Consider the following 72,089-nt stretch of genomic DNA (forward strand, 5'->3'; position numbering starts at 1 on the left):
TTTTTGTGTGCAAAAAGAAGCAGCATGGGCTCTTTTTTTGGTGCAAAAACCTTGTTTTGTGCAAGATCCTTATTCGTCTCCAGGACAGGCATAAGGATCATGCGCAAAACGGGGTTTTGGTGCAGAAAAAGTCCATGCTGCTTCTTTTTGTGTAAAAACCCCTTGCACAAAAGAAACGGCAGAAATATTCTAATGATATAACTTATACTAATGAGTCCCACATTAGCATATTTTCTGCCAGAAGAACTTGCAGTGAAGACAAAGCCTAACAGAGTTCAAAAAAGAACTAGAGATACATTCATAGAGGTCATCCAATGAAAGGAAAAGCCAACATATTTATAACTGATAAGAAGAAATATATATTTTATGTCATGCATGATCAAACTGTGGGACTCTCTGTTAGTTTATTGAGGTCAAGGAATGGCATTCGAAAATTAGACAGCAACAACAGTAATAAGAATATCTGCAATCATATTAGCTTGCTAAAGTAAACAATACTAATGCTTAAGGACACTAGCTATTAATCCATAGGCAGGGCCACATTAACTCATCTCGGGGCATGAGGCTATTAGCTTTTGTGGGGTCCCCTAGACCTCAGGGTGGAGCAAAAACTCCGTTTGTGGGAAGGAGGGAGTGAGAGCTCCAACAGGGGGTGCAAATTCTGGCTGCGCTTGAGGCATTTGAGATGTAGGAGGGGGCTCCAGACTGGGCTCAAGGGGTTTGGACTGTGGGAGCGGGCTTAGGATAGGAGGCTGGGGGAGGAGGCAGGGCCTGTGTGGATGCTAGGGTGCAAGAGTGAACTCAGGGCAAGGTGGTTGGAGTGTGGAGTCTGGAAGAGAGTTAGGATGCAGGAGGCTCAGGGCTGGGGCAAGGGCTTGGGATGTGGAGCACCTACCTGCGAGGCAGATGGCTCATGATTCCTAGCACAAGGAAGCTGCACGCATAGAACCTGCAGGTGAGAGCAGTGTGGAGACAAAGCTTCCCAGTGCTTGTGGTAATGCAGCTCCGGCCCCTGTTGGAGGAATGACAGCATACAGAGCCACCTCTCCCTCCTCTCCCCCCACCCTGCCACCAGGAAGAGATAGCCCGGAACACAGGGGCTTTTCTGGTTGCAGCCCAGGGCCCTGGAATAAGCAGCCCCATTTAGCCTAGGGACCTTGGCTGCAGTCCCTAAAGCCCCTTTCTTAATCCTGTCCTGCCCATAGGCATGTTACTACATAATTTTTAATTATATAGGTTTCACACCTTCCCCTGAAGCGTTTGATTTTGGCCCATCAAGAGACAGGCTACTGGACCAGATGGACTTTTGGTTTGAGTGGTTCTCTGTTCCTTTTGTTTCAAGGTCTCCCTTCCTGTTCTACCGGGGTGGTCCTTTCCATGTTGTGAACTAATCTCTGCCAAGTTATTACATAGTTATTTGGGGGGGGGGGGGTTTCTAATGACTTTATAGAGCAGATGTTCCAATTGGTACTTTGACTGACTTTTGCTGAACAAACTGAATACTGAACCTAGCCCAGAGCCCATTGAAGTCAATGGCAAAACTCCCATGGAGTTCACCAAGATGAGGATTTGACCCAGTGACACGTTGCTCACCTCCTGTCCCAGAGTGAAACTGGAAAGGAGTAGATACCAGGAGTGCTGGAAAAAAACATTATCGTAGGGGGGCTGGAGAGCCATTGAACCAAACTGTAAACCCTGTATATGATGGGCCTTCTTGAAGCCAGGAGATACAGCAGCACCCCCAGCACCACTAGTTCCAACACCTATACTTTTCAGGCTGTTTAACATGAGAGCTCATAGGTATGACACTAGCTTTTGTCATGCTCCTGGATGAAAACTCTTGGAGATATTTTAACATGATGCTGGACAGACCTCTGAAGATTCAGCTGCTCAGTTCAGATAAAAACTCTAAAATTCTGAGGCCCAGCTTAAGCTTATCTAAAATAGCCACACTGCTCCCAAATTGGACTGAAAATCTAGTCACAACTTGTTTTCATGTGATTTTCAGTGTTACTTGTTTTGGTTGGTCCAGAAATAATAATACAGGGCAGTTATACAACACTTTTTGCCCACAGCTCACAAAGCACTTTGAAAGAGCAGGCAAATTTTATTATTCCTGCTTTATAAACAGGGAAACTGAGGCCCAGAAACCTTAAGAGATGTGTGACATTAGACAAAACAAATCAGTGGCAGAAGCAAAACTCAGGTTTACTCATGGTCCACTGCTCCATACAGTGGAAAAATAGTCTGAGTTTTAGTTTGTTTCAGACACTTCTCTTTCTATTTCTAGTTTGGAAAAAAATGGTGCAGAAGCTGCAAAAATTAATTGTTGTTTCCAAAAGTTATCCAAAAGTTTCCGCACTTTAAACCTCAGATCTAACTGAACTAGAAATATGAGGAAAGGTTAGAGTACCTTGTTGATTTATATGAACACATTAACTCGTAACAGTACCTCCTTTCCAGGCACTTTCATCCCTGTTGTTTCAGAGACCCTGTATGTGTGCTATGCTGTTACTAGACTTTTCCTTTCTCGGAGGTTATCTGCCAAGATATATCAAAACAGTCTTTGCCATCTTTGTTTCTGCACCATAAGTGGCAGTCAAAGCTAGTGGTGGATAACTCTCAGTAAGTCCAGAATTTGGAAACAGTTCAGATATGCTTTTGAAAGGTTTAAGAGTCTTGTAAAAAAGATTTCATGTCTTTCTTGTATGATGCTTCTGGTACTTGAGATCGTATCTGGAAGTGTTACCTGAACAACCTTCTGTTTCCAATCCCCACTGGAACACCAAAAGAGAAAGGCATATGGAAATTAGAGGTGGGCGTGGGGGGCCTATTGAGACCTTTGAAGAAATGTTTGGTTCAAGGTATTTCTCAAAATGTGCAACGTTTTGGCATGAAGGGTTTTCTATTCTCCAAACCAATTCTTCCACCCATCACCAAATGATTGTAGCTCATTTTCTTGCAAAGCATCACGCTGTTTTGAGTTTTTTTCTCGTTTCTTATTCTGCACAAATCACCACTAGGCACTCATCCATGAAACCCTTGATTGTGTGGGTAATTCTGATTCACACACATATATATCCTATTGATTTCAACAAGATTTGTGGGAGGAAGGATTACATGATCAGACCATATATCTGTTCTATTACGCTGACCAAGATCCAGTGCAGAAACCTGTGCATTTGTCTGGCAATGACAAGAAGCAGGAGTGAATTTCTCAATTATAGTGTCATAGATAAAAATAACTGAGGGGTTCACCAGGAGATTAAGTGGCTCAACTGAAATTATGGCTTTTGTCAATGAGACCATAAAGCCTGCTCTCTACATCCTTAAAATGTACTAAATGATTTGTAACTAAGCAACAGATTTGTTTGGTATGAAATGATTTATAAACCAGCAACAGGTTTGTTTAGGTACCAGAGAGATTCAGGGCATCATAATCATAATTCTTTCTTTCTTTCTTACTTTCTTTCTTTCTCTTTTTAAAGGAACAGTTTAGCTATAAAAAAGGTAAAGAGATTTTTTTTATAAAACCTTTTTGCATTTTATTTCCTATCATTAAATGTTAAAATATATATAAAAAAATGATGGTCTGACTAAATGAAGCAGGATGTTAAATGGTGAATTTTGTCTGTGTAAACAAATAAATAATTATTTACAATCTTTGGCAAAACAAAATGCGGTTTCATTGAGCTCATTCTCTCCCTCTTTCTTTCTCTCTCTCACACATGCACATCCATACTCTCGCAAAGAAAAAAGAAAAAGAAAAAAGAAAATCATCATAAATAATTTACATAGAATAGAAAAATTATGGTACAATCAAAATATTAACAACATCCCCACACTGCTGTCTTGTTTTCACAAAACAAAACCCTACACGTCCATTACAATCATTACATTTAATGACATCTCCCAACCTTCTCACTGGGACTTGGGGATACAATTTGAAACACCAAAAGGATGAAATGCAACAAACTCAAAAAACCTCATAAGGAGGATTTTTTCCTCCCCCCAAAAGGTTTGTTAATACGAAGAGACTATACAATGTGCAATGAAGCCCCAAATTGTGAATTCTTTATAATTAATATAGTAGTAAATTCTATTTAAAAAGAAAAAAAAGAGCTGAGTCAACATTTGGCTCCCCGTGCCCTAAGATAAGGCAAGAGATACTGTATTATTCCCTTTGTAAACCTCATCTGTGATTAAAATTACACCACCAAGAGTTTTTTGTGAACAAAGCTCATTCATCTTAAACAAAACAAAAAAAGTGCTAAATACTTGTATACTATTGCATAACTGAATAACTGTTGTATCTGGTTAGAATAAACACTGGTATCCCTTCAGCATTATTTTTTTTTAAGTTCTATATACAGCAGACATAGGTAACAATACAAAATACTAAAATTAGGATAACAGTATATATATTAAGGTTCCAGTTATAAATTCCTCATTATTATTTATTTAATTATGTGCTACTTTAGAGCATGCTGGATTCTCATTTCATAAAGGCGCATGTTTCAAGAAGTGTGTACATTGCTTCAAAGTTAGCTTCAGGTTGTGAGGTTGTGATATGCTTTTTTAACAGACTGTTTTAGCATTATTTGTTAATAATGTATTATTAGTGCCCTGTATGACATACTTTAAAATAAATTATCAAAGAAGGTAACTGTATGTGCAATCAAGATAAATACTAATAAAATATTTATAATTGGAACCTTAATTTCCAAATTAGTTAATGGTAGCATCACTACCTTTTCATAATCCTAGATCAGGATTCAGGATGTCAAAGTGCTTTTTGCAGCAGAAATGGGAAAGTCCAACTTGATCCAGATGGTCAAGGAATATGTTTAGTAAGAGGGAATGTAAAATAAGATGTACTCTTGCCAACTGGAAACCATTTTATAAAAGCCACAGTGACAGCCTTATGTGCTTAACTGAATTGCGATGCTTTGTTAAGTTGAGGTTAAAGTTCTGGCTCAACTGTGTCTGTACAAATAACGTGCATTGTTATTTCTAGTTACTCATTATCTGAAACTAAAAATCTGAAGTTTTAGCAACCTATTATATGGTACTTTTGAGGAGTTAGTAAAAGCATTCTTACTGGCTGAAAGATATTTTTGCATCAAGCCATCTTCATATTATGCGACCTTCACTTTATTCTCCAATGGCTTCTTCATTATTAGGCTAGGTATTATTTATGTGGTCCCTTTGTTACTTTGCTGAAATTAGGCTCAGAGATTTTTTTGTTGCTGAGGTCCAGCCCTGATTGGAACAAAGGAAGTGTCACCCCTAGGCATAAAAAAGTGGTCTTATCACTTTTTTTCCTCTCTTAGTTTAAGACAATGGATGATACTCATCTCCTTTTTCGCCCTATATATATAAATACATTAAGTAATTACACTTTATATGTAAACGTCATTCCTTTGTAAAAACACACACAAATGTGTCTTGTTAAGTTTTCACTTTACAAAAATGTTCTAATGTATCAATCTGCTTTTGCCTCAGTGGTGGGTTGGACGCGCACATTTCGGTCCCATTAGTCCTAGTTTTCAGAAGGCACTTGAGCGTAGGATTGGCTGAGCCACTCTTGGCAGCAGGGAGGTACAAGTTCAGTTGAACAGAAGGCTGGAGGAGGAGGTACACAGAAAGAGAAATTGGGAGTACCAGGATGTACTGAGGTGTCTAAGTTGCACCGCATTGACAGGACTTTGCTGGTTATGCGGCAACCTTAGCTCAGAAATCTAAAACAAGAGAGAAATGGGTATTAATGGTGTGAAGACATATTTGGTTTGAACTACAGAAAAAATGGAACAAGTGCTCAAATTTGCTATAGTAAAGGGAAGCAGGCTGAGTAATACAAAGATTACTTTTCCTGTTCTACAGTCATGTTCTTATCAATGTGAAAACATGATACTATCAAAAACATCATGGTTGGTTTCATTATATCTTTAAAAATTTCAGATCATACGTTGGTCCTGCCATGGGGGCAGGGGACTGGATTCGATGACCTCTTGAGGTCCCTTCCAGTCCTAGTATTCTATGATTCTATGATTACTCGCCATATCTGGTTTTTAACAATAGGTTAGACAAATGCCTGTGAGGAATGGTCTAGTTATTACTTTGTTCTGCCTTGAGGCCAGGGAATTGGACAAAGATGACCTTTCCCTTCCAGGGCTACACTTCTATAAAAAGATAACTGAAACTATCCACTGAATTCTTAATACCACCTCAAAGAAAGTCTATCCCTGTGTCTGCAGGGGCATGTATAACTCACTGCTGAATACACGTTACAAGTCCTGCTCTACTCAATAGAGGATATGAGTGGTTACTTCTCCCCGCTAGGAAACGTAGGCTCTTTAGCTCAACCTGTAGCAGTTCACACTTTTAGCTCTAGAGATTTCCTGTTTCAGTCTCTGTGAGTCAAACATGAAGGTGACCATCCCATGTGCAATGTGTGGGATATAACCAAACATTTTCTTTTTTGTTTATTCCGATTTACATTAAGATTAATGGGATTCAATCTATTTTAACGAACCATTGTCTTATTTATGTTGTGGTCCCATAAGGTTTTGCAACATGCCAACTGGCAGTTAACTTATTGGTACTACTGCTGTATGTTGTACAGTCATGCTCTGAGTCAGGAAAGCAGATAAGAGTATGCTTAACTCCATTTGTTTCAGAAGAAGCATGTTGATCACCTCAAAATAAACTTCCTCTTGTTTCATTCATAATTAAGAATTGATTGAGCTATTTCAGAAGGATTGACAGAAGAAGGATGCCATTCAACAACTGAAGATACTTTCCATTTCCATTGTTTTACCCCAGTGTATATGTTTTACACACACTAGTCTCTTTCAAGTAATTCCATGTGACTGAGAGACTGAAGTAATCAGGGCATAAATAAAACTTTCATAATTGCCTAGTTCACTGGAAAACTAACCTTTGCATTCGTATTTGAGGTCAGAGAAATAGACCATTTCTTGAGAAAAGACAAAAAGACCTAATCTTCCACCAGCATAGGTCAAATCATAGATTGGTCCAGAGTCTACCATGACCTGTTTTCCTTCATATACTATAACTCTGTGAAGAAAGACAAAATTCAGATTAGTATACTGAGTAAAAAGCACATTCCAAGAGTGCGTCTACACTGCACCGTTATTTCGAGATAATTAGCGTGATTTCAAAATAACAATCTGAGCGTCTACACAGCTATTCCATTATTTCAAAATAATTTCAGAATAATGGACAGCTTATTCCGAAATCTGTAATTCCTCGTAGAATGAGGTTAACACCTATTCCAAAATAGCTATTTCGAAATAAAGCGTGTGTAAATGCTCCACTGCTGCTATTTCGAAATAGCCCCTCACCAAGGCCATTCTGAGTTATTCCTCCCCGGCACCTCCTAGGGATCTAAATCGAGATAGCACGTCTACATTAGGGAAGCCTGCCTCAGATTAATTTTGAGGCTTCTCTGCAGTGTAGACATGCTATTTCAAAATAAGCTATTTCCGAATAACTATTCCAGAATAGCTTATTTCAAAATAGCTGCGAAGTGTAGACATACCCCCAGGGTAAAAACAGTTGTCAGGTTGTGATACGATGTTGCTTTCTAACGCCAGGAGCTAAGTAGTATAACTTCATTACATGGGTCATTCCTCTGCTATATCTCCTCCCAGTCTGACTGAAAGTCATAGACCAGTTATTGGAAGCCCTGGTGTTGGTCCATGAGTAATTTTATGCACATCTGCAAAGAATTTCCCCATTCTTAGTACAACTAAGTCTTCTGGACTGTAAAAAAGGAGTGTCGTACTTAATGCTGATTAACCAGATTCCTCATTATGCTCAGAGATTAGATCATGACATATACACATAATTTAATTGACTCATGGTAAGCCTGTTGCCTCCTCACAAAAATATAATTTATGTTCTTATGTTCTTAACGACTATTCAAAAACCTACTTAATTTTTCTTTTTTGCTATTAGAATCCCAAGTAGGCGGAAGGAGCTCCATGCAAGGACCAAGGGGACCTGACACATTAGATTAGGGCAATAGCCTAGGATGGCCAAATTTCTATTTGCAAAAACCTGACCATCCTTGCCCTGCCCTCTGCCCCACCCTTCCTCTACGACCCCATCCATACCCCACCATTTCTTTGAAACACTGCCCCATTCTCCCTCCCCGTTACTCACTTTCCCTGTCCTCGCTCACTCACTCATTTTTACTGGGATGGCCCAGGGAGCTAGGGGGAAGGATGGAGTGAGGCCTCCAGCTGGAGGGTCAGGCTCTAGGGTGGGGCTGAGGATGAGGAATTCAGATTGTGGGAGGCTGCTCCAGGCTGAGGCAGTGGGTTGGAATGCGAGAGGGAGTGAAGGCTCCAGCGAGGGTGTGGGCTCTGGGGGAGGGGCCAGGAATGAGGAGTTTCAGGTGCAGGAGGAGGCTCCAGGCTGGGGAAGAGGTTTGGAGTGTGGGAAAGAGCTCTAGGCTAGAGCATGGGTTTGGGGTCTGTGGGGGCGAGAGTCCTGGCTGGGGAAGCAGACTCTGGATTGGGCTGGTATGAGGGGCCTGAGGTGCAGGATGGTGCTCCGGGCTGGGACTGAGGGTTTTGGAGGGCAGGAGGGGGATCAGGGCTGGAGCTGAAGCCTGGAACACAGGGGGAGGAGAGCTCCTGCTAGGGGTGCAGACTCTGAGGTGGGGCTGAGAATGAGGGGGTTGGGGTGCAGGGAAGGGTTAGTGGTGCAAGCTCCATGTGGCTCCAATTTAATGAAATGATCCAAAGACAGACACTAATAACCTAATAAAATGATCCAAAAATATCAGCACTGGAATTGAGAAATAAACCATTTAAACCCATTACATCATTAGAAGCAAAAGCTACATTACTCAGAAATGTGTCGGCATTGAAATACATCTTACTTTATTAATCCTGTTTTAGGCCTGTGAATCAACTGCCACCTGTAGGCAGTATAATCTTTCCAACCAACGTTCTTGGGGTCATGCCACAATGTACGTACCTACAATAGGAATACAAATGCCTCATTAGAAACAGTTTTACTACAGCAACTGGAGGTCTGATCACAGCCTACTTTGTGTCATGAATCTAAAAATCATTTAAAAATTTACTGCTAATTAACTACATTCCCCGCACACTGTGGTCATTTATATTAAGTAAAATGAAAATTGCCATCTTGGGTTAGACATCAGTTACTCTCAAACAAGTAGATCAATTCATAGAGTCATAAAATTTAAGGCCAGAAGGACACATTAGATCTTCTAGCTTGACTTCCTATATATCACATACCATAACATTTTGATTAATTACCTTGGCATTCATCCCAATAATTTGTGCTTGGCTAAAAAAATATCTTTCCAGAAAGACATCCAAGCTTGATGTGAAGATATTAAGAGATAGAGAATCCATCACTTCCCTTGGTAGTTTATTCTGCCATCACTGTTCAAAAAGTAGATCTAATTTCTAATTAGAATGTCTCTCGTTTCAACTTCTAGACATTGATTCCCGTTAGACCTTTCTCTGCTAGAAAGTGTCCTTCAGTTCTTAGTAGTTCCCCTCTCCTCTGTTTCTCTCCAAAAGAAAGTCAATACTGTAATCAAGTCACCTCTTGGTCTTCTCTTGGATAAATTAAACAGATTGAGCTTTAAGAGTCTCTCCTTGCATGGCATTGTTTTTAGTACTCAAAGCATTTTTGGCTTTTTTGTCACTCCCTAATTTTTTACTCTCTTTTTTAAAAATATGGACACTTGAAGTGGATGCGGCATTCCAGTACTGGTCTCACCATTACTGTATACAAATACAACTCCCTCCTCCTTACTTGCTATTCCCCTGTTTATACATCTAAGGATCTCCTGAGATATTTGTCAGAGCATCAGATTGGGAACTCACATTCAGTTGCTTGTCTACTACAAGTCCTAAATACTTTTCAGAATCAGTGCTTTCCGGGATGTGGTTGCCATTCTGTGGGTATGGCTTGCATTTCTTGTTTGAATGGGAGCAACTTATCGAGTGATCCAGACCATGCTATATGATTGGCATGTCTTCATCATTATTTACTACTCTGATAAGCTTTGCCATCCAAAAATTGTATCAGCCATAATTTTATATTTATTTCCAGACCACTTGAAAAAGTGCAAGGAAGGTAAAGGGGAGTAGAGATCTAGGACTATAGTTTGTGTCGGAGTTTTGTGCCTATTCATGCATTCACACGTGCTCTCTCTCTCTCACACACACACACATACACACACACACACACACAAACAAACACACCCATCACCCTATAGAACTGATCCTGCTGCACTTACCTGTGTGAGTAGCTACATTGAAAGAAATGGGAATAATTACTGGAGTAAGTGCTCCAGCAGGACTGGCTCAGTATTTATTGCATATTCTTTTAAATCTCCATCACAATAAAGCTATTGAGGAAGGCCCAGATGTTGGAATGAACTGCATGCAGATCAAGTCCTTGCTTGTGTGGTGCCCCACTGGTTTCAGTGGGCTTCCTTGGCATCACAAGCTCCATTGTGTGACGTTATTGCATGATCAGGACCTACAAGGGAGTTCCTGGCAAACATTCTGAACACAGCCCCATTCAGAAAAATAAATGTCAAGTGTATGTGATGTTCCAAAGGTGAATGTTTAAACCCACATCTGCAGAAAACAGAACCCATGAATGGTTTCTAGAAGCAGTATAACACCAATTCTATCTACAGGCTGGAAAAACTTTTGGGGGTTTTCAGGTTCTTTTTAAGTACTTTGCACATTCTCTTTCATGTACATCTATTTTGCATTTCTTTGAAACACAGTACAAATACATATTTAAAAGGAACATCTAAAAAGACTGGCAATTTTATCCAAAAATTAAAACAACATTGACAAATGCTTTTAATATATTCCCTATCCTTATTGGCATGCTGAGCCACATTGCCCTTTTTTTAATTGGTAGCCAATTTTTGTGTCAGCTCCTTTCTACAACATTGGTCACTCCTCAATAGTCTGAAGACTTGATTCTCTTACCTGTCCAGGTGTGTTTCCAGTGTGCCAGAGAGCATTCCTCAAGTGCTCCCCAGTGCCAGTTGTGGAGTTCACTACTTTCAGTGAGACCCCTGAATAACCATAAGCTCTGGTTGGCTTGTCCTCCCAATAGGTCTGGGTGACTTGCTTCCACATCAGAACATAAAATCGACTGCTGGATTGATAGCCAAACACAAACCCCGCATAATCGTCATCACGGTCGGTGTTAACGTAGAATGTGCCACTGAAGTCAACAGAGCTGAACTCATCAAAACCTGGCAGAGGATGAAATGTGCAAGATATTCAGTTCCTCAGTGTGCTGCAAATTCAGAATGCTTAAAAGCAGACTGTTATACCATTTCTGTTCCTTGGGGCTTTCTAGGATTTTTTGGAGGACAAAAGGGAGGATTGCAAGAATGAAGTCATATACTGTTTATATGGAACTTATATATCTGTTCTGTCTCATTCCTTAAACAAGGGTGAGGATGAGATGATATCATCCTCATTTTCCCTTTGTTTCAGTATAGTCTTTGCATTTCTCTGTCCCTTTTCTCCCTTGTAATGCTGCTGTTACAGAAACAACATGATTTCCTAGCCTTTATAAAGAAAAAACTAAGATTCATTGTGTCTTACATTAGGCTCCCTTACAATACCAAATGGGAGAAAGAAGAAGGCATTTGGCAGGAAGAACAACAAATGTGATGCATGCTTGCAAGCCTTCTTCAATCCTGATATTTATTCAGATCAGTGAAACGAATATGTTCGGTCCCTCATAGCTTTCAGAATTAACTCTGTAAAAGTGCATGCAGGGGTTATTGTTGGTAGGGTCGCATATAGCAGTTGAAAACCCAAAATGAAGCAGCTCAGTAGGCTTATACTGTAACACATTTTGATGATTATTCATCTACAACCTCAAAACAGAGTAAAAACAACGAGTAACCCAATGACTCCTTAGAGACTAAAATATCTATCTATATTAGCATTAGCTTTCGTGGGTAATACAGAGTGTCTTTTCTTCATCAGCTGCAAAGAGAGTTGCACCAACAGCAACAGAAAAAATCTCTGACAAATATGTACTCCCACATGCACTCACAGACACTCAGGATATATACTCCCATTGCAGTAAATGAACACATCCATTCTAGGTTAGGCTCCTTTGTGACCAGGAATTTAAATAAGAAACCACAACAACTATGCAACTGTTTGATATGCTACACAAAATAGACTAGAAGTGTTTGCTAGTAGCTTGAACACTCACAGTGATTCTGGTATTTTAAGACCCGTGCCTCAGTTTCCCTATCTATATAATGGGAACAATTACCTACCTCACTGGGTGTTGAAGAGAGTGTTGAAGTTAAAGTAAAAATGCTATGAAGATAAGTAGCACTAAATCAGTACGCAGGTCTGGGGAGGTGTATTATTCTGTATGTGGTTCACCCAGTATTGTTCCAAAGAATCCAGATAATTCTTTTTTTTTTTTCGATACTCACCTACTGCTATGCCAGGATCTGAGTTGGCAGTCTGTACCAGTTCTTTGCCCTGGTGGCGAATAACCCAGTTGGGGTCAATTTGAGCTGTTCCCTTTGGATCCAGGTGGACCATCTGGAATTTTCTGAAGTCAGTTTCACTGATGTCAATATTTTCAGGGCACACATCATAAATATCTGGGACACTGTCATTGTCAAAATCGTCTTTGCAGATATCACCTCTACCATCACCTACAAGCAGAACAGAAAAATACACAAACATTATTAGCACCCTTCTCCTTCTCTATTTGTGTAAGTTAATGGCTGTTCACAGAAACAAATAAATCTAATTTTGTAAAGCTATGAAATAATCTACACATAAGTTGCTACATACAATTTTATAAACCCCTCTCTTCTAAAAGACGCTAGGAAATATTGCTGGTAAAGGCTGGCTGACATGTTTGATCCCAGCGATGGCTACATAATCTCTACACATTCAGGACCAGAATCAATTGTGATGTGTCTCAACCATAGTCAGTGCAATTACAGAAGGGACAAATTTGGCCCCTATTTGTTTCAGGCTTCAGAACTGTTTGGCATGGCTAATAAAGATTGTATGACATTTTGGGCTTGCTTTACCACAACTGTGGGGCCAAGCTGCAGATAAATTGACCAAGGAAACACAATTATTAAAAACTTAACCTGCAGGATCTTGTGTGTTATTAAGTTTTACGTTTTTGTTTTTGTTTTCCTTTGCAAACTCTCTTGTATCAGTGTGTGTCACAAGAGGACTTCAGCAACATTCTGCATGAATATTCAAGACTGTGGGCACATTTTTTGGGTCACATCTGTATCAAATGGAGGTGGGGTAAATATATCAGTAAATCATGTAAAAACAGCTGTAGGTTACTTACTATTTTATTTATGGGTAAAACAGGTTGCACTGCCAAAAAAAATAGCAACGTTAAGCTAGGAAAAAAATCAATTCTCTGGAATTTTGGAATATGCTTATAATTAGAATAGGCCAAATACGAGACCTTAGTATGGCTCCTGAGGCAGATTAAAACACTATACAGGTCAACTGAGAAAGAAAAAGTGCTGGGTTTGGAGTTTAAGGGGGTATTTATATTGTGATCTGAGAATAAAGGCAAGATATAGTAGAAGCATGGTAAAGAACCTAAAAATACAAGTACGAGTCGCTTGGCTACAGAAAGTGTGTGACCTACGGCCCAGTCCTTTTACTGTCCTCCACACTTGAAAAAAAATGACAGGGTACATCTACACTGCACTCTTATTTCAGAATAGTACATCTACACTGCAGGGAAGCCTCAAAATTAGTCCAAGGAAGGCTTCCCTAATTAGTCCAAGGAAGGCTTCCCTAATGTGCTATCTCGATTTAAAGCCCCAGGAAGCACTAGGAATAACTTAAAAAAGCCCTGGTGAGAGGCTATTTCGAAAAAGCAGCTATGGAGTGTCCACACACGCCTTATTTCTAAATAGTCGCTATTCCTCATAGAATGAGGTTTACAGATTTTGTAATAAGCTGTCTGGTATTTTGAAATTATTTTGAAATAACGGAATGGCTGTGTAAATGCTCACATTGTTATTTCGAAATAACGCTAGTTATGAAATAACAGTGCAGTGTAGATGCACCCTTACTCTTAAACCAGCATGTTTGTTTTGGTTTGGGGTGGCAGCAGAGTCAAGGGAGGCTGCTGGGGAAGCACCAGTCAATGGCTACTACTGCAAAAGCCGAACAGTTTGACCATCTGTTCTGGTCCTTATCCAAGTGATCCTTTTTCATTGTAAATTGTGCATGAGTGTTGTAAGGATATAGAAGATACCAGTAATCTATGAAGCGTACCATCCTGCCACCGACAATGACTTAGATGCTTCAAAGGCTTTAGTGCACTTAGATGTAAAAGTTTTGGTGCACTTCATCACCATTGTATTCTTCAAGTACAGGCTTTTCAATACAAAGGAGAATGAACCTTAGGAAATAACCAAACACTCAAAGATTTTCTGCAGTTCAGCTTGGTGGGAAAATGGTTCCACATTCCACTGTCTGACAGTCAGCCCAGGAGAACTCCAAATTCTGACCAGCTGTGCACTCCTGCACTTGTTTATCTTAACACTTCAGATAAAAACTATGCATTTCCAGCTTTCTTCCTTTTGCCAATATCAAAGAAGCAATTCTTGAATCCATATGAGGGTTTTAATTATTCATTGCATATGTTGCTGAAGTTCCCAGTGGTCCTGACTGCTGACAGAGTTGATTTTGTTTCAAACGATATTGAAAGCATTCATCCAGCCAGCCATGTTCAACAAACTCTGTCCAGGTCTGCAACTTAAAATTGCGTGGCTCGCATCCTTGAGAGCACATGAACATCCTTTGATTTTATTTATAGGCTGGTTTTTGCCAATGTTGAACGTGATTTCTTCTGCTTTGATGATGATGAAGAGCAAGCCAACCTATATTACTGAGTCTATGGGACAGTCATCACAGAAATGCATTCACACATATACTGGCATACAGCTCCCTAGCCCAGCTGGGCTGGGCTTCACATAAGACCAGGAGGATCAAAAGTAAGCCTTAATAGAACTCTGTGGCCTAGATCCTCAGGCCACCCTTGCACTACAGGTGTCTCAATAGAAGTTAGAGCAGCCTAGCAGCCTAAGAGCTCTGAGGTCATTTCAGATATTGACAGAACAGAGAGTTGTATGAGTCATTCCCTGTGTGCCCCAGCCATGCCCCCTTCACACCAGGACAGTTGGGAGAAGAGGTGGTGTAGGAACTGCTATTGTTGTTTTATACCACCCAAAGATTTCCCAGTGCAGGTAGAATCCTGTGAGGGCTACAATTCTTAGCTGTACCGCTCAACATACTCAGAGCAGCAGTCAGGAACTAGTCCACTGTAAATGTATCCTCCCTATAGACACATGAGCTAAATTTTGCTTTCAGTTACACCAGTAATCCCAGATAGACCAGCAGGAGATGCCATGCCGGCGAGTGCTTGTACCCGCTACAGGCCCATTGGGCTCAAATTGGCCTGGGCTATCATCTCTCTTTTATCCTTAGGAAAAATATCCTCAGCATTGGTCAAAACATGAACTGGCCCTTACCATCAGAGTCCTTCTGGTCAGGATTGAACATGAGCCGACAATTGTCTCTGTCATCAGGAACACCATCATTGTCATCATCAGAATCACATGCATCCCCTTTGCCATCCTTATCATGGTCCGCCTGGTTAGAATTGGAGACGTAGGGGCAGTTATCCTGGTTGTTTTGGTGACCGTCTTCATCTATGTCCTCATTGTTGTCACACTGGTCACCAACCAGATCATTATCTATGTCAGTCTAGGCAAAGGACAGAAAACAAAATTGAAATCTTTATTGTTAGGAAACACAACATAGGGATGACATATTTCCTTATTCTCTACATTTCTCTTCCAGTAATTTCTTAAAAAGTTGCTATATTGTAGTAACAAATTTCTATGAAATATAAATAAAATAAAATGTGATTTTTTTCACTATAATATGAGGGATGTCAGTAAAAATCTTACTGAAACTCTGGTGAACATTTTCCTACATGGCTTTTAGTTCACATTCATTGGTTAGAACCTGTTGGCCCTAAATCACAGGTCTGATAAATTCACTTTATTACACTGCTGTAATTTGGTCAGACCTAGCTCACAGGAAAGAACCTTGATGTAAAGGAGCTCTTTGTACATTACAGAGTATGTCTACACTACAAGTAAAAGCCCACAACTAGCCTAGGCTTGGGCTAAGGTGCTGTTTAACTGCAGTGTAGACATTTGGGTTCAGACTGGAATCCAGGCTATAGAACCCTCACAAGGCATGGGCCAGCTGCAGGTTTTTAATTGCAATGCAATGTAGACATACCACATTTTTTTCAGGAAGAATGGCTCTTGAGCAAGAGGGGTTTTTTGCGCAAAAATGAAGCCTCATTAATCATGCAAATGAGGTGCAACAATATTCCACGCTTCACCTCATTTGTATATTTTCTTGAGCAGTATAGACATAGCCCCCAAGTTTTCACTGTCCTCATCATAATTGACATTCCTGAAGGGCGGCCAAGGTAGGAGGTTTGCCTGGAGTATCACTGCATTCTAGCTTTTTTCCCCCTCCCATATAGGCCCCATGGGGCCATGGAAAGCCAAGTGAAGTTCAAAGCAGACCTAAGGCTTTTATACCTTCCAGTGGCGGGGGGAAATTATTCTCCAGATGACCCAGGAATATAGGAAGTGCAAAGGTGGAGTCAAAGACATCTTTGCCCCAATCTCCTCAGGCTTTGCATAGAGCGGCATTTGGCTGGACCTGAAAATTAGGGCTGTTTTTCACATATTCGGAAATTTAATGCCTACATTGAAGGATTTAAATAAAGTATTAAAGGTCCAATAGAACAAAAAAAGAATGAACAATTCAGATCTAACTCTGCAGTCAAAGCCAGCTGTTTGGGGTTTGACCAAAACTGTTATAATTTAAAAATCTGGAATGGACACTATAGTATTAATTAGATACAGTGCAGGGCAAAAATATGATGTAATAATTTAATAAAGCATAGTGCACTGTGGTGACATTTTTCCCTTGAACATAATTAACATTGCAAGCACAATAGATGCATATATGATATCATGCATTTCAGCTGGCCTGAGAGTCTCTCTCGGGAATGTGTTACCTCATATTATTAAAGTCTCTGCAAGCTGTATAGTGCTTATATGAGCTCTCTTGTCCAGACAAAGTTCTTAAGGTATGAGTGGCTACTATTGATCTCAATGAAGTTTAGTTATTAGTAGCCCTGAAGTGAAGCTAAATGCAGTAACTTTGTATAAACTAAGTGCAGTAACTCTGCATAATTATAAATTCGATGGCATTCACCTGAACAAAGGCAATAGTAAGTGTCAGATCACTGAAAATTTGCAATGCCATTTTTAATAACTTTTGCTTTCAGTTCACACCAGAACCTGTAATTTACCACAATTATCATAAAAGATATATTCATATATGATGTTGCCGAGCAGGGCAGTTTTTTTTTCATGTGAATTGGGTGGATTACAAGCAGAAGAGAACTGACTCCTAAACAAGAGTGTATCATTGCCATAATGGGCCTTTATGTGGAAATGAAAAATGGGGAAAATGTGGCCTTCGTTTTTCCAAGCATTGAGAAGTCTCTTTTGTGGAGGAAGGGGCATGATTCTCCTAACAGGTCTGAGGAACTGTCACTGAAATCAACAGCAGGTTCTTACATTCTGTTTTAGGAGAAATAGGCCCTTCCAGTTCAGAAGTAAATTTGGACAGCATTTTGCACGGATGACTTGCAGGATATCAGACTTTTAAAATCACATCATGCAAATTATTATGTATCCTGTGATAATAGAAGAGCTTTCTGACCCTTTACCCAGACAGTCTCTACTGTATCTACCACTAGAGGCTAGATTGTGTAATGGATAGGGCCTGGCCTGAGAATCAAGAGACTTGGACTCCATTGCTGATTTTGTTGAGGAATCTGGTATATTTCCTTGGACAAGTCAATTAGCCATTCTGTCACTATTTCCCCTCCTACCTCTTATCTAATTAGGTGATACGTTCTCTGAGGGAGGGTCTGTCCTATGTATCTGTACAGTGCTGAGCATAATGGGGCCCCGATCTTGGTACAAGTCTCTGTGCATGACTGTAATGCCAGTCATAATAATAATAACGTAGTTTGGTTCCTTAAGCATCTCCTCTTCTGTGATCAGCATTATTAGAAATGATGAGAAAGCAGCTTTCAGATTTCCCACATCAAGAGCAAAACCTTCCACCCACTACTCCTCATACAAAATAGGCTTAGTGTTTACCTGATCGGGATTGTGCACCAATGGACAGTTATCACAATGATCACCTACTCCATCCCCATCTGTATCTCTCTGGTCAGTGTTGTAAACATATGGACAGTTATCTCGTTCATTAAAAATATCTGTGAGGGTAAAAAAAAAATAATGTGACTGAAGCAGATAAAAAAAATCTGGCATTTAGTAATGCTCCACCATAAATACTACACATACAGTGAGATATTTCATTGCAGAGCTCAGGTCCCATTTAAATTCCCCTGAAGCCCTGTTTTGAGGGTTTAAGTGGCTCTTAAGCCCTATGCTGATCCTCTCTCAGAAGTGAGTTTTATTAACGATACATTTTATTTGCTAGTCCATGAAAGCTGCTTTAGTTTTATTATGCTACAACACCACAATAAGAAATGAAATAGTCACTAAGGAATGTAGAATCAGAGTGACAAACTAACCAGTCAACCACACACCTCATTTGGAACCAGAAGTATGCAATCCAGCAATAGCAGGAACAAATAAAAAAAAAAAAAAAAAAAAAAAAGCAAATACAGCATTGTACTGTATTAAACATAAATCTCTAAAAACAAAAGGGAAAGTTAAAAAAAGATATGACAAGGTAAGAAATGGCTTGTTTCATTTAAAGTAAGAAGGTAAAAAGTAGCATTTTTTCTTCCACATAGTAACATTTCAAAGATGTAGTAAGTCAATGTCCCCTTGTAAACACTTGAAAAAACAATGAATTTTTTGTTCATATGAACAATCACCATCCCTTACATGTTTGTAATGCTAAGGTTCTACTGAAATTTCATACTGTGGGCCAAATCTTAATTTCCTTACTAATGTAAACACTCCCAGGAAATATTTCAGTGGAAGTTTTGCTTGTGTGAGGACTGCATGGGTTTTAAAGAATTTGTCCTTTGACATTTGTGAGCCTAAAGAAAATGTGTCTTGCTAGAAAAGAAGGGAAAAAAATCATTTTAAATTACTTGGAATTTTATGGCTTAGAATTGGAACTACCTACTCAGAATTTTTGGCTACGTCTAGACTGGCATGATGTTCCGCAAATGCTTTTAACAGAAAAGTTTTCCGTTAAAAGCATTTGTGAAAAAGAGCATCAATCTAGACACGCTTTTGCGCAAAAAAGCCCCGATCGCCATTTTTGCAAACGGGGCTTTTTTGCGCAAAACAAATCTGAGCTGTCTACACTGGCCCTTTTGCACAAAAGCTTTGCGCAAAAGGACTTTTGCCCAAACGGGAGCAGCATAGTATTTCCACAAGAAGCACTGATTTCAGACAGTAGGAAGTCAGTGTTCTTGTGGAAATTCAAGCGGCCAGTGTAGACAGCTGGCAAGTTTTTCCGCAAAAGCACCTGCTTTTGCGGAAAAACTTGCCAGTCTAGACACAGCCTTTGAGTAATTCTTTGCAATAAATGCTACATCACAATGGAATTCCTGAGGAATTCTATAGAGCAGTATAAAGTATGTGCTTTAGTACTAAACGAGTTCATCTTATCATAACCTGCATATCATTAACTGTACCATGTTGCCAAGTATTCAGCAGACATCCCTCCTCCTCATTTTGCAACAAATTGTCCTCTCCTTCCAAAATTATATCATGACAACTAAAGGAAATTTTAAGACAAGATTGGCACAAGTGCTGGGAAATGACAGTAGGTTTGTATCTTCATCTGTATGGTTTCTGGAGCTTTACATAAAGTTCAAAATATGGAGTCTCAGCCAAAGATACAAAGCTATGTTTTCCACTCACTGCACATACAGAAATCCAGTGAGCTCTCGTATGAACCTGATGTTGTGAGTGATAGGAGAACTTCAAAATGTTCAGAGGTTCAATTCAGATGAACATCCAAAAGTTTCATGATTACTAAAGCAAATCCAAGACCAAACTTATTTTTAACACTTCTATATTTCAACCATGCTAGAAATGCTCCAAGAACAAACTTTTAAAAAGATATTTCCATGTTTTTGCTTCCGTTTCTGGACAAAACCAGGTCCAGAAAGAACATGAACAAAGAAACAAATTAATTTAGTCTTTTTTCAAAATTCAAGGGATGGTTTGTGTTTAGATTGGTTTGAGCTTTGTCTGATTATCCAGGTCAATTCTGATTTAACCTGGTCCAGATTAATATAATCTAGACACCTCCTTAAATAACATCTTTTTCCTTTAGTATCCAAACAAAAAACAAAAGTAGCATATTGCATCCTGATTATTCTGGAGTCAGAAAAAAAAATTTCTCCTCAGAGGGCACATTTGCAAGGGCCTTGGGATGTGGAGAGGGACGTGTTATTTATCTAGAACATTGGACAGGGATCATCTATTACATTCATGTGGATACATTTCACATTATTTGCACATAAAATCTGACAACTTCAGCAACACAAGCGGAGGTTATAGGCCTATTGTTGGAATGGTGGGTGAAGTGCTGTGGCCTGCAATGGGCAGGAGAGTCAGACTCAGATTGTGATAGTCCCTTCTGTCCCCAAAGTCTATGAGTCTATACTCCTATGTTCAGTGCAGAGCTTGGGGATGGGTGGACCTTAGTCTTCCCTCTCTTTATATATATTTCTGATTGTAAATATAAGATGGAACTGATTTTCTCTTACATATGAATACAACCAGCCCTCTCAGGGTATGTCTACACTATGGGATGAGGTCAAATTAAGATATGCAACTTCAGCTATGTTAATTGCATAGCTGAAGTTGAAGTGCCTTAACTTGATTTTTGGTGCTGTCCACACTGCAGGAAGACTAAAGGAGAACACTCTCTCTTCCACTTCCCTCACGCCTCATGGAAGCAAGATTACTAGCACTGACAATCTCAGTTTGGATTAGCATGTCTTCAGTAGACCATAAGGCAAAGTATTAAGTTTGGAATAGTAACTAATTCTGGACCAGTTTCTGTCTGGTTTAACAAATAAGAACATACCATCACCATCAATATCCACAGCACATGAGTCACCCTCTCCATTATTATCAGTGTCAATCTGAGCAGGGTTGTGCACATACGGGCAATTATCACAGCGGTCACCAACTTCATCCTTGTCATAATCAAACTGACGAGGGTTGAACAGAAGAGGGCAATTGTCCTAGTGAGTAAAAGCAAAGGATTTAAGAATGTAAATCACAGATTGGTTTGAGGCATTAGTTCATTTTTCAAGAAGTATTTCCCTCATATTCCACCTAGGCAAATTTTTTGAGGAGTACAGGATCTTTTGGAAAAGGGTTTTTCTTTTGAAAAGAACCATGTGTATATGGCAGTTTCACTTTCAAAATACCCATTTTCAAAAGAACGTGTGGCTTCCATTATGCAAATGAAGCACGGGAAATTCAAATCCCGGCTTCATTTGCAATTTCGATCTGTCTAATTTACATCCCTCTTTCGAAAGAGGGATGTAGTTTAGACATGCCCTAAGTGATGAGCCTTCTCATCACTACCAGAGCCCTGAGTTGAGATGGAATAAAGAGGTCCTGATTCTCCCTACTCGAGCCTTCGTCCATCTAGGAGATGGTCCAAGATTATTAACTCTAGCCATTATGACTCACAGCCCTGGGAGTCAGGATGTTACTGTTGACTCTAGCAGCTAGGCCCTCACTGCCCTGGAAGTCAGGGGAGTGCTACTGCCTCTGGCCATTAAGCCTCACAGCACCAAAGGTCAGGGCATTATTAGGGATTCTGGCTGCTAGGTCTTACAGCCTGGGGAATCTTGTGACTGTTATAGACACAACTCCTAGGCAGCATAACTCTACAGCAAAGAGCCAATCAGTGAACTAAAACCTTAGGCCTCACTGCCTAGAGGCAGAAGGTGGCTTGAAAGATGGGGCATACTCAACGTGCACTGGATGGGTTTGGGCCCCTCACCCTATCATAGGGAGCTGCATTAAAATGATAAGACTTTTTTTTAAACTACCATTAAATAAAACTTCATACTTTGTCATCCTCTACCCCATCATTGTCATCATCTTCATCACAGGCATCACCTTTGCCATCCTTATCAAAGTCTTCCTGTCCAGAATTAGGCAGATGGGGGCAATTATCCTGTCCAGAAAAATCAGTACATTATTCTTATGTTATGTCACAGGCTCTTAACATGGGCTTGATGACTATATAGCCCACAAGAGGCTATAAAACACATAGCTGAGAAAATTGATCACAAGTACATTTTAAAGATTCTGTTTGTTGCCAAAAATATTAGTTCATCCAGTTTTCATGCTGTAAAATAAATTAAATGAAGTTGCAAATCATTCCAGTCCTCTAACTTCCTTTTATTAGAAGGAATGTTTAGAGTGTATTTTAACTGAGAGCATCTGATAGGAAAAACACACACACACGCAGAGACAGTGTGAGATCTTTATGGAAAGCCGATGAAGGAACTTTGGAGATTACAATGTAACATGGTTGGCTTTGGCTGTCTTTAACCAGAATTGAAAGATGAAAGGTAAAAGGCTCATCTTCAGATGTAATCTGTAATATGGAAAGTTAATGCAATAAAGACAGACATGGGGCTGTAGCTTTGAGACATGTGTGTCCTTTTGCACTGATAGATTCCCAAGAATTTTGAAAATAAAAGACAAATGTATCCTTTCTATTTTGCACGGGACAATTGGAAAAGAGAGTTTATTACAAGTGAAGTTTTCTGAATTTGGCAAAAAAGTACAGATTTTCAAAAACTGTAGCTCATGAAAGCAGTTACTCAAAAACACATGGAGGCAAATTCTGCTCTTATTTACAGTCATAGAATTCTATTTAATTTACTGGGGTCACATGAACATACCGCAATGGCATTACAATAGTGCAAAAAAGAGCAGAATTTTGTGACCGAAGGACCCAGTATTTCTTGCAATAACTCCATGTATTTTTAAACAGGAAATAATAAATATACAATTTAAAAAGTGAAACACTGATCAAACATTTTAACTGCTATTTTCTTTTAAAATAATATAGTTAGGGAGACATGGATTCATAGATTCTGAGGCCAGAAGGGACCCTTGTAATGATCTAGTCAGATCTCCTGCATAAAACAGAGCATAGAACTTCCCCAAAATAATTCCTAGAGCAGATCTTTAGAAAAAATATTTCATTGTTAGTGACGGTGAATCCACAATGATCCTTAGCAAATGGTTCCAATGGTAAATTACTCTCACCATTACAAATTTATGCCTGATACTGGGTCATCAGTCTGCCTTGAGGTAAAGAATGAGTGAAAATTTAAAAAGCCAGTCAAAATTATTTTGTCTATTTCCTATATCACAACATTTTCTGATATTATAAATTGTTCTCATTGTTTTTCATTTATTTTCACTTTTCCACTTCTGCTTGAAACCAAAACTGGACATGCCAAAACATTGCAGAAATATTGTTCTAATAACACAAACATTTGTGTCCAGGATCAGAAAAGGAAATGCTGAAATCTCAGGGAATCCTGAGATTTTCTGCCTAATTTTTCAAGCCCAAGAAATTCTGTTCATCTAGATAAATTGAGGAAAAAGCATTATGGATCATTATCAAAATCAGAAGGAACCTCCAAACTTTTCAGACACCTTTTCAATATATACGTATGATCCCTGAATGCCTGATCCAATGTTAGCCTCTGAAGTATCATATTTAGGCTAATGTTTCATTTTTCAGTACAGGAATTCTGGAAGAAAAATGTCTATTCATGAAAACTTAATGAGAACTAAAAGTAAAATTAAATTCAAAATATTAATGTTATTTAGACAAATTATGTTTCAATCACTTTTTCAGGGCAGGGAAAGGATTTTTTAAAGAAATTTACTGAACTAGATAATTTCTAATGAGTGCTACTACTTGAGAATATTTTATATTTTTTAAAAAGACCTTTTACATCAAACATTGTTTCTATAAAATTAATGTATGTCTTACAGAAAAACAAGTCAACTTTTGGAATGAGCTTCCTCTAAATGTGTTCAACACATTATTTTCTTACTGAAAGCAGATCTTTTGTGTTGCATCTTGAGTCAACATGTTGCATGTCCTGATGACAGGAACCAAAAAGAATATATGAACTGCAACTGATGAGTTGGCCACATCTACAATGAGTCGAAAGCAGGCAGCATGAGAAAGTTCAGCATCTCAAACTGGCGTTCAGCAAGGGTCTATCTGTACTGCCTTTCTAATAATAAGGCACTGATCCAAGTTCATTCCTTCTGTAATGCCATTGACTCCAATAGCGACGAGGAGTCCTGTGGCACCTTATAGACTAACTGAAGTGTAGGAGCATAAGCTTTCGTGGGCAAAGACCCACTTCGTCAGATGCATGCATCTGACGAAGTGGGTCTTTGCCCACGAAAGCTTATGCTCCTACACTTCAGTTAGTCTATAAGGTGCCACAGGACTCCTCGTCGCTTTTGCAGATTCAGACTAACACGGCTACCCCTCTGATAATTGACTCCAGTGTAATTGTACCTGGGTGGATTTTTTTCCTGTTTAATACTCTGACCTCAAACACAGGCAGTCTCTACATAAAGTTACTCATTTGTTTGCCCATTGGACTAGTTCAGAACTTGACAAGGTTCCTTTGGTTTTGTTGCCACTATCAGAATTGCTATTACAAGATGTCATTGCTCAGGTTGATTGTACTCTCAAGTAAACTAAGGTACTGTGAGGCATGTCTACACAGCAGGGCTTAACTCAAAATAAGCTATGCAAATTGAGCTACGTCCGTTGCGTAGCTTATTTTGAAATAGTTTATTTCAAAATGGGGAACATCTACACACCACTTATTTCAAAATAAAGCACTCTTCCTCCAACTTCCCTTGCTCTTTGTACAATGAGGGTTACAGGAGTCAGAGTAAGAAGTCCTCCAGCTTGACAGTATTTTGAAACAACTGCTGGCTGTGTAGACACAGACTAAGTTATTTCAAAATAATGCTAGTTATTTCAAAATAATCTTGCTGTATAGACATACCCATGGGCCAGGGCAGAAATCTAAGCTCACATTTAGGAACGAGAAGGAGCAATCAAGAGAAAGCAATGCCATCCATAGGCCTTTGCAGCCAATGTCATTACATAAAGACTAACCCAGCAGTGTGCTTAAGCATATGCTTAACTGTAAGCATGTCAGTAGTGGGTCTGCACAAGAGCTTAAAGTTGAGGTCAAGTGTAAATGCCTTTCTGAGGTGAGACCCAATTCATCGATGATGCTAGACATACCTATCCTAACCACCAATTACCTTTTTTCCATTATCTTAGCAGCCCTGCTTCATCTGCCACTCAACTCTTTAGAGAACAGCTTTTCATGAAAGTCAGATGTTCTCAAATAATGGTTTTTAAAACTCTTTCTAGTAGTCCCCGAGAAGACCTCCCAGAACAGAAACAGACTACTGCTACAAAGGGAAGGGACTGACAGGTTGGGAGAAGAAATGATCCAAGGGAGAGCCCTCTTTTTCCTGTTAAATGTTTTACAGAATAGGATAACTGAGAGCCAGTGAAATACAAGATTCCATAAAGATGTAAGTGAACATACCTTCCAGTCTATCTCATAGAAAGAGGGGTTATCTTACCAGCAGAATGCTGCATAGAAACCATCACCAGTTTTATAATGAAAAGAAGAATAGGTAACTATTTATAAAAAACTAAAATTGGTTGTGACATCATGACTTTTTTGCTCTTTCCTTCTTACCTTCATGCAATGATAAGTAGCATTAGCAGCACAGACCAGGTTGCTGTTGGGCCAACCATCCAGGTCAGAATCTTCACCACAGATGCGTCCATCCCCAGCATATCCTGTTCTACATTCACACTTGTACATTGGGTCACTGAAATGGCCCAGGTAGATGCACTCTGCAGATTTGTGGCAGCTGTGTGTCATATCTTGGCATGGATTTTCAGGTTCACACACCTGCAAGAACAGAGCATACTCCTTCAAACTTAATGACATCAGGAGGGGTTTCTAGATCCTCAAAACTTTTTAAAACCAATACAGTTATTTAGATGCCTCAGTTTGGGCACTTTTAAAAAAAATTGGTCAAGGACTGTAGAAACACTGATTTATTTTACTGAGCAGAATAAGTCAGACATTTTTTGTCAGTTGACAATTGGAGATAACTGGTAATAAAAAAGAGCATAACTTCAGGTAAAAATGGACCTTACTCAATACATAAATTTAAACAATTAGTTTAAGGTTTTTTTTATTCCATCTGCATTTCCCTGGGAGCCATTAGGTCTTATTATGGACAGGAAAAACTGCACACTCCCACTTCCTTGAGAGTACTGGTCTTCAGGATATAATGATCTAAGTCTACCAATTGGGCTATGGCTACACTACAGTTTTTTTGAAAAACTCACGGAGTGTCCACACCTCAAGTGCGGTTTTGCTAAAAAAAAATTCAAAAGAACAGAGGAGTTTTTCCAGTGTAGGTATTCCTCATTCCACGAGGAAGATCACCTTATTGCAAAAGAGCTCTTTCACAAAAAGTGTGTGTAGATGGGGAAGAGGGCTTTTTGGCACAAAAAGAGGAAAGAGGAAAAAGCACAGGTGCCCTGGTGGCCATTCTGTGCATGGCAATCAGAGCTTACTTTCTAGAGAACGTCCATGCAGTCTGGACGCTCTCTTTCGCAAAAGCACATCACTTTTTTGATGTGCTTCTGCAGTGTGGACACTCTCTTGTGCAAGAAGCCTGTAGCCTAGACATAGCTTGGTGTGTAGTCATTTTTTTCTTATATCAGAGAGACAAACAATGGTTTTAAATATCCAATCAGCAGGTTTACTGTAACTTTCCTCTTTATTTCTTTTGTTTTTCCTGGTAAGTTTTAAGTGGCTTACTTTTAACAGGCGTTATACATTTAGACTTCACATGCTGAGTTAACTACACCATGGCTCAAAAGGAAGAGAATGATGAAGTCTCATGACAGCTGTTTTAAAGAAGTTGCCTTAATTTTCTGTGAGATCACATTCCTCTATATCATTTCCTCTCCTTTCCCCCACCCTTCCACACACTCTGACCTCTTGACATACTGGCATTTAGAAAGGGAGTTCTCCAGACAGATGTTTGATGACATCCAACACTTACTGTGGTGTATTCATCAAGATAAGCATCCTAACTCTCCACTGCATTTCATTCTATATCCTCTATTACACTTGTGAAAAGGGATTGCAAAGTCTGGGTGTACACAGGTACCATTCTGGCCTTGTAGCAATTAACACTCATTTTGTCGGGTATAAATGACTACACAATGTGATGAACAGTGAATAATCAGATCTAATGCATCATTGAATTAATAGAAAAGTTGCATCCACATTTAGGACCATATTTTTAAAGGTATTTAGGCACCTATGAAACGGATGCCTACTGTGATTTTCAAAAGCATCTTGTCACCAAATTCCCTTTGATTTAAAGGAGAATTAGTAACCTAGGAGCTTGTGAAAATCCTACTAGGTGTCCCTCTTCATCCATAGCTGCTTAAATACATTTTAAAACTTGGCACTTAGCTATTTGAGGCTATATTTGTTTATTACCCAGATTTATGAAATATTCTGTCACAATGTTAGTTATTTGGAATGCTTAGATAAATGTCTGTTTCTATCATATTCCTAACCATTGACGTCTCTTCAACACCACTTACTTGCTTTTCTGTTTTGGCAGTCTCCAGGCCCACCCCAAAAGGCTGATTTCCTTTGTAGCGTGGAGGACAAGGCAGGCAGTGGAACCCTGGGTTTGCATTCACACAGCGATGGACTTGATTCACCTTAAAGCAAACATCTGGCACAGCTATACACTACAGGAAAAGAAAGAAGCAAAATGAAAGAACCAAATTAGCCTTTTGTATAGTCACCATACCATGTTTGTAAACAGCCTCAAGGAAATGTTTCATGATGATGGACAGCTGAACCAACACATGCCTCATCAAGATCCTCACACACTGTTCCATTGCCAAGGTAACCAGCTGGACATGGGCCACATGACCAAGATCCATCAGGGTAACTGTTACATTCTGCTCCAGGAAAACAAGGGTTTGACAAGCACCCATCTGTCAAAATACAAGCAAAATGTAAATAAGGGTAATAGTGCACAAAGTAAAGAACTGTAAACCTTATTAAAGAAAAACATTCTCCGTTCACTGAAATGGATCTAGATAAAAATGATGGAATGCAGACAAATTACACATATTTGACTTTTCAAGTATATAGGAAAGTTTTTCCTTTTAGGTTCATGGACTGCTACAAACAATTCACTATATTAATAGTATACTGAGACCTTGATGCAGGAAAGCTTCTTGTTCAGGAAAATACTTAACATTTAGCACAAGCATAAAGTTTTACTGAGCTGAATTAGACTTAAGTATTTATGCAAAGTATTTTTCCAAAACAGGGACTGAATTAATGTATTTCATACATGTAGCCTCTCTGGTACCAATTAGTGTTGCTATCCATGTGACAGGAAATAAATAACTAGAGATAACAAAGTCTGCAACCTAATTAGCTAATTGCTGGTCACTCAGTGCATACCCACCAATTGGACACTCATTCTTGTTGCATATGTCATGTTGCTTGACATCTCCCACACATTTCTTTCCTCCATACTGTGGCTCTGGGCTGTTACAGAGACGAGACCTCTCACGGATCCCTCCTCCGCACGTGACAGTGCAAGTGGACCATGGAGACCAGGGACTCCACCTACCATTAACTGGAGCATGCAAGACAAAGGGGGAAATTAGCATGAGCAACATACCACAAAGAATCTTCAGTACAATAAAGGCAACTCTCTCACTATACACAGTTTGTAACTGTACTCAGAGGAAGAAAAGAACAACTGAAAACTGAGATTACAATATTTCCAAAAAAATACATGGATTTTTCAGCCATTTTAGTCATTGTTGACAGATAACAACATGCAATGCCTTTTCATATGGTATATTTCCAATTACAGAGCTCAGAAGCAGTTTATGTTGACTGATGCATCTGGCATTTCAAAGTTCACTGATGAGATTGTTATTAAAACAACTCCTATTATTCTACATTTCTAAAGTGCTGGAAATAGGGCCCTCGAGAACACCAAGCATATGACCTGCATACCGATTCTGAACTCTGTGACTTCTTCCATGATAAAGGTATCCTAAGACGTCATTTTGTTAATATCCAATTCTGAGCCAGCTGTTTCTAATTAGAGTTTACTGCTGGAAAAACCCTCAAGTTGTACTTGATGGTGAGACTCTTTGGTTTACATTTTGTGATGAAGACCTAGCTCAGTGCAATTAACTGCATTTGGGGATTTCCTCCTATACATAACCAATGAACTCATTTTTTTTCATTTAGATCCCTTCTTAAGGAAATTGCTTCTATCAAAATTTGATGGCGAATTTGCTACATTGCATGACGTTTTTACAATAAAGTTACATCTATATTACTTGTCAATTTCCCTCTCATTTGGTATTCCAAATGGCACTACCTAGCTAACTCAGGCTATCAAGTCCTGATTTTGACTTCACACACATTTTATGACAGTGCAACTCTACTGATTTCAGTATAGTAATTCCAGAATTACACTAGTGTAACAGAATCAGGACCTAACTTCCCAAAATAGGGACTGTGTTTTCCCATATGCTTTGTACAGCACTAAGCACACTGATGATTCTCAGTAAATATATAACACCGGGCACTTATAGTAATTTGGCCTCATGGGCATAGATGAGTACATTCATTTTGCCTTGTTGTGAATCTGCTCAAATATACAGTGAATTCAGAAGTTTAACTTTCACTTTAACATTCTTTAAAGTGAAACTGTAACCTTTCAGTTTCACTTTAACATTCCATAGCAGACTGGACAGACTGTGAACAGAGAAAAGTAGGCAAAAAATACTGTAAAAACAGATTGAAACTGAACAGGAAGTGGACGGAATGAAAAACAAATCTAACCTGACTCTGGAAAAAGAAAGCAATAGGGGGGGAGAGATAATTTTATTAAAAATATAAATTATATGTGTACACTATATATAGGGCAAATAATTACACCAGCCTGGTTTTGGGTGGTTTTTAGTTCTGTTCCTAATACAGATTGAACCCTTCCAGTCTGGTACTCTCTGGTCTGGCAACATCCGGGGTCTGGCATAATTTTAGTTAGCCCCAGATGTCCACTTATCATGGATGTGACCAAGTTTCCCTTGGTTCCATAAGGTTTTTTTTCAGCTGCCAGTCCTGGCTTTCAGTGTTCTGTGCCGTTAGTTAGCTCTAATGTATCCCTAAATGTCTTCTAAGAGCCCAGTATGTAGTGGAACTATTGATCATTTTTTAACCCAAATAACAATTTAAGAAGCTTGCAAAGCCTCAGATAACACAATTGTTACCCATGTCTCCTTAAAACACCCCTCTGAGCTAGATAAGCATGGTTTTAGGTAAACTGAGGCTCTACCAAGGGCAAAAGTAGAACCCTGGATGTCTAATTTCCATTCCCCTAATCAACCCACAAAACCACAGGGCTTGTGAATATTATTTTCTGAATCCAATGCCACAGTCCTAAAAAGCAAAGCAAAGGCACAGATCCAAGAGACTACATACCATAGGCTTATAATAGTCCATCTCCAAAGCTACAGGTTAGATCCTGTGTCACTGCTTTCTTGGAATACAGTTCTTTTTGACTTTCACTTTGGGGTTAAGCTCACAAAGGGTGCATCTACAGTGCACCCTTACTTCGAAATAAGCTACGCAATTTGCGTTATGTAAATTGCATAGCTTATTTTGAGGTAATTTTGAAATAGAGCACTATTCCGAAACGTTCCTTAATGCTCGTTGAATGAGATTTACAGGGACATTGGAATAGCAAGCCCGTTATATTTCAAAATAACAGGCTTGCTTAAAAGATGCAGCATAGGTATTTTGGGATACTTCTGGTACCCAGAAATAGCTTTGCAGTATAGACGTAATCAAACTTACTTGGACATGGGACTCCCTCGCATTCTTTTGTTTCACGGCCATTTCCTTTACACATTTTTCCACCCATCTGTGGGATGGGAGAATTGCAGAGACGAATGCGAGTGATGTTACCTACACCACAGGTCACAGAACAGGAAGACCAAGGAGACCAGTGACTCCAGCCACCATCTTGACGTACTGACAGAGAAAAAAAAAACAATGCAAAACATAAGGAAGTGCTTGCCCCATCTTGGGGCATAATAGAAATTCACTTGTGAACCTACCCCAGCAAACAAGCTTTCCCCTTTTTACAACAGGAGTACCACCTTTTATTACTCTCTGTTACAAAAGCCAGCGTTTGGGTTCAGATATCAGAGACTAGCTTACTTATGAAACACAACCACCACCAAAGGACTGAGGGAGATGTTAGAGTAGATTAGTTCAAATGATAGGTAATTAAAAAATAAATGTGTTGTAAGACATAAGAAAATACTTAAACAGTTGTTCAGAAGTCATTGACTATGATCATGACTAGAGAATAGTTATTAATGGTTCTCAATCCTGCTGGAAAGGTATAACAAGTGGGGTTCCGCAGGGGTCTGTTCAATATCTTCATCAACGATTTAGATATTGGCATAGAAAGTACACTTATTAAGTTTGCAGATGATACCAAGCTGAGAGGGGTTGCGACTGCTCTGGAGGACAGGGTCATAATTCAAAATGATCTGGACAAATGGTCTGAGGTAAACAGGATGAAGTTTAATAAAGACAAATGCAAAGTGCTCCACTTAGGAAGGAACAATCAGTTTGACACACACAGAATGGGAAGCGACTGTGTAGGAAGGAGTACGGCAGAAAGGGATCTAGGGGTTACGGTGGACCACAAGCTGAATATAAGTCAGCAGTGTGATGTTGTTGCAAAAAAAGCAAACATGATTCTAGGATGCATTAAGAGGTGTGTTGTGAGCAAGACATGAGAAGTCATTATTCTGCTCTACTGTGCGCTGGTTAGGCCTCAGTTGGAGTATTGTGTCCAGTTCTCGGCTCCACATTTCAAGAAAAATATGAAGAAATTGGAGAGGGTCCAGAGAAGAGCAACAAGAATGATTAAAGGTCTAGAGAACATGACCTATGAAGGAAGGCTGAAAGAATTGGGTTTGTTTAGTTTAAAAAAGAGAAGACTGAGGAGGGACATGATAGCCGTTTTCAGGTATCTAAAAGGGTGTCATAAGGAGGAGGGAGAAAACTTATTCATCTTGGCCTCTGAGGATAGAACAAGAAGCAATGGGCTTAAACTGCAGCAAAGGAGGTTTAGGCTGGACATTAGGAAAAAGTTCCTAACTGTCAGGATAGTCAAACACTGGAATAAATTGCCCAGGGAGGTTGTGGAATCCCCATTTCTGGAGATATTTAAGAGTAGGTTAGATAAATGTCTATCAGAGATGGTCTAGACAGTATTTGGACCTGTCATGAGGGCAGGGGACTGGATTCGATGACCTCTCGAGGTCCCTTCCAATCCTAGTATTCTATGATTCTATGACCATTGTTCCGTTAGTCTGACTTGTATATGATCATGTAGTATTTCACAAGAATTTTTGAGGACCACTTAAATGCAGGTGTTTCTTCTCCATGTTCAGTATACTTCTGTGCTTAAGGACTGTGCTAAGAATCATGTGTTAATGACACACAAGCTATTAGCTGCCCCTGCACATAAGCCAGTACTGCATATATGCTCACTCAAGGCAAGAGACTCTACTTGTCAGTATCTTTCCTTTTACAGGGCAAAAACTAGATTAAAAAGGTGAGGAATATTAGATGGGGTAGTAAAGGAACAAAAATATATGTTGATAAATAGCATGCTAATGGGTAAATTAGTGTTAAAATATACAGTGAAAGATTTGCTATCCAGCACTCATGGGGATTGAGGGTTGCTGGTTAATTGATTGTGTCAGATAACAAAGTTTATTGCTCTGCCCCCAACTGCTACCAACAGCTCAAGGCAGGTTGAGGCGGGGGGGAGGTGCCTGCAGCTGAGGTCAGCTGTCAGAAGCCCCACAAAGGCCAGCTGGACAGGCGGGAGACAGGTGCACACACCTGACTAGGCAGCAGTATTGTGGTTGGGGACAATGCTGGTTAAAGGCTTCTGGTTAACAGAGTACCAGGTAACAGCTTTCATTGCATTCGGTTCTGACTATCAGTGCATAGGAATTCCAGGCAAGGATTCTTTTTGTTTCATGGTTAGAAAGGGCGAAGCAGAGAGAACATTAATAAGCAGAGATACCAGCACTCACTGCGATTATCGCATTTGCCCAGGCTACACGTTCTTGTCTGGATGGACGAGCCTTTACAAGTGTTGCTGGTGACGTCACATGACCTTCCTCGCTGCTGGGTTCCAGAGCCACAGGTCACTGAGCACTCTGTCCACTCAGACCATGGGGACCAACCATCGTCACTGTCTTTGGCTGCAGATCAGAAGAAGCAAAACCTCCTTAACACTGTCCGTTCCTTTTGTCATAAGATGTTTGCCTTCATGTGTCTTTTTGTTAGAACTTATCCACCTCTATTTAGATCTCTGGCTCTGATATAGCCCAGAAAAGTTAGAGAATGTCATTTAAAAAGAAAACATAGTTAAGAGATTGGCCCAAATCAGATACCTGGACCTGAACCCCTTTACGTTTTGTTAATTTAGATCTGGGAGTGACCATTGTAAAGAGCTAACCCAATCTATGTTTCGAGACGTCCACATAGCTGGGACCCAGATCCAAAAGATGAGACTTGGATCTATCTCTCAACACAACATAACCATACATGTGATTGAGAGTACAATTACACAACCTCCTTTCCCTCACTCAATATGATCTGAATAGATAAGAAACCTGAATACAATTCAATAAATATTGCACTTCAGGAAACTGAAACTATTAAAAAGCACTGCAATTTTTTTTTCACTACAGGTTGAACCTCTCTAGTCTGGCACTCTCTGGCCCAGCAACATCCTTGGTCCAACATGATTTTAGTTAGCTGATTGCCTACTTGTCATGGGAATGGCCAAGTTTCCCCGCAGTCCCATAAAGTTTGTTTAGAGCCACCAGACCTGGCTCTCAGTGATCTGTACTGTTATTTAGCTCTAATTTACCCCTAAATGCCTTCTAAGAGCCCAATAAGCAGTGGAAGTGTCAGTAATGCTGCTAGGCAATACTGTGGTTCAGCAAATTCTCTCGTACAGCACTGGTCAGATCCCCAGGGTGCTGGACTGGAGAGGTTCAACCTGACTTTTGCAGCCCAGAACAAGATATATTTCCAAAACTATTCTCACCCTAAATGCAAGCCACAAATTGCAGTGCTATCTTGGATGAATCTTTTTGTTATTCTGTTCCATATAAATGAAGGGTTGTAACAGTCAAAGCAATCAAAAGAAAAAAAATTAATTTGTGAGACTCTTTGCCTTTCCAACAATCATTACACTGAAACGCAGGAAATTCCCAGTTGTCTCTAAAATCTAAACACATTGTATAGGGGAATGGCAAGCACAGCAATCTACTCGGACTGAAGTCTGTTTTAACTAGATAGTAAGAAAACAGAAAAAGAAAAATAAAGACTACACAATGGAATGTGCAGCCAGGAAAAATGCAGTTAAACCTCATTATCCTGATGCTTAAATAATGATTTTTCTTTGGCTGGGCTGGTTTTTAACTCTTCCTTCCCCACCCTTTAAGTAAAACGGGATTTTAAAAAACTGCCAAACAGGTGGATTTTCCTTTTGTTAAGTACTTACAATGAAAGCAGACAGGACAGCATTCACCTTCAATAAATGATGGATTGGCACAAAATACAGCTGGGCAGGTGATTTGATGGCACACAGTTTTAGAATTCTGCACACACAGAAAGTAACATATTGACTTATATTCATGTTCAAACACCAGCAAGTCTGTGACACCAGGAAAAATTCTACCCTCACTTGCAAGAAATATTGCTTGTCAACATTTTAAAAGACAAAAAAAAATTGTTTAATGAGGTTGGATCGTTATAAAAGAAAATGTGTTAAAATCAAGTTACCTGTGTAAGTCTACAGTGTTGCTCATTAGAAAGTGAGGGCCTAAACCAAAACCTATTGGAAACAATGGGGAACCTGTTTACTGATTTCAGTGAGCTTTGGATCAAGACCTGAATAAATGTTGGATTCTGGAACAGGACTGAGTAGCCCAGATAGATTCAGTCCATCGTCTATTTTGGAAACAGAGGGAGTACTTCCATAGTCTTACCTCACAGATACATTTGGTGCAGCTATCCACAACCCAGTTCTCATTATCTGCAAAAGCACGGCCATCCTGCCAGCAGACGGACTGGTTCTTTAGAGTTTTGTTAGGACCAATCAATTCCCACATAATTTGGTTCTCCTCAGACTGAAAGATTAAACAAATAAATGAATTAAATAATTAATTAATTAATGTGCTTGGACTTGTAGCCAAAGAGCCTTGAATCAAAACCAGGAGAAATTATTGCTCAATCACCTGACTTTAATATACGATTGAAAACTTACAATTTTATGCATCCATGTACGTTAGACAAGAAGAAAAAACACAAATCAGTTACTGTACACAGAATGCAATTCTGTCAAATAATATTATGATTACCTATTGTCCAATAAAATCTAAGATAAAAGGTTCCCCCCCTTGCAATATATGTTGTTCATCATCTTCAGAGGGGAAAATAATTCTACTCCTATGACATGCAGTAAATTACAAAAGCTTTGATTAGAAAGTATGAACATGATTCACAACTAGGAAGGAGACCAACTTGAGCAACTACACACTTTATCACATTGCAACTATGAAAGAAAAAAAGATAACAATCACATTCATTCGTTTGCCCCTTAGCTAGAATGTGGCCATTATAAACATATAAATTATATACTAACATTCATTGATATGCACTTACAGACAAATGCATACGCGGTATGGCCAAATTTGACTAGTGATTTTGGGTGCTTCGATTTTTGATTACCAGATCTGATATATCTTTAAAAGACTTGGTTTTCAGAAAATATTGCTCTCAGCTTGGGCTCTGAAAATCAAGCCCATGTGTCATAGTCAGACACCCAGAATCATCTGTAGTCACCTTTGAAAATGTAGGCCACAGCACCCCCAACAACTTATCCATCTTTATAAACATGTAACCAAAGGGTCAGAGGGAGACACAGGAGACCACATTCTATAACTGGCCTTTTTGAATCCTCTGCTTCTTAAGTCCAAGGATACCTACCACTTTTTGAAGGTTATCAACCAAATTGTTAACAACAATGCGCAACCCCGTAAGCTCGGTGAACATTGTTCCCAGCTCTTCACAGGAGCGGTCACAGAAATCCAGCTTCTTCTCTGTCTTTTCACCAACATACTCTGTGGTGACAGCAGGACTAAGGTGAAGGATTTCCGTACTCTCGTTGATGGTGTTCACTTCAGCTGGTAGGGAGAGAGGGGAAAACAACAGTTGTGTACACAATAGCCTGCTGCTGATTACAGCTTATGGCTGGAATTATAGACTGGCACCTGTAGGTAGGATTTAACTGCAGCTCTTTTAGAACAGTTTCAGGCTAAATTATACCCTAGAATAACAGAGAGGGGTTGAATGTCAGCTGCTTCCAATTTGAAATGTTCCCTTTCAAAATGAAGAGCTCAGCTCCAGCTTACCTAGTCATCATTTAAAGGCACTCTTGGCAATTGAAAACACTCATTTATGAAGAAAAGATAATAAAAACATAGGTCATAAAACCATATGCATTAGTCTTTTCCAGGACATGAGAAGTTTTACATTTTTCATGAGGCAACAAAAACTGTCCTTTCCAGTTGGGTCAGAGACAGAGGACTCTTCTTCCTTCTACTTTCAGGAATGATAGCCATAAAATCTGCTAATGAGGACACCATGATGCAGCACAGGTTAGAAGTTGGTAGAGGCCAAGGTGGCTTTTGAGCCATCTTTGTGTTCCCCCAATTTCTGGGATGGCCACTGGCCAAGGTCTTCTTCAGCCCCCATGCACTTCTGATAGCAGCCTTGTGCCTCATCAAATTTAACCCAGCTGGGGATAGCTTCTTAGGATATGTCTTCATTGCAGCTAAACACCCGCAGCTGCCTGGTGTCAGATGACTTACGCTCACTGGGTTTGGACTACAGGGATGTTTAATTGCTGTGTAGACTATCAGGATTAGATGGTAACCTAGGCTCTGGGACCTACCCAACCCCTGATGGGGTCCCAGAACCTCAGCTACAGTCAAAGCCAGAATGTCAATACTGCAATTAAATAGTTCCATTCCCCAGGATCCAGAAGCTGGAGTCAACTGACATGGCTTAGCTATAATTGTTTAACTGCAGTGCTGACAGACTCTTATAGCACTTCTGTACCAAGGAATCACCAAAAAGCTCTGCGGTCCAGCCAACCCTCTCTCCCTACTGGTACAACCCTCTACACCCAGAAAGGAAGTAATGCTAGTTGCACCAGCTAGGAATTTATCCCAGCTCCAATGCCAAAGAAGTAGTGCTTGGATAACTTGGATATCTGGATAGTTTCTCTGCTTGAATAACTTTGCCAGCCTTTTTGCTGCACCAGACTTTTATTTTATCTACTGGATAGTTTATCCCACACTAACCTGCCAATGTTTTTCAGTCATCATCTGGAAGGACATCTATAATATATTTGGGAGAGTTTATGTGTCCGTTTGTCTGTCTGTGAGTCTGTTCAAGAACTACTCCTAAACAGTAAGAGATAGGACCACCAAATTTGGAATGAACCTTCCTATTATCATAACTTAAAGTAAGATGAGGGTTTGGTTGTGCCAGGACAATGGGATGTGCCTGGAATATTACTGTTTCCCATAAAATGCAAAGGGAGGGATCTGCTAGCAGGGACAGTAATACTGTAGAATGACCACAGGGGGCAGACACAACAGTAAGAGAGTGGCCAGCTGGAGGTGGGGTTCTGGATGTTGCCAGCCACCATACATCCTTGGCCCCCAAGCAGAGTGGTCCACACCACCATGGGCCAGCCCCATGAGCAACCTCCTGGTCAGCACAGTTCCTGCCTTCCCATCCAGCTCCAGGGAGCTGATAGCTTGGCAGCATGGCCCCGGGCACCTCAGTCAGCCCCAGAAAGCTACGCCCCCATTCCCTGTCCTGAGCCCCCCACAAACACAACCTCCTGCCCTGACTCCTGCATTCCCACCCCGTCTTGAGCCTCCCATCTCCTGCCCTGCACCTCCACCCCCTGACTTGAGCCCCACACACACCCAACCACCTGCACTGAATGGAAGCATGCTTCCAAGCCCAGTTAGTCCAACATGCACTAGCTCTAGTCTAGCTCCTTCACTGAAAATAGCAGCATAACTGGGATAACATGGGTGACAAATTGAGCTACTACAGACCTAGGGACCCCAGAGGGGTTTGTTCTCAGGCAGCTAGCCAAGCTCTCTACCCCACATGCTCTACTACTTTTAGAGCACCAGCAAGAGCAGAGCTACCACATCCATCCATCTGTGCTCGGAAGCATGCTCCTGACAACAGTGTAGACATATCCTATGGGTCCTCAATTATTTCTGTTGCAGAGAAAGACAAATCTCTCACTGTCTTCAGCCTGAGAAGTATTTGACCCTAACTCTTTCTCCCTTTAGTCTCTGTCATGGCAATCATTGCAAACAGCTTTGTGTGTTTGTGTAATGGAGAAGTTTCATTTCCCTACCAAGAAACTTTAAAATGTCACCCATAAAACCAGGCATAAATAAGGTGAACATGCCAAAACCAGTAAGACACCAGCTGAGCTGCAACATTAACTAACAGGTGGCACTGAAAACTCTGTTTTTCTACTGATGCCACCAGTGACAGCTGATGTGTTCTGGGATTTCCTAGCAAGTGCACATATTCACCTCAATGTGAGGTCTAAGTAATCCAAGGCTTGATCATTAAACTGCAATGAAAATGATGGCAGAAACAAAGGAAACCATTAGGTATCATCACTGAAAATCAACAGTCCAGACTGACTTTTGGTGCCCTTCTGCAAGCAAAATTTGTATTTAAGACACTTGAGGTTTTGCCAGTAAGAAGACTACAGAATCAGTCCCCCACAAGATTAAAAGGAGGGAGCAACCTGGACCTAAACTGAATGAAACCCAAGTCTATCTTCCAATTATTGTTTACTTTTGAAAGGACTGAAAGGGTGAAGGCCAGACTCTTGGGGAATGTCTACACTACAAGGGTATTTCAAAATAAGTTATTCTGGAATAACAACTCCCGAAATAACTATTTTAAAATAGCATGTCTCCACCACAGGGACACCCAAAATTAGTCTTAGGCAGGCTCTCCTAATGTGGATGCAGTACCTCAATTTAGAGCCCCAAGAGGCACTGGGGAGTAATTACTTTGAATGGTGTGGGGGAGGAGCTATTTCAAAATAGCACAAGTGGAGCGTCCATACTACCGCTATTTCAAAATGCGTGTTATTCCTTGTAAAATGAGTGCTTATTATTCTGTAATAAGAAGCCTGTTATTGCAAAATAATTTCAAAATAACTGGTTTGCTGTGTGGATGCTCAGTTTGTTATTCTGAAATAACGTGAGTTATTTCAAAATAATGCTGTAGTGTAGCTGTGCCCTTAGATATTTAAGAGCAGTGCATTTCTAAAGGGGAGCACAGTATAAACAGCTTTTGCAACCTTTCCACCCCTCAATCCGTGACATTTCTGGAGTCAGATTCAGGCCCCAGTGCAATTCATACATGTCGCCAATCTAGTCTAAGGCACAGCATACACTATAGCGTATGTCAGTATAAGTTCCATCACTCAGGAATGTGAATAAGCCACCCACCTGAGTGACAAAAGTTTTCACCCACCTTATCGCCAGTATGGACAGTGCTATGTTGGCAGGAGAGTGTCTCCCACTTACATAGATACCACACTCATGGGGGCTTGAGCAATTAAGCTGATGGAAGACCTCTCTGCTGTCAACTGATAGCATCTGCACTAGCAGCACTATAATAGCACAGCTGCATCAGCGCAGCTGAGCTGCTGTAAGCTCTGCAGAACAGTTATAGCCTATGTTACACTGGCTGGTGAGAGCCCTCATAGGAGCTGTTATCCAGACATGGAAACTCTGGAATGAACTACAGGCTCAGCGAAAGCCGGTCTAGAAATTGGCTCTAGGCAGCTCAGATGTTCCCCACGAAAGCAGATGTTCTTCAAAGTGCACTCAATGGTGCATTATGTAGGGGTGATTGCACAAAGGCTGGAGAAGAGTTCTGAAGTCACATTTTAAAAGTTCTTCCCAGGTATAGCAAATGGCTGGAAATCAGCACACCAGAAAACAGCAGCAATAATTCTTCCAAACAATTTCGGGGCAAGATGACTCTCTTTCTGCCAAAAGATTTTATTTAATGAAACTGATTTTTAACAAACAAGAATGGTAAACAGGAACTAAAATCCTTCTCTGCACACCTGAGGTCCTTACTCGGTGTCTATTCATTCCTTACATACGTAATACGTCTTTTGCCGTCAAAGGGAGTTGTGTGTGAATAACAGTTACAGGACGTGACCCAATATTGATCTCTGCTATATGGGAAGTTTTACTTCTCTGCCTTGCAGTGAAGATGCAATCACTATACTTAGTGTAAATATGGTACCTCAATCTAGTAAGGTGAACCAGAGCTTAGAGAGGCCAATTTGGCTATTCGGTCCTTTCTTAAACATTCCAAAGGAGAAATGAGCCAGTGATTGCAATACAGCCTATTGTCACAAACGTAACAGCACCATTCCTCAGCTCAGCTCAATAGCCACACCATGTGATTAGAATGAAGGAAAAACTGTGCTGATTCTTAGTTACACATAGTTTGTGAATGCCCTGTGACACCGGCTATATTGAATTGTTTCCAGTTATCAGCGTTACAGAAATTTGCATCTGAGCAACGAACAGAAAGAAACTAGAGATACAGCTTGGTGGACCAGAATCATCTGTGGTGCAATTCCCTTTATTTCAATTGCTTTTTGATTCCACGAAATGAATTCCATTTTCTTGCCAGGTTGAAACATAAGGTATCCATGACTCCGCATGTGAAACTTTTCAGATCACTGATTTCATACTTGTCAAGCCAATGTCAATTTTTCACTTGACCTGAGCATTTTAAGAACATTCAATCTGTAATCTCAACAGAGAGTTCAGTCATAAGCTATGTTAGAAGCTTTCCATGTACACTCCCTACTCCCTCTTGGCAACCAGAGAAAGAAGACACCTGGGAATTTCTAAGGAAGTAGTTCTATATGGCAGGCTTCCCGCTCATTTCTCAAGGGCTAGATAATTCACTTTTGAAGAAAAAGGTGCTTTGAAACTGAAAACTGAAAACATTGATATCAAGCTAAAAATGTGCATCTTTCCCCAAATACAAATCTCATTCCTCTGACCTGGCTGAGGGTGGGAGTTTAAAAAAGCTAGATAAATACATAAAATAAACGTGCCTCTCCAAATCTCTGTGCACATGTATAAATCATTTTTAAAATACACACAATGACGACATTATAGTGAGGCTCCTCCACCCATCAACCCAATAGCTCCCTCCCAGATCACCTCTCCGGTCAGTCCACTCTCTCAAAAGGGGATTGAAATATGCAGACCTTGCACTATAGCAAATTTAGGCCACTGCCTGAAAAGCCCAGGGATTAGGGCATTTCACTAACAAGTCCTGCCCTCCAGCCCTTCACATTTAAATCTGGAGTCAGTTAGCTCAGCAAGAAATTTCTCTTAGTAAGTGGACAGCCACATCCTGCAGTAGCTGAAGTTCCGTAGGTATAGCCTCCGATCCAATCTAGAGGTAACACAGGCATGGATAACTGGGGCAACTGAAGGTCCAAGTCCTATAGAATAGGTTACAAGCTAATCAAGTGGAAATGGGACAATGGTTTCTTGCCTCTGAACATCCAGAGGCAGCCAAGGATCCAAGATGATCCATACTTCAGCCACACTTGGTGAATGTTGAGCCAATGCATAGACCAGCTTCTGGGGCTTGATGAGGGTTTGTGTTGTTAATTTAAAGTGATTTGTCTTGGCATGAAGCTATATCATGGATAAACTAGCTGTTTTCTTCCCTGAAAGTACAGAAATTGTATAAATAGAGAATAGTTTTATATGAAACCTAATTTAGGTTTGTGCTGAAGTACCAAGGTCCTGGAGCATAATCTGAAAGTTTGTTCCATGATAGATTTTCTTAGATCCCAAAAAGTGTTCTGCAAAATGTCACAGATCACAAAGTTGAAACTATGCTCTTTTTAGTTTCACATAGAAAGCAACAAGAACTGCTAATATTGGCTCCATGGGTGCATAGAACAGTCCATGAAGCAGTGGAGCCATTCTGTACTCTTGCCTCCTCAATGTTCCCATGGACACCTTGATCCAATATCTTACATCTCTTGACTCTCTCCAGTGTCCAAAGGAGGAACAACCATTCCTATCTCTCTCCAGGCTCTAGGAACACATCCCTCAACCTCCCCATTTTCCAAATTTTTCAGTTCTCTCAGTGTATTTTAAACAGTTTTCAAATAAAATGTAAAATGGTTCCTAAGCAAGACTTGAACCTGCAAAATTTGACCAAATACATCTAGGGTACATCTACACAGCAGCGTTATTTCAAAATAAGGGTATGTTTACATTCATTCTTCTTCTGAGAGGAATGCAAATGCAGACACCTGAAATTGCAAATGAAGTGTGGATTTAAATATCCCGCACTTCATTTGCATTATCGAATTATGGCACTATTTCGAAATAGCGCTATTTTGAAATAGTGCCACAACACAATTATGCAAATGAAGCACGCGATATTTAAATCCATACTTCATTTGCAATTTCGGGTGTCTGCATTTTCATTCCTCTCTCAGAAGAAGAATGAAATGTAGACATACCCTAACAGATGTTATTCTGAAATAAAGTAATACGTGTCTACAGAGCAAGCCCATTACTTCAAAATAAATTCAAAATAACAGGCTTCTTACTCTGATTCCTGTAACCCTCACTGAATGAGGAGTAAGGGAAGTCGGAGAAAGAGTGCTCTATTTTGAAATAAGTGCTGAGTAAATGTGCCCAAATTCTAAATAAACTATTTTGACTTATGCTATGCAATTAGCGTAGCTCAAGTTGTGTAGCTTATTTCAAGTTTAGCCCTGCTGTGTAGACATACCTCTAGGTATGTGTAGTTTATTTTGAAACAGGGAGCGTCTACACAGCACTTATTTCAAAATAGAGCACTCTTCCTCCGACTTCCCTTATTCCTTGTACAATGACGGTTACAGGAGTTGAAGTAAGAAGTCCTCCAGCTCAACATTATTTTGACATTATGTCAAAATAACTGCTTGTAGTGTAGACGTAGACTATGTTATTTCAGAATAACGTCACTTATTCCAAAATAACACTGCTGTGAAGACGTACCCTCAGGGTGCATCTACATTGCACCTGGTGCTCGAAATAAGCTATGCAATTTGGGCTATGCAAATTGTGTAGTTTATTTTGAGTTGATTTTGAAATAGCTTAATCCAAATAAATCGCTATTCCAAAATGTCCCTTATTCCTTGTGGTTTACAGGGATGTCAGAATAGTGAGCCCATTATATTTCAAAATAATGAACACACTCAAAAGATGAGGAATAGCTATTTTGGGATACCGGAGGTATCCTGATAGCACTGCAGTGTAGATGTAGCCTCAAAACCCTAGCCTTGTTCCTCCACCAACCTTATGTGGAAAGGTAAAGTCCAGTCAAGAGGAAGGGCAGGCACACATGCCAGCTTAGAGAGAAGCCTCGTTGTTGAGCTTGCAAGCAGCTTCCTGCATATCTGCAGGATTCCATGCAGTGAGAGGTGCCAACCAACAGCTGCAGCAGAAAGAATCACTTCCTGTCACAAATAGGGAGCAAAAGTGCATAAAGGGAAGGTGGCCTTCCCCCATATGATAATAGGGCTAGAACAGCAATATATACCTAACACGAGAAGAGGCATATACAGGCTTCTCCTGAGTAGCAATCTGGTGTTCCTTTCATATTTTAACTCAACATCAGATCACTAAGATGACTTGAGATACAGAATGTCACATCCCATCAATACAGTGCTATGCATTAATGAATGCGGCACAGTTAGGGGTGTGTTACTCTTCTTAGGGTACGTCTACACTGCATGCTTATTTTGAAATAAGCTATTACAGAATAGTTATTCCAAAATAGCTTATTTTGAAACAGTACGTCTACACTACAGAGAAGCCTCAAAATTAGCCTGAGGCAAGTTTCCCTGATGTGAAGGTGCTAGCTTGATTCAGAGCTCCAGGAGGTGAAATAACTCAGAATGGCCCTGGTGAGGGACTATTTTAAAATAGCAGCAGTGGAGCGTCCACACACATGTTATTTTGAAATAGCTATTTCAGAACAGGCACAATTCCTCGTAGAATGAGGTTTATTTGGAACAAGCCGTCTGTTATTTCAAAGTTATTTCGAAATAACGGAATGGCTGTGTAGGCGCTCCCATTGTTAGTTTGAAATAACGCTAGTTATCTCGAAATAATGGTGCAGTGTAAATGCACCCTTAGTACAGTGAGTAATATATCACCAATGGCTTCTCAACTGTGGTAATTAAAATACATGGGCAGCACCATAAAGCTACAAGCTGCTACTATGCATGTGACATGTTTCACATACATGCCACAAAATAATGTGACTCCACCTCACATATTTGAATGAGAAATTTCAATTCCAGTCTGTTCATTTTAATGTTGTAAAATACAAATCAGACCATTAATTAGTCTACTAACCGACCAGCTTCTGGAGAGGGTGAAAAAAAATCTGTGTAATGTACCTGATTTGCAGATATTGTGTTTGTGTCCTAGACATAGCTGACAGATATTGTTGGGGGGGACACTTGTAACAAAACAACTCTGTAGTTGACTACGCAACTGCAGTTGTTGATGTGTGCAAGGTACTCCAGCTAAGGTTAGTATCAGCATGCAGCGTTATCACAAATGTGTTTCTACTTTCTCTTCATAGTTTGATTCCATGGTTTCTGCCATGATATAATCTACTTTTGATGAAATTATTTCCCTTTCTGGTACTCTTCCAACACAAATAGAGAAGATCTGGAGAGCCCCTCTGCATTGGCACAACAGATTGTGTCAGTGTAGCCTCATCTAGGTGGAGAAGGGTCTGTTAGTCTCTTAAATACATCAGTTACTCTAGATTTCAGAGCTCTGCCCTATGGATCAGATGGTTTACCACGACTCTCGGTTTCCATGTGAGCTTGATATTTACAAAGTTCATTCTCCCTTGCCCTTTTTGCCATTCAGCAATGGTGGGAAGAATAGGGTATCCCCTTATCCTGCTAGAGTCCTTGCCTAACTTGAGCAAAGGATCCTGCTTAAATGGAATGTGCCACAACCTTCAAAGGCTATACCTTGATGCTTATGCTGCCTAAAGACACTCTACTTTCAAATCTACAAAGTTTAAAACACCCATCACTGTTGTGTCTAAGAGCTAAATCTACGAATGAACTTAGCTGCCTTGCTGCCACTTTAGGTAGCACTCAGGTTCTCAAAACCCTGGCTCAGTTGCCACCAAGAGGTGTAGATTACCAAAGCCCCTAGTTACCTACATTTCCACCATTACAATTCCCTTGAGGGCTGCTCCATATTCCCCTTGTTGTTTGCTTTGGCAATGGAACCATTGGCAACAAATATGAAGAAATAGTCCGTTGGTAAAGAATATTCAAAAGCCTTCTGGATTAGAACAGAAAATCACTTTGCATCCTGCCAATGCCTTGTTGTATTTGCAGGATTCAGAAGCCTTGTTACAAACAGAAGAACAATTGACTCCAGAATTTGAGCAGGTATCAGGCTGAAATTTTAGACATTAATATTCCCAAAAGGGTCAAAACAAATTGTTGTCCGTTATCTACATTTAAATGGGCAAAGGAATTGTTAAAATATTTAGGAATAAGTATTGTGGAGAAATATACAATCTTTTTAAGGCAAACTATCCTATCTGTGGAATAAAGGACTTGGAGGAATGGAACAAATATGATAATTTCTTAGCTAAATAGGTAAAAATTATCATCTTCTCAAAGTTAACTATTTTTGTTTTAGTGTATCCTTACAGTGATATCCCTGAAGTGACATTAAAAGCATGGCCATATGCACTATTAACATTCATATACACATGGAAAAGACAATGGTTAAGTGCTATAGTTCTGTGTAAGACTACAAAGTGGGGTGGACTAGCTTTCCTCAGTTTCATTTATTATCATTATGCATTGCAAATAGAAGATATGATTTTCTGGGGTAACAATAGTCTATCCAAACGCTGGGTAAAACTCAAATGAGTCTGTGATACAAATATTCATAATAATTGTTGGGTTTAAAAGAAATATTACCCATTCATCCAGATCCTCACAGTGTTATCCATTTGGACAGTGTTATCCAATTATGTTAAAATTTGGATGAATTTTTTAAATTCCTGTTGCTGAGGTCCTCTCACTTAGTTACTTCCATTAATAATCAGGAATTTATCCTTAGGAAATATCAAAGTGGCTACTTGTTGTGCAGAACAGCTGGGATTACTCAATTTGGACAGCTGTTTCTGGGTCCTGATTTAAATGATATCAACAGATATGTGATATAATTAATATAAAAGATGGTATTTTCATTCTGTACAAGCCAATATTTTATTGTAAACTGAACACAGGACAGCTCTGTCTACGCTTTTAACCATGTATGAAGGCTGATGCAGGAGCATGCTGAAACAAAAGGTTTAATTTCTAAGCCCTGGTCTACACTAGAGAGTTATTTGGAAATAACTCCCCTTATTTTGAAATAACAAGCAAAGCATCCACACTACCAAGCCCAGTATTTCAACATAAGGGGATGGTTATTTTGAAGTAGTAACTCCTCTTTCCATGAGGAATAATGCTAACTTTGAAATAATTATTTCAAAATAGCAGTAATATGGATGCTCCAGTGCTGATATTTTGAAATAACTACTCCCCAGAGTAATTCAAACTAATTACTCCTCACTGCTTCCTGGGGCTCAAAGTCGAGGTAGCATGTCCACATTAATGGAGCCTTCCTTGGACTAATTTTGAGGCTTCCATATAGTGTGGGCATGCTAGTTCAAATTTGTTACATCAAAAGTTACTTCAAAATAAGTTATTTTGAAATAATTTCCTAGTGTAGACTTGCCCTAAGAGGCATACAATTCTGATTAAAAAATAAGTTGAAGAGAAAACAACCCAGATGAAAGATGGGAGTGGGATTTAGACAAAGGAATTGATCTGGATGAGCAAGTCTCTAGATGAGAGAAGGGTTATATATTGTCAATTTGTGTCACTCATAATGAACGTTTTACAAATTATTATACAAATTGCTTTTTAACTCCAGTTAAGAGTCTCCGAATTTTGCTGCTAGGAAGATGCTTTTAAAGGGGTTTCAGGGAAAACGGAACATATTTGCACAACTTGTGGTTGTGTAAAGGAATAACAGAGTTTAGGGAGGAAATTGTTACAGAGATTCATGTTATGACTTATGACAAAATACTGGCTTCCTAGAAATCCCCTAGGCTTCTCATGTTATGCTTCAGTACAGACCTTACAGAATGACAAATTAATTTCATTTTAATAATTGGTAGCAAGACTTTGAATTGCACATTATTGGAATTTTTGACTTCTTCTGTGGAATCAATCAAATATGGACTGTCTTTGTAGTAGAAAAGTTTCATACCAAGTTCATACACAAGAAAAGCGCCAAAGGTGGATAGTAATTTAACCATTTGGTCACTCTTTTTAGAATACTAAGAGGTGGAAGTCTCCCCAGCCAGTAGGTCAGGATCTTTAGGTGGGTTCTTTGAATACTAACCTGATCCTTAATAAGTAAAGTATGATGTAATATGTTAATGTTTTATTATAAATCTGCTTTAACAAATGTTTCAAAAATTCCTTACATGCATGAAAGGTCAATCAGGCATACTAGAAACATACCTAATCCCACATAAAGTGACTAGAGGAGGTGTTAGTGCCTACCTTATAACTTTTAACCAAGTGGCTAGAGCACTCACATTGCATGTAGGTTCAATTCTCACTTCTGCCTAATATAGAAAATAGATTTGAAGTTGAGTCTCTCCCCTCTTAACAGAGCGCCTTAACCACGGGGTATTTTGGAACAGGACTTTCTCAGTCTCTTTTAATGGGACTGTTCCACTGTATATAAATAAGTAAATATCCATTGTTGCGAAGGAACTTGAACCTTGGTCTCCTTCCCAGATAGATGGGGAGGGCTCTGAATTACTACAAAGAATTCTTTCCAGGGTGTCTAGCTAGTGTGACTTTGCAACATGCTCAGAGTTCCACTGATTGATACATTTCCACCTGAATGTCAAGAAGAAATTTTCCTCCAGGTCTGATTAGCAGAGTCCCTGCGAGCAGAGGTGGGGGGAGGTTCACCTTCCTCTGCAGCATTGGGCATAGTTCACTTTCAAGTTTAAACTAAAGAAAACAGTAGATTCTCTGTAACTTGAAGCCTTTAAACTGTGAGGTCATGGATCTACCAGAGGAGTGCGTGGGTGAAGTTTTCTGGCCTGCAACGTTGCAGGAGAGCAGACAAGAGGGTCATGAGGATCCCTTCTGGCCTTAAGGTCTATGAGTCTGAAAGGCTTGTCTACTCTCACAGCACTGCAGCAGGGCTTCACCTGAGTGTCTGTGTCACTGTAGCACTTAGCGAAGATGCTACCTAGGTTGATGGGACAGCTTCTCCTGTTAATGTAGGCACACTACCTCCCCAAGAGATGGTAGCTAAGTGGATGGGAAAAGCCCTCCCTTTCACATAGCGCTGTCTACCCTGAGGGTTGGTTCAGTATAACTGTCACTCAGCGGTGTGAAAAATCCATATCCCTGAGTGGCACAGTAATACTGACATAAGTTTGTCGTATAGAGCAGGGGACCGTCTGAATGTCCTACTGACAGGATTAAAATGTCAGTCCTGCTCTCCAGCCCAATTAATACTTGTTTTGAATAGTAACTTACAAAGATATAGCCTTGAAGCCTCTTGCAGTGATATATCTCTAATAGACTTGACACCTAAAAATTTAAAGCTTGAAGATTCGCCTGAGGTCAAACAATGAGCCAGGCAAATAGTCAGGCTAGAACTGAGACACATGACCCACATGCTACATCTGTACGACAGGCAGGGGGCCAACAGACTTGCCAGGACCCTGGGCAAGAGAGGGGAGCTCTGAACTCCCGGAAGGGGCAGGGCCTCAGATGGAAGGGGAGGGACTGGGACAGGGCACCATGCTTGGTCCCAGCCAGCCTTGAGAGTCACCTGGAATATGCTGCACAGTGCTCTGGTGGCAATTTAAAGGACCCCAGGACTCTAACTGCCACTGGTTTGATAGTAGAAGTGATGGAAGGCACCTCGGACCCTTTTGAATCACCGGGCCCAGGGTGAACTGCTCCCTTCCCTCCCCCACTCCCATACACTGTCAGCAGGCCTGAAAACAGCAATATGGCTGCACCGATGCAGATGCACCACTGTAGCCCTTCTGGAGCAGATGCTGTTAGCCAATGTGAGAGCCCCTTCACTGGCTTTATAACTCTTGCCTCCAGAGAAGTCAGTGGCTATGTCCATGGGAGAGCACAGCACTGTCCACTCCAGCACTTAGACCAGTATAAGTTGTGCCCAGAAAAGCTCATGATACCATCTACATTTCCTGTTAGTCTCTGAGGTGCTGCAGAACTATTTGTTGTTTAAGTTTTTTCAACATAGTCGCTCAGAAATAAGGATTGTTTACACTCTGAGCAATGCAAGTTACACCAAAGTGATTTGTAAGGTAGACATATCCCCGATCCTTTGCTCTAATTGTCTGAGAACTTCCCTTCATGGAAATACATTTTCACATACATTACATTTTCTTTCCAACTGTCCGTAACTTTCTCCTTGGTAATTATCTCTTCCCCAACCTATGCAGCTAAACCTATGCATCCTGTCTAAATCTGAGCAGCAGGGACAAAGGATCAGATTGTCTGTCAGAAGCAATATTTTGATTATGTCTAATCAGTGCCCTCCTAGCAAAGCTCGCAGCAGTTAGGTTTGTTTGTCACTCCAAAGCAATGTTCATAAGTAGCTGGTCAGCAATTCCAAACCTTACAGAGCCATGTTCTATCTCTACCTTATACACAATTCACACTAGCTTAAATGGGAGCAGTGTCATGGGTTGAGCTAAGGCGTCTTCATTGTTAGATTCAATTGAACAATGTTAGTGTGAAAAAATATACATACTTGTTTGGCTCCTCTGACATCCTTTGTTATATAGAACATCCTCTATTGAAGTATCAAATATTAAGTGAATATTCTGAATTAGACCCTGGAATTAAAGAAAATAAGTTTCAGATAAATTCAGGATTAAATGTATATCATGAGATGTGCATTCTCCTCCACTTTTAACCCCCCCTGTCTATTAGTTAAAATTAATCACAGGTAAATATTCAAAAGTAATCTATGGTGCAATCCATGAGAAATACATACTGAATGTTAACTTTGATAGCATGGTTACATTATTATTTTAAAACTAATGAAGTGCCAAAGTAAGTGTTTGTTTTTTCTGAATGACTCATGATAAAACAATATTTGACTAGCCTTTTTCATGCTTCTGTCATGTTGTGAGTTTGAATCTCTGTTTCCATACAATTCAGTTGGGGCACATCTACACAGCAGGGCTAACCTCAAAATAAGGTACACAACTTGAGCTATGCTAATTTCGTAGCTTAATTCGAAATAGCTTATTTCGACATTTGACACTGTCTACACAGCAATTATTTCAAAATAGAGCACTCTTCCCTTGACTTCCCTTACTCCTCATATAATGCGGGTTACAGGAGTTGAAGTAAGAAGCCAGTTATTTCAAATTTATTACACACACTATGTTATTTTGGAATAACTGACTTTATATTGAAAGAACACTCCTGTGTAGAAGTAGCCAAATTCGGCTACGTCTACACTGCACAGTTATTTCGGAATAAGCTATTCCAGAATAGTTATTCCGAAATAGCTTATTGTGAAATAGTATGTCTACACTGCAGGGAAGCCTCAAAATTAGTCCAAGGCAGGCTTCCCTAATGTAGACGTGCTATATCGATTTACAGCCCCAGGAGGAATAACTTAGAAAGGGCCTGATGAAGGGCTATTTCAAAATAGCAGAAGTGGAGAATCTATACACCCCTTATTTCGAAATAGCTAGTTTGGAATAGGCATTATTCTCCATAAATGAGGTTTACAGAAGTCAGAATAAGCTGTCTGTTATTTTGACATTATTTCTAAATAACGGAATTGCTGAGTAGACACTCGAATAGTTATTTTGGAATAATAGCCATTATTCCAAAATAACTTTGCTGTGTAGACACACCCTTTAGAGATTTAATTATTAAACTGGAAGCTAGGTAGCCCAGTAGGTTGCAGGGCACCGGCTTTTCAACTCCAGACACAAGAGCTCATGTTTGAGCTTACTGGATAACTCAACCTAGCCCCAAAAGAACTTTATACAAATCACCAGAGCAGGACAGGAGCTGGATTTTTTCATTTTGCCTGAAAATCCACAATTTCAGAATGTTTTTAATTCTGAAATGGAACAAAATCAACAAAATTGAAGTTTTCCTTGACACAAAATTCACACACACACACACACACACACAAACCCCTTAGGGTCAATCAAAATGTTTGATTCCCTTTTTTACTTTTAAAATTATATTTAATATAAATGAATGTTTAAAAACTGAAACAAAAACTTGAAAATCAAAAAGCGCTGTTCTTAAAAATTTTCAATTTAATGTTTCAACCTTGTCTAAATAGTTTATTTTTCTTTTGAAATGAAATTTCATCAAAATTGACATATTTCTGTAAAACATTTCACTTTTGCTGATCCAGCATTTTCTGACAAACAGAAAATTTATGTTCTGTTACAAAATTTTTGACCACCTCTAAAATTCACTGCAACATGCAGCATTCTTGACACTGTGTGATGCCTTACAAATGGGAAAAATAGCTAAATGTTTACGAGTTGCATGAAGAAATCTATACAAAGATTAAGTGCTTTTTGCATGGCTGTAGACTATGCTGTATTAGTCTTTCACTTTCATGAATAAAGGGTACTAAGATTCATACAATTCACCTCAAGCAACCAGCTAAAAGATACATGGTACCAAAGTCTATTTTTTCCACCTATGTTTCCCCATTGACTTTGGGGTGCATGTGAAGGTTGAATTGGACCCATTGTCTTCTAATGCTAAAAGTAGCTAAATTCTTTCTGTTATCGCAGACCCTAATTCTTTCACATTACCTACCCTGAAATGGTTCTCTCGAATGGACCCCTTTGTCACATACATTCTACTGTTCTCTGCTTTTAGATGTTCGCAGAAAGGCTCCTCCAGGATGAAGCTGTCAATAAGGTCACAACCAACATAGAGGCTGTAGTTCTCTCCTGTTACTTGAACTGTGATGTTCTTCCACTGGGAGTCTGCTAGGTCCACATCTTCCAAGGAAATTACATTCTGGGACCCATCTGCCCAATAGATAAGGTCCAGAGTATTGGCTCGGCCATTGGAAATAATCTCAAATTGTCTTTGAGAGATGCCAGGGCCCTCTAAAGCAATGATAGTGCCTCTGGATTGCCTGTCCTGCCTGAGTATGGCTGAAAGAATAAAGCCCTCATTTTTCCGGATAAGTTTCAGAATCTGTGTGAATTTCTCTGGGTCAAATGGAGGTATGTGGTCAAATCGGATGAAACGATATGCTGGGACCGTGGGATGTGGACCCCGAAATAGTTTTGCTCCAATTGTCTTTCGGCTTATGTTACTGATTTGAAATAAGTCAAACGTAGTCTCATCTTCCTTGTTACCATCTGCAAAAATTGACAGTATATAGCAATGTGAATACAAAAACGGACACAAAGGGAAATAAGTGAGAATAGTACACCCAATAGATCTAACTATTTGAGAGACACTAGCATATTTGCTGCCTGTTTGGCACTATAACCACATTACTTCAATAAGCTTGGAAGAGAGATGCACACGTGCTATCTTTGGTATTGCACAATAAACAGCATTTCTATCTATTTAGCACTTTCATCTATTTGGCAACTTTATATGTAACAAAACCTTTAGTGAAAGTGAATAAAATTCTATACACAAAAACCATGTTTGTTTTTACAAGGAGAGGGCTCCAAGCTAACTGCTCTACTTTAACTCTCAGCAAAGACAACTAAATGTATGAACACCATGTTACAACAGGTTAGCTCTGAAGAAGAGAGTAGAGTTACACCAGATATGAATTTGGCCCAGGATACCACGTGGAAATTAATATCTGACACTGTGCCATTTTACACCCAGCCTGAATTTGATCCATAGATGTTTTCTTCTCTCTAAATTTCTGACAAAGCAGCTCCTACCCAACTCAGTCCCTTTAAGTCTCATATTACATACATATTACAGAAGGAAATGGCTTAGCAATTAAGAATAAGGAAATTTAGGTCAATGTTCAGTAGGGAAAAACTATTTTATGTGACTGGGTAATGTTATCACCCAAATGCATCAGTACCTGTAGTAATAAGACTTATCTTAAAGTTTTTGTCTTTATTTTAGACAAGCAGTTTTTCTTAGTTTTTACTGTGTTTTCTGCAGTGGGTTAGCCATATAGTTTTTAAAGTCAACATTTAGCTTTGCAAATTACTGTAATTTCTGCTTCCTTTCAAATCCCTTAAGATTCATCTGGTTAAGAAGTTTCAAGACTTACCCTGAGCATTTGAAGAAGCCCACAAAGTTAGCAAGATAATTAGCCACAACAGTCTGCTCCTCTGTAGCATAACTCCTATGAATAAACCAAAAAAAAAAACTGTTAGGAAAATGCTCCTGGTCAACTGTAAAGACCTCAGATGCCTCATGGACTTGTACTGAAAAAAATGCTGTAACCATAAGCAAATCTGTTTATACCCAACAGTGCATATTCACAGTATTTCTCTTCCTGATTGCTTATTGGTTCATTTTAAGATGAAACAGGATATTTGTGATTAAGAGTGCTCCTGCTTATATCTTAATATATATGTGGTCATACTCTTATGTTTATGACATCACAACTGCATGCTCTGGACTTGATTTTGTACATGAGATCATCATGCTATGCATTTGAAGGGAATTTTTTAAAATAAACTCCTGTATTCAAGCACATGTGCCAAACAATAAAAAAGGGGAAATATAGAGAAAATGTATGCTATGCAAGCAGAATTTTCTTCAAGTTTTCTCCATGAGACATCATCAAAGCTTTAAGTGACAGGAAATATAGTATACTAGTTGTTCAATCTTAACTCCACTTTGAATTGCAATATGTAGCTGGATTCTTTGTAAGATAATGGATTTTCATGAGTAGTAGTTAGCTTTTCAATTTGCCACAATAGAAAGGAACTCACACAATATTTATCTCAATGCTGACTTTTAGGCAGATAGCATTCCCCTGAGGTATTTCTGTCTGGTTATATAGAAGCGTAAGCTGTATATCTGCATTTTCATTTAAACTTGTGTATGTGCATGCATGTCAGCTAAGCAGAGCAAACCCAGTTTGCCAGCTGTGCAGTACAGACACACACATTTCAAGACACCAGTATGCTACCTTGACATTTTAAAGAATGTCTCATCTAAATTCCAGAAAAACTCAGACACAATCTTTTACACAAAGCCAAACTTTCAATATAAATCCATAATTGTTTGCTAATTAGGCTATCACTCCAAAACCATTTATCTGCAAATTTGGGGAGGAGAGAGGGCTAAAAGTTCTAGTTCAAGTACATTTTGGCAGATGCAACACCAGTCATATGCAAATATTTTCTTTTCTACCTAATGTACATATTTTGGGAGATAGGCTGCAAGGACACTCCAATGAGCAATAGTACAACAAATGCATTTTTACATCCTATTTCTAAATGCTGCTTCTGTAACCATATTATCAACCTAGCCATCAATAGGAAAGACACAGCATAATCTGCTTGTGCAAAAAGCAAATCTATACTCTAGTGCACAAGTCATGAATACTTGTGAACAGGACCTATTTAGGGGACATAATTGTTAGCTGAAAAGATAGTCCAAAAGAAAGATGAACAACAGAAGCTCAAATACTGTGCTAAGGAGACAGACAAATCCATCACCCATGGCTCATGAGAGCAGTTTTTGCCAATCACTACATTACCAGTGTGAAAATTTAAAGGGCTTTCCCCCTTACCCGGCATAAAAGGTTTTGCTGCTGCTGCTCTGTTACTGTTAACGCTCCAAACCAAATCCAAAGGGAAGGAGAGCGGGAGTTATTTGAAAAAAGCCAAGTGCAAACTCCAAGCTTCCGCGGGGGTGCAGGATCTGCTAGACTCTGGCTGAGGTTTCTCCCAGTGGTTTGCGAGGGGCTGCTCTCTGCTTTTATATACTCTCCTTCGCGTGCACTGCTGTCAATCAGCCGCACAAGGAAGCGCTTTTGAATTCATTCCTAGTCCGCAGGCATGACATAATTCCCGTGTCGGATCTTACAGTTTGCTCTCCCCTACCTGGAAGAGGCGAGCCAGCTCCAGTCCCCTGCCTCCCGCAGCCATCCCTCCCCCTTTTCCTCCTTAAACGGGAGGAGCAGGACAGAGCCAAGGGCTGTCACTCTCTTATGGTCCCTAAGCTTGGGTCAGGACAAGGAGCGCCCGGACTGTTCCTCCTCCTCTCTCAGGACCAGGGCTGAAGCCCTGGCTCTGGTGCGTGTGAACGCTCCGAATCCGGAGTGCAGCCGGGCTGGAGTGATGAGCGCCCGCGGACGCCACAACACAACTCCCTGCCCCGAAAAGCAGCCGAGGCTGTTACCTGCCTCGCCTTCGCCTTCGCCTGAGCGTTTCCAATCGAGCATCCCCCGCTTTGTCTCACAGCCGCTGTACAATGCCTCTCCCGTCGCACCGGGCAATGATACAGTCCTCCCCCAGCCAGCCAATATCCCCCCTCCCCGTTTTCTTTTTATTATTCAGGGCAGATACTTTTTTTTCTTCCAAACAACGATCTTTGAAGGGGGGATGGGAGAACTGCAAAGGTGGGGTGCCCCATCAGTTACTGAAACTGCTCTTGGCGCGGATCTAGGGAAAGGGCTTTGAAAATAGAGCGCAGAACTCGCGCAACTCCTCCCGATCAGCTCTCCCCCTGCTTGCAAAAGGGGATGGAGGCGAGGTGGAGGAATACTCTCTCCTTGCAGGCTGCCCCGCCTTTTATTGTTCTAACACCTCTTCCACGCATACATGGGAGCCTCTGTTTTCTGGATCTCCAAACAGATGAGCTCTAGGCAAGCAAGGGAGGTTTAGGTTGGACATTAGGAAAAACTTCCTACCTCTCAGGGTGGTTTAACACTGGCATAAACTGCCTGAGGAGGTTGTGGAATCCCCATCTCTGGAGATACTTAAGAGCAGGTTAGACAGACACCTATCAGGCATGATCTATTCTAGATGGTGCTTGGTCCTGCCTTGACAACAGGGGTCTGGACTCGAAGTCTCCAGGTGCCTTCCGGTTCTAGTGTTCTATGATTCTGTGATCCAGGCAGGGGTTTGTACATTCCCAAAGACGATGCTTTGACGGAGAAAGTATTTTACCTAGTAGATGACTCTGCTGTATATATTCATTGCAATGATACACCCACTTCAGATGGCTGGGTGTGTTAGAGAGTGCTGTCTGGGGTCAATTAGTGCATGCTTATTAATAGACTCATCCTGCTGCTATTCATATACCGCATGTATCCCAGCAGATCTTGGACCCAGACACACCCCCTGAATGTAGGCACTTACAAAAAGAGAAAGTCGTGTCTGACGTGAATATCTTTTCCTTCTTCTAGCTACATTGTCTCCCTGGCAGCCATAGAGGCGGAATAAACCTGGCCCTCATTAGCTGGGTCGTTGGATGGCTGGAGGCCAGCCAGCAGCAGCCGCAGCTCTCCAGCTCCAGTGTCAGGCGGCGGATGAGGGTGAAGAAGGAGGGATGTGGGGAGGGGGGGGGGGAAGATGTATGTTTCACTCCTGGAAACCCTGGCACGTTCCGGGAAGTTGCAGAGCAATGTGACACCAGCAAGAGACAGCTCCCAGACAAAGCCAGGAGAAATACCTCGATGTGCAAACACAGACATGCTCCCCATCATGGGGTGGAAGGAGTCAAGTTATTGCCAGGAAATTCTTCACCTTCCCTCCCTACACACCTCCAATCTCAATTGTTGGTTAGTTGTGTAAAGCTGAGTCACATTCAGTAACATAGCTGAAGATTTCACCTTCTCCGGGGTTTTTCTTTTATGCTGCTGGTGATTCATTCCTTCTTTCCAGAGGCACGTTTGTGGTATTTTTCAAGACCCTGGATGTACTGGAACCTTCTCCACTGCTGAAGACTACTCAACAGCCTCTTAAGCAATCGAGGCAAGCCCACTCACAGGGGCAGGGAGGAAGAGGGAAGGCAATGGAGTCCAGTGCCCTGGGGTCTGGCAATTCAAAATGGTTCTCATTGGTACCACAGGAGCAGCTGGAGCCTTGGGCCCTTTAAATCACCATGCAACAGGCTCTAGGCAGCTCTGAGGGCGACAGGGAGGGGGGACTGCATGCTCTAGGCAGCAAAGATGGCTGTCTGCCCCAGTCCCATTCCTTCTGCCTGCATCCCCACTCATTCTGGCAGCTCAGAGATGCTGCTCTCCTCCCCTGCCCCGCCACACACACACACCTTGCCCAGGTCTGTCAGCCCCCTGACTGCAGGGGATATCTACCCTGTAATGAAAGCCATGGGTTAGTAGAACTCCAGTTGGCAGCCCCTGGATTTGTTAATCTAGGTCTTAAGCATTTACACTTATTTGTAACCTCAGGTTCAGAACATCTGAATTCTGAGTCCCAGCCTGGCATTCCAGTGCCTATACTGCTTTCTGTGAGCCTGAGTCCAACTCCAGCGTAGCTACCCTGCTCCTACTCTCATTTAAGTTGACAACAGCCAATCTCCTACTAAACATGAAAACATCATCTGCCTTTTAATGTTACCCACCCCTAGAAATGGGTCTCTGACAGGAATGTTAACATCTGTAGAGAGATCACCCTTCCTAGGCAACCTTCTCTGTTGAAATACCCACTCAAAGTGGTCTCCAAACACAGTGACTTGGCCCTAGCCTGCCCCATTCCACTCCGCTCTCCCATGTCAGCTCCCTGACTTAGCTGAGGGAGAGGGTAGGGTGGGGTGGGACAGGACAGAATTGGACTCCATATGAAGCAAAAACAATGAATTTCATAGGAGTTCTTATGGTCAGATGTTACTTTATTTGATGTTCAGCATTATGCTTACTACACAGAAGATAGGAATTGGCCACAATTGCTCTCACATATAATAAATTTAAAAAAAAACCAAGAGAAACCAACACAGCAACAATACCTAATTCTGAATATTAAAGATGAAAAGAGGCTGGCAAAGTGTTCTACAAAGGAAGCCAGAATCACTTACCCATTTTACTAGGGGAAACAGAAGTCCAGAGAGGTTGCAATGACTTGCCCAAGTTACCTCTCAAGTTGTGGCTGTGCTAGGAAGAGAATGTGAGTTTCCTGAGTCCCAGCATAATGCTCCATTCATTAGCTCATATTGCCTTCCCTCATTTTATGTCACAGCCCCACATCAGTCTCCAATGTTGGCTGTTACCAGATGCTTCAAAGGAGGGTGCAAAACTTCCATAAAGACTAGTATCCAGCAGAATACCCAGGAGTTGGTTCCCAGCTGGTTTTGTTCAACATCTTCATTAACGATCCACCCTCAGAAAGTTTGCAGAGACACCAAGCTGTGGGGAGATGTAGATATGCTGAAGGGTAGGGATAGGAGCCACAGTGACCTAGATAAATTGGAGGTTTGGGCTAAACCAAATCTGATGCAGTTCAACAAGGGCAAGTGTTTAGTCCTTCACTTGGGTTGGAAGAATCCCAGGCACTGCTACAAGCTGGGAACCAGCTAGCTAAACAGCAGTTCTGCAGAAAAGGACCTGGGGATTACAGTGGATGAGAAGCTAGATTTGAGTCAACAGTGTGCCCTTGTAGCCAAGAAGGCTCAAGGCATAAGGGCTGAATTGGAGCATTGCCAGCAGATCAAGAGAAATTATTCCCCTTTATTTGCAAGTGGTGAGGCCACATCTGAAGCACTGTGTCTAGTCTGCCCCCTCCCTACAGAAAGGCTGTGTGAAAATTGGAGAGAGTCCAGTGGAGGGCAATGAAAATGATCAGAGGGCTGGGGTACATGACTTATGATCAGAGGCTGAGGACTTAGTTTTTGGAAGAGAAGAGTGAGGCGGGGGATTTGATAGCAGCCTTCAATTACCTGAAGGAAGGTTCCAAAAAGGATGGAGAGAGGCTGTTCTCAGTCATGATGGATGGCAGAACAAGGAGCAATGGTCTCAAATTACAGTGGGGGAGATCTAGGTTGGATTTTAGGGAAAACTATTTCACTAGAAGGGTGGTGAAGCACTGGAATGTGTTATCCAGGGAGATGGTGGAAACTCCATCCTTAGAAGTTTTTTGGATGAGGCTTGAAAAGGCCTGGCTGGGATGATTCCGTTGGGTTTGGTCTTGCTTCAAGAAGGGTTTTACTACATAACCGCCCGAGGTCTCTTCCAACCTTTATCTTCAATGATTCTATTATTCCAATCGTGCAATAATACACCCACAAATAAAATTTAATAAAGAACAGAAGAGCATAAAATGGCCACATTGGTTTAGACCAAAGATCCATCTTACACAGTATCCTATCCTCTGACAGTGGCCAATGCAAGGGATCCCAGAAGGAATTAACAGAACAGTTAATCATCAAGCGATACCTCCCCGTTGCCCATTCCCAGCTTCTGACAAATACAGGCAGTCCCCGGGTTACATACAGGATAGGGACTGTAGGTTTGTTCTTAAGTTGAATCTGTATGTAAGTCGGAACTGGCATCCAGATTCAGCCGCTGAATCTGGACACCAGTTCTGACTTACATACAGATTCAACTTAAGAACCCCAGGCGTCCCCAAGTCAGCTGCTGCTGAAACTGATCAGTAGCTGATTCCAGGAAGCCCGGGGCAGAGCAACTCTGCCTCGGGCTTCCTGTAGTCAGCCGCTGGTCAGTTTCAGCAGCGGCTAACTTGGGGATGCCTGGGGTAGAGCAGCTCGGGTGCTGCTGGGTTGGTCCAGTAGCGCGGCCGCTCCCCGGCGCTACTGGACCATCCCAGCAGCACCCCAGCTGCTCTGCCCCAGGCGTCCTGATTCAGCCACTGCTGAAACTGATCAGCAGTGGCTGAATCAGGACTCCTGGGGCAGAGTAGCTGGGGTGCTGCCGGGTTGGTCCAGTAGCGCCAAGGAGCGGTGCTGTGGGACCAACCGGCAGTGCTCCAGCTGTTCTACCACAGGCCCCGGGCTTTGCTCCACATCTCCCTGGTCTGCTGAGTGGGGCACTAGCTGCGTCCCCCCCAGCAGACCAGAGAGACGTGGAGCAAAGTGGCGGAGGACCCGGGCCGGACCCGCTGCGCTTCCAGATCAGCTGGAAGCGGCCGCGGGTCCGGCCGCGGGTCCTGCGCCGCTTTGCTCCCCGTCTCCCTGGTCTGCTGGCTCCTGCAGCAGACCAGGGAGACGGGGAGCAGCTTTTCTCATCCCGGAGGAGGCGGGCGGCGGGACCAGGCGTCCCGCCGCTCCAGTCCTCCGGGGTGAGAAAATCCCTGTTCGTATCTGCGGATCCGACATAAGTCGGATCCGCGTAACTCGGGGACTGCCTGTACAGCCTATTCTGTCTAAAAGCCATTGATTGACCTGTCCTCCATGAATGAGTCTAGTTCTTTTTTGAACCCTGTAATAGTCTTGGCTTTCACAACATCCCTGACTGAGACTTTAGCCTTGTCCACAACCATTGATTTTTGGGGGGGGAAATTCCTCATCATCGCAGTTCCACCATAGTGGCATCATATATATAGTAACCCAATGTCTGTGACTCTGTAATGCTGAAACACTGGCTGTTCCCTCTGGGCAGTGCAGTTGCCTCCCGCCATGGCACTCAGCTGATTTCTGCACCACTCAGCCGGGCCACCATGCAGGAGCAAGCGGCCTTTTGGGCAGACGGGGGTGCTGCATGGGGAGCGCAGGGCCCAAATGGCTGCTTGTGCTGCTTGCTCCCGTGCGGCAGCCCAGCTGAGTGGCACAGAAGTCAGCCAAGCGCTAGGGTGGGAGGCAACAGCGCCGCCCAGAGGGAACAGCCAGGGGGCGAGGCCTGGACGAGAGTGCGTCTCTGACATCAGGAAAAGGCGCCAGATTCAAAAGGAGGAAAGTGGAGCAGACACAGAGAATGCAGAGGAGACAGAGAGGAGAATGGAGGAGGCGGAGGACAGAGAGAGACACACACATAGCAGAAGGAGAAGAGAAACACAGAGTGAGAGGCGGAAGGGGAAGAAGAGAAAGACAGAGAGGCAGGAGACGGATGAGAACTGAGAGAGAGAGAGAGAGAGAGGGCGAGGAAGTAGGAGGAGAAGGGAGAGAGGCCATTTGCGCTGTTTGCTCCCGCACGGCGGCCTGGCTAAGTGGCACAGAAGTGGCACAGAAGTCAACTGTCACAGCGGGAGGCGAAGGGTGGCGGGATGGTGACGTACACGCCCAGGGGGCAGGGCCTGGACAAGCGTGCATCCCCGATGGAGACAGAGGAGAGTGGAGAGAGAGTGAGAGGCAGAAAGGGGAGAAGAGAAAGCGAGACGGAGAGAGAGGCAGAAGGTGGAGGAGAGCTGAGGGGGGGGGGGAGTCAATAGGAGGAGGAGGAAAGAGAGAAAGAGACACGGAATGAGAGACCGGAGGCTCAGGAGAGAAGACCGACATGGAGGAGAGACCTGAAAATCCAATTTTATGACGGGCTAATTGGCTAGTTGCTCTAGATTTGGCAGAAGTGTTTTTACCATCATTTCATGTAGACGTGCTCTGAGCAAGTTTAAAAGAGCCTCTTCTACACCAGCTGTTCCATTATTGATCTTCAATGGCTGCCCAGTATGGTAAACATGAATGTTCTTCACATTGGATAAAATTAATCCAGAGTGTAATACTGCTCACTTCTCTTGTTATACCAAGAATGACTTTGGCTCATGGAATTTAATCTTTGCCAGATGAAAGGTTACCGAAGTATTGTTTTTGGAGTTGTTGGTCATTTCAGAAAAACAAACTATTGAGTTCAATACATGGGTAATTGAATACAATTTTATGATCAGTCAGGTCAGATTAGATGATCTAATGGTCACTGTGACGGACCGGGCCGGGGCCGGGCACCGCTGAGGGTGTCCGCTCAGGGCGAATTGCTTAAAACCAGAGCTGCTTACAGCCCTAGACTGGAGGCCTTTCCTAAATAGGCCACAAACCAGTCACACCGAGCGCTCCAGCTGCCAATCCGGCCAGAAGGAAGCCTCATGAGCAAAACCCCTCAGACACTCCAGCTCTCCCTGGCCTTTCACACAGGTAAGAGGTAATAAAACCCAATCTCACCTACCCCAAGTGGGTTCTCCAGGTCCCAAAGAACCAGCCACAGGTTCCTGGTAAATTTACACTTTATATCTTACCCACAAGATTACGCTGGGCCAATCCTTTAGAATCTAAAATCTAAGGCTATGTCTAGACTGCAAGCCTCTTTGGAAAAAGCCTCTTTCAAAAAAGAACGTCTAGACTACAACCAGTACTTTCAAAAAAGCAAGCCACTTTTTTAAAAGAGAACTCAGGCAGTCTGCATGCTCTCTTTCAAAAAAGCACAGTTTGCATTACATAGCGCCTTTTTTCAAAACAGCACTTTAAAAAAAGTCATTATTCCTTGTAAAATGAGGTTTTCTGCGGTCGAAAAAACTGCCACATTTTCAATTTACTTTTGAAAGAACGCAGCAGCACTAGATGCAGGGGAAGTTTTTTTCAAAAAAGGCCACTTTTTTCGAAAAAATCCTGTAGTCTACACACACCCAAAAGAATTATTAATAAAAGAAAGAAAAGGTTGAGAGTAAGGTTGTTAAGGCGCATACACTACATGCACCAAGTTCTTGATGCAGGCTCTCAGCAGAGATGTTATAAACTGCTATCTTAAAAGTCTCTGGTATACATCCTATGTCAGGACGGGTCAACATTCCTTCCTGGCTCTCTGTCCCTCGTGAGGCTGCATCTGGGATCAGTAGCAGAATTGAAGACAAGATGGAGTCCGCCTCATGGCACTTATATCCCTCCTGGCGTCTTCCTAGCCAGAGCGGGTCACATGGTCAAGTGACCTGCCTGTATTTCACATGCTGGCAGCCATTATGCCCTGACTGGTTTCAGGTTTCGAGATGCATTCCTCAGGTGTGTATGGACCACCTTGAGAGCTATTTTCCTTGGGCCCCTGCTAATTAGCATAGTCATTGACTGAATAATTGTTATTTACAACAGGCAGTCCAAGCCCATTTCTCTGTCTCAGGCAGAGAACATTAACAGTATAAGCCCAGACCCCATATTCATAACTCCACATACAAACATCATACAAGCACATGAGTAACATACATAGAATCAACAGAACATAAGCTTTTCGTCTGACACCTCACATGGCCCACTTTGTACAGAATATGGGGCAAATACCCACCAATTGGTGCAGCAGTGATCTGGCTGCTCCCCTTAAAATCCAATAACGTGACGGTCACTTCTGGTTCTAAAAATCTACAAATATATGAAATATCCTCTCCAAATGGTACAGCAACAGCTGAGGATTTATGCTTTAATGCCATTGCCACATTTCTAGGAGCCATGGGTTAAAATTGTAATACTGTGAATTGGTATAACACCTTCCCACCAAGGATCACAATGTGCTTTACAAACATCAACCAGCATATCTTAACCACACCCTTGTTGGCAACTAATCAGATTACCCCCATTTTACAAATGAGAAAATTGGGTCAGAGGCAGAGAAAGGCTTTGATCCAACAATCACGTAAGCAATGCCACTGAAGTCAACAAGACTGCTCGTGTGATTAAAATTAAGCATATGCCTGAGTGCTTTACAGGCCAGGGGAACCTAAAGGCTAGATACTCAAAGGGATTTAAGCACCTAACTGCCACTTTAGACAGCTAGCTCCAAGATCTTCCAATCCGCTATTCAGCTGCTTCCTAACTCTGTAAAGGCATATATCACCGACCTGGGCAGCGAAGGAAATTCTGCTGGTGAACATTTACAAAGCCACCTGAGTCCTCACACTGCCAAACTGCTTGGCAGTCAGTTCATGCACAAGTCTTGGCTGGATTCACAAATGAGGTGTTCCTCTATCTCTCTCTCCAGTAGGGCCTGACCACCTAGCAGGCACTCTCAGCGCATGAGGAACCCCCACACTATCTTATTATGTTATGCACAATAATCTAGTGGCTAAAACACCCACAGAGGATGTAAGATGACCTAGCTTCCATTCCTTACTCTCTCAGTTGAAGCAGATATTAGAACATAGATTTCTATGAGCACTCTAACCTCTAGTTCCTGGGGTCTTTAGCAAATAAGGTCTCCCTCAATCTCTCCTGTTGGAGCTATTCCACTTTGTATAAAATGCCTAAAGAGCCAGTAAAGCAGAAACTGGAACCTGTGTCTCCCAGGTGGAGATGGCTAGGTTATGGATTTGTTTTCACTTTCTCTGGGGCTCACTGAATAAACATTTTAAGAGGAGCTGACAGCCTCCACAGCCCCCTGGGCAATGTGAGAGGAAGGGAGCTGGCTCCACATTCCCAGAAGGTGTGGGGCCAAGGTCAGAAGGGGCAGGGCCAAGGGCAGCCAGCCTTTAGTGCTGCCAAGAGCTTGGCACCCCCCCCCCCCCAACCCTTAGCATTGCTCAGAAACTGCAACCAGGAGCTCTGCTGCAGTGCTCCAGGGGCAATTTAAAGGGTCTGGGGCTCCAGCCATCATCACTGCTATTGCAGCAGCAGCCAGAGCCCCAGACCTCTTTGTATTACCGGGCCCTGGGGCAACAGTCTCCTTTGCCCACCCTGTGGTTGAGAATCTAGAATAGAGACAGGCACCACTCTCTGCCCCCTTGGGGCATCACCCATTACCTCAGCCTTCCCTATTGGCTAACGTACACAGTTCTCCACTCAGCATGCTGGTTTCTGTGAACTCCTTTCTCAGGCATCAAACTCTCCCCATGCATTGCATAGGAATCCTGGAACCTAACTCAGCTCTGTGAATCCCCCTGCATCTAAAGATTAAGTGTTGCAATGTGGCACCTAAGTCTCCTTTAGGTATTTAGCACCAAGTGACTTGACTAAGAACACACAATAAGTCATTGGAAGAGCTGGGAACAGAGCCCAGAACTCCTGACTCCAACACCTTAACCTCAAAACTATCCTGTCTCCATTCCTTAACACATACATAATAATGATTTAACTACAAACAAATAGTTAAATATTGTCCTATCTTCTTTGTATGATTTTTCATTTTTTTTCCACCAAGTGTGTGCCACAGAACACAACACATATGCCAAAAATGTTCAGCATACAATAAGGAATACTCCCCTGCTGAGAGAGCTTGCTATGCATGCACGTCTTCAAAATGCTCAATGGATCCCATATTGTTGCTGCGGATTCTAGAACATATTTTCCATTCATTTGAGTGGTTTTATTATCCCAGTTCATATTTTATTACAGTTTTGTTACATAGTTCCTCACTCTACCATGAAGGCAGTGTGCTGTATTCAATTATATCCACTGATGGCAGCGTCCATCACAATACTGTGGATTTTGAAAGGCACACAACTATCTTCATTGTATACTATGCACACTATGAGCTTATTTTCATTTTAGCACAGGATTGGCTTTCTGTGTGTCAAATGCAATGCAATTATATTTATGTGCTAAAACTACAGAGCCTAAATCCTTACTCAATGGATACTCAATCCTTACTCTCACGCAAAACTTAGAGGCAAATTGGAGTTCTGCCTAGGTAACGACTGAAGACAACCCAGGCAGAACTTCAATTTTTGGCCCAGGAAGCTGGTCATTTCCAATATGTGCCATGAAAGATAAGTCATCCACTGGAAACAAAAGCCCAGAAAGGAATGTAATTTGGATAATCTTACTGTGAAATAGCTGTTGATTACACAGATGGCAGCACTTCAGGACTTTCACTGAGATGGAGCTGGGCCCACATGGAGTGTTCCTGCACAGCAAGCTGTAGTAGTTCACATCCTAGTTTGTCACAGAGTAACATGCCACGTAAACAAGCCCCAAGATTCACTTTGCGTATGCATATATTAAAATAATGAACAGATTACTGATCCTCCATCTTACTCATGGGATAGGATATCCTATCCTTAGAGCTCCCTGTACTACATGCATTTAGTTATACAGGGACAGATTCCACATCGACTTTACATGGGCATGCAGGGGGAACGAATCTGAACGGAGCCTCTCTTGCAACCTGCATGGAAGGACTTGAGTCCAGAGGGAATAAGTAACCCTTAATCCCCTTTGCACCTCCACATCGCTCTAAAGGCACAGCTCTCAGTTGCTGCCCTGGTCCACACATTTTGGGGTGCATGCCATAGGTTGCATTGTGCACCCCACAGGATGTCTTAGGAGACTGTGGCACACCATTGCCCCAACAAGCATAAGAGATAGGACTCATGTCTTTTTAAAAATCAAGAGAAATGACTGAGTGCCAGGGAGGGCGGCAAAAAGGCCATGTCTACACTGTATGGAAGACTAACACTGGTGCAGTTGATCTTCTGGGGTTCAAATTAGAGGGTCTACTCTAGACCTACTAATTCAAATTGAGAGGGCACCACCACTAGCACTAGTCATCCTGTTCCTTGCAAGGACTAAGTCGTCAACAGGAGCAGTGTTGACTCCAGTTGACCTCCCACTGTGTGGACAGCCCAAAAACATGATTTAAGATACCTTGACTCCAGGTATGTAATCAACATAGCTGGAGTTGTGTATGTTAAGTCGACTTTTCCCTTTAATGTAGACTAGGCCTAAAAGAACAAGAAAAAAATTCTAACAATTGAAATGGTTTTCAAAAATGTGAAGAAAAGACCAAAAAAGTAGGTAAGAGACCTGCTTTTTTTATTTCTATCCATATCCACATAATTCCCACAAAGAGTAACAGATCCCAAAGGATGGGCAAAGAGATAAAAGGAAACTCATGACGCTACTACAAATGACTGTGGGACCTCACAGAGAAAGGTCTTCACCCAGCTGTAACTATCATCAAGTTGCAATGCTTAAAGCTGAGCAAATACAAAAATTGTTTGACTCATCTGAACTTAGCCTCTTTTCTGCCCCCAAAACATCCACAAGCACCTCTTAATTTCCTCTCATTCATTCCTTCAGTCATTCCTTGAATGTATTTGCAGTTCTGTTCTTTGCATTGATCACAAACAATCAGAATTCAGGCTGTGTTGTTTAGTTGTGAATAGTGAGATACATCACATGGAACTGTTTCTGTTTCCTGACTGGATGAGCAATCAATCACTTCCCTATCAAATACTTGCATGTACAAATTAAAAATCTGTCCTCTAACAATATTCATGCATCCAAATTGGTAATTTGGTTTCTGCAAACATTTGTGCAAGGAAATCTCAGTGTCTCACATTAAAAGCAGAAGTCATGGCAAAAAAGTTAAGTTTCAAAATCTGAAGAAATATATGTTGACCATCTTTTCCTTATTCCTCCTGATTTGACGCTGCTGCAACAATTGTGTCCTCAAGAAAAGCAATCAGAAATGATTTTATTCTCATTATAAACAAATACCTCACTAATTTAGCATAACACGAGGAGACACAGGGAAAACCACAGAAACTAAAAAATAAACTCCACAACCCTATAGCTGAGTTGGATTTAATGAGGCGATAATTGTATCTTAATGACCTTTCTTTGGTGCTTGGTTTCTCAGTCCCAATTTGTTACAATTTGACACTTTGATCCAGACTGTGCTGGATCTACTATGTTTCTTGTGTCTTTTAAAGTTTCCACTATGAAAACATTACCATTGCTTGCAAGCTATTGGCCTTTCTTTAACTTCGTAATTGATTCTGTGTTCTACCCCATTCAAGCTCTTATTGACTTCAGATCAATCAAGACTATCAGAAGACTACAAAGATGAGCCATGTGTTCTTTTTATAGATGTGAAGCTGATTTACAGCGACATAATACTAGTTACACATGCTGTACCGATACGAATATTTTTGCCCATTTACTCAGTGTTCCACTGTGATTAAATATCATGGCAAATGATTACATTTCTTACTAATGACATCAGGTCAGTCATCACTCCACTTTCCCATTACACACATGCCAAGACTGATGTGCTAAAAGCAGAGGGTGGGATAGGAAGAAATCAATACTCATCATATCAAGATGGATGTTAATATTTCCTGTTGTCTTGTTACTCACGTTTTTCTGTTTGGGGAACAAAACTTTCCATAATAGGCAATTACATAAGAACAGGGTGGATTCCATGTTAAGAAAAATTGTGTTTAATAAAGCACAGTTTCTGTTTTGTTCTCATCTTTTCTCAGTTCAGTATGTCACTTGAGTTGAATTTTCATGGATTAGGTAATCATAGTAAGAAAGAATGTATTGCATATAGGGCATTATATGTTGGCCTATAGGTGTGAAAACTTATATAGAGGTAAGTGTGGCTATTTGGGGAAGGGGTGCATATACTTACAGAAATGCATTTGCATGAGTAAGTGGAGAGAGAGGTAACTAGTGGTGTCCCGTCCAAGGGTTTATTAATAAATGATCTGGAGAAAGGGGTAAACAGTGAGGTGGCAAAGTCTGCAGATGATACCAAACTGCTCAAGATCGTTAAGAACAAAGCAGAGTGTGAAATGCTTCAAAAGGAGCTCATGAACTAGGACAATAAAATGGCAAATTAATTTAATGTTGATAAATGTAAAGTAATGCACATTGGAAAAAATAATCCCAACTATACATACAACATGGTGGGGACTAATTTAGCTACAGCTACTCAAGAGAGATTTTGGAGTCATTGTGGATAATTCTCTGAAAATACCCACTCAATGTACAGCGGGAGTCAAAAAAGCAAATAGAATGTTAGGAATCATTTAAAAAGGGATAGAAAATAAGACAAAAAATATCTTATTGCCTCTATAAATAAATTCTGTGTCAAGATGTGGTTGCCTCGTCTCAAAAAAAGATATATTGGCATTGGAAAAGGTTAAGAGAAGGACAACAAAAATGATGAGGGGTTTGGAATGGGTCTCATATGAAGAGAGATTAAAAAGACTGGGACTTTTCAGTTTAGAAAAAAGGAGACTAAAGGGGGTTATAATAGAGGTTTATAAAAGCATTGCAGGTATGGAAAAAGTTATTTTCTTGTCCCCATAACCTAAGAAGTAGGGATCACCACATGAAATTTATAGGTAGCAGGTGTAAAACAAACAAAAGGAAGTTTTCTTCACTCAGCACACAGTCAACCCGTAGAACTCCTTGCCAGAGGATATTGTGAAAACCAGGAATTTAATAGGATTCAAAAAAGAACTAGATAAATTCATTGAGGTTAAGTTCATCAATACTTATTAGCCATAATGGGTAGGAATGGTGTCCCTAACCTCTGTTTATTAGGGGCTGGAAATGCATAATAGGAGAGGGATCACTTGATGATTACCTGTTTCTGTTCACTCCCTCTGGGGCATCTGGCATTAGCCACTGTCAGAAGAGAGGCTACTGGGATAGATGGACCTTTGCTCTGACCCAGTCTGGCCATTCTTATGTTCCTATGTGTGCATGTAATAGTTTCTGGGTTTGTTCATCACTACTTCCTCTATTGAATTCAATTAAGATACACCATTTAAAGCGGCTCAATAACCCGATTCATGGTGTCCATTCACTTAAGGCCTAATGATATATAACTTCATTTGTTAACTTGGCTTAATCTTGTAACACAATCTTTCCATCATCCACCTTTTTCATAAATAATGTGCTCCCTTGTTTATGCTCCTTTAATCTGATTCTAGTTCATCCTTCTGTAAAAAATAAATCCTGTTGTTTTTTTTTAAACTGAAGAGTGCCTACCGGTCTCCTGTATTGGACAGAAAGTCTAGGACAGAGGCACTATGAATTAAGCCTCTCCTTCATAAATAAATGTAATGATAGGACTGTCCATGTTTGAAGCAGTGTCAAATTTTCATTCACAGTTGCAGAATCTTCATTGAATAAAATGTGGTTTAAATTGCTATTTGTATTTCTCTTTTATCCCTCTGTTACTGGATATTTGAAGGAACAAAAGTACATCTGATAATGGTGCTAACATAGATAATATGCACATGGTATGAATAATTTCAGCAGAGATACTGAATTCAGTAGAGATACTGAACAAGGAAAAAGAAGCATTGCCTGAGGAGGAGTTCTCTTTCAGAGGAAATGGTAGCTTTCATAAGGGAAGAACAAAGGAGTATGGAACTGGCTGCAGCCTTGAAGTCAGGAAAAATTAAGCTGAAGTAGGGAGCAATCTGGTTTTAGACTAATTAACATTAGAACAGCCAGAGTCTGGAAAGAGTGTTAGAAGTTGCTTTCACTTTAGGTATCACTTCGCTGATTAATGGAAACCCAATCAACCAAGTACACAATTCTTCAGATTGGGAGCTATTTTGACAATCAGACCCAAGTCAGATGCCCCAGACAACGGTCAAATATTGTAGAAGATCCAGAGGAGGAGAGCTAGACAAAGGCTATGTCTAGAATGCAGGCTTCTTTCAGAAGGAGCTTTTCTGGAAGAGATCATCTGGAAAAACTTCTTTAGAAAGAGAGCATCCACACACAGCAAAAGCGCATCAAAAAAGCAGATCGCAATCAGTGTGAACGCTCTCTCACATTTAAGTCGTGATTACTATGGATAGAGTGTCCACCAGTGCACCTGTGTTATTTCCTGGATGCCTCTTCTTTCGGGAAAAAAAAACCCCTCTTCCCCATCCACACATGGCTTTTTCTGAAAGAGCTTTTTGGAAAAAGGCTTGTTCCTCGTAGAAAAAGGTTTACTGCTGCCAGAAAAACCCTTCTGTTCTCGAAAGAGCGCAATTGCAGGTGGATGTAAGTGTAGTTTTTCCAGAAAAACAGTTGTTTTTCCTGAAAAAACTGCAGTGTAGATCCACCCAAAAGTGTAAAACATTTGAGAGAAGGACAGTAAGAGGCAGATGGCAGCTGTACAGCATGACATGTTTATACCATTTTGAATTTTGAGGGATAGTGACTTATTTTTGGTGTACCAGCATTTTCTTTTCAACCATTATTGGTTCTTTGTTGCTGCTGGGCCACACCAACTGCACCAGCTGCGGTATTGAGTGATGATGTATTGTGTCATATATGCCTCTGAAGATTATAGGTATGCTCTAAGAAAGGGACGATAAATCAACCAAGGGTGTTTTCAAGTTGCTGGCTAAAGTCTTGAGTCAGACAAGGAGAGTCTTTCCAATGTATAGGCACTGAGCCACAGCATCTGAGCACCGGACTCAATCCCAGGCAATTGGGCAACAGCCAGGAAAACAACCTGCTGCACTAATTATCTAGCAGTCAAACAGAGTAACAGGGCTCAGCAGGGAGACCAGATCATTCAAGATGATATATTAAACTGGGAACAAGAAGAAAGTTTGAGGCTTCAGTTAAACAAGAGTGACAACAGGGCTCCTTTGGGACACCAAGGTCTGACAAAAATCCCACAGTGGTCCAAGTGTGCAAAAAGACAGTAACAGGCAGGTCATCCTTCAAATAAAAGCTGTACATTTTGTTCATGGAAATAGGAAGGAATGTATGTGCCATTTCTGGCAACCTTCTTGATTAA

The 72,089-nt window shown here is 41.0% G+C and overlaps 1 protein-coding gene across 2 annotated transcripts; it reads right to left on the reverse strand.

Annotated features, from left to right (window-relative positions):
* Positions 1 to 3,775: 3,775 nt before the first annotated feature.
* THBS2 (thrombospondin 2) lies at positions 3,776 to 56,183 on the reverse strand. Of its 2 annotated transcripts, none has more exons than XM_025184058.2 (22): positions 56,126 to 56,183; positions 54,039 to 54,113; positions 52,592 to 53,148; positions 50,535 to 50,619; positions 36,481 to 36,677; positions 35,481 to 35,621; positions 34,994 to 35,090; positions 33,510 to 33,680; positions 31,240 to 31,416; positions 28,823 to 28,996; positions 28,213 to 28,340; positions 27,936 to 28,088; positions 25,993 to 26,211; positions 22,281 to 22,388; positions 21,279 to 21,438; positions 18,350 to 18,468; positions 15,614 to 15,848; positions 12,515 to 12,742; positions 11,028 to 11,299; positions 8,915 to 9,012; positions 6,941 to 7,080; positions 3,776 to 5,741 (listed from the first exon to the last, which is right to left on the reverse strand). In XM_025184058.2, exons 1-22 carry the CDS (start codon positions 56,166 to 56,168, stop codon positions 5,734 to 5,736), a joined length of 3,585 nt encoding a protein of 1,194 aa, XP_025039843.2. In that variant the 5' UTR covers positions 56,169 to 56,183; the 3' UTR covers positions 3,776 to 5,733. The 2 variants fall into 2 exon arrangements, with proteins under 2 accessions (XP_025039843.2, XP_006122032.2); XM_006121970.4 differs by lacking the exon at positions 56,126 to 56,183 and adding an exon at positions 55,515 to 55,837.
* Positions 56,184 to 72,089: the final 15,906 nt, after the last annotated feature.

This window comes from Pelodiscus sinensis, chromosome 3 (assembly GCF_049634645.1).
Source record: "Pelodiscus sinensis isolate JC-2024 chromosome 3, ASM4963464v1, whole genome shotgun sequence".
In the NCBI taxonomy this organism is placed as follows: Eukaryota; Metazoa; Chordata; order Testudines; family Trionychidae; genus Pelodiscus; species Pelodiscus sinensis.

Bases quoted from the DNA above. Each gene is read 5' to 3' on its own strand.
- THBS2 (XM_025184058.2), bottom strand. From the start codon at position 56,168: ATGCTCGATTGGAAACGCTCAGGCGAAGGCGAAGGCGAGGCAG. The intron at 36,678-50,534 runs GTATGTATATTT...TCTCCCTACCAG, and splicing joins ATGTCAGAGGAGCCAAACAA to CTGAAGTGAACACCATCAAC. The intron at 35,622-36,480 runs GTAGGTATCCTT...TTAATCTTTCAG, and splicing joins TTGATAACCTTCAAAAAGTG to TCTGAGGAGAACCAAATTAT.